The sequence below is a fragment of the Zootoca vivipara genome, chromosome 13 (assembly GCF_963506605.1).
Source record: "Zootoca vivipara chromosome 13, rZooViv1.1, whole genome shotgun sequence".
Lineage (NCBI taxonomy): Eukaryota > Metazoa > Chordata > Lepidosauria > Squamata > Lacertidae > Zootoca > Zootoca vivipara.
The window spans coordinates 41,038,002-41,107,897 of record NC_083288.1 but is presented as its reverse complement, the minus strand read 5'-3'; the positions used below and the strand labels follow the sequence as shown (position 1 = coordinate 41,107,897).

Genomic DNA, 69,896 nt, shown 5'->3' with positions numbered 1-69,896 from the left:
ATCCGTTCATGGCAACCTGACATGGGGGCTGGATCCTCTGTCGCCTGATAGATGAGGATTGCAGGTTCCAGGTCTTGTTGCAGATGCTACTTGTACCACTTCACTGTCTGTTGGCCATCTGTAAAATGGGCATAAATTGGGCCTGCCTGCTGAGTTGGGTTGGATGAATGATTGATTTGGTTCCACATTATAGGAGGAACTAGGAATGCAGGAAGAAGCCTTATACTGAGTCACATGACTGGACCATCTAGCTCAGTATTCTCTACACTGACTGGCAGCAGCTCTCCAGGTTTCAGGCAGGGTTCTCTTCCAGACTTTCCTGGAGATGCTGGATATTCAACCTTGGTATTTTTTGCATGCAAAGAGATACTCTACAATGGAGCTATGACACTTCCCCTAAGAGGACTCTGGGGCTTCACCAGTAGAGCATCTGCTTTGCATGCAGAAGATGCTGGCTTCAATTCTTGGCAGCCGCAGGTAGGAATGGGAAAGGAACCTGTCTGAAACCCTGGAGATTTGTTTCTAGTCAGCAGGTACAATACTGAGCTCGGTGGACCAATGGTCTGACTCAGTATAACGCAACATCTGAGGTTCCTATGATAGCTTACTGAATTTGCCTGGGACTGTCTGGTCTCAGGCACAGTAAGCAGCAGAGATGTGCAACATTGCCACCTGCAATCTGCAGGGAACATGAGACTGTTGGTTTGGTCTAAATATTGAAGACCTCTTTCTGGCTTTGCCTGGTGGGTCTATCCCCAACAAATAACCAATGGGAGGGATCCATGGTCGGAAAGGACACACTACAGATCTGAATTTGCCCATGGATGCTCCAGCCTGGGGATTCTTATGTTCTTCTGGTCCTATTTCCTTACGTAATTTCAGGTGAACCAAGAAAAAAATGGGGTCTATCACTTATCTAAGTGTCTTCCTGGCCAGTTTCCTGGTTTCAAGCTCTCTTGTGGGAGGTAAGTCTCTCCTGCATTATTCAGCGCTAATGGAGCAGGCATAGTGGCAGTTCTTTAGACGCAGAATTTTTCCAGAGTTAAAGCATATTTCATCTATATAAAAGCATTTTTACCCTGGCCCTTAGCCCCAAAGCCCCAATACCCCTAGCAGCTTACAGATCTGTTTTAAAAAACATCAACCTTTTCCTGGTTTAAAATCTAGAAGGCACAGCACAACGGGGATTAGGAAAGGTCAGGACCAGCCCACTGGCCCGATTCAGCTTCCAACCCCTGGGTTTGAGTGTTGGAACAGGAGATCAGTCTTCAAATCCGCACTTAGCCAAGAAGCTCACTGGGTGCGTTATGTATTCAGTGGTCTGTGTTTGCCCGAGCTTGAGCCTGGACTAAGGATTCCAAGCCCCTGTGTTCTGATTCAATACATGATATTCCATCACAGAACATTTCAGGATTTGTGCCTCTGCCATTGGCCCTTAAACTCTGAGTTATGATTCGCAGCTTGGAAGTTTGGACAGCCAATCACATTGGCAGTGGGAGTGAAATGTATATAAGTAGTTGCTTTGCCCCTGTTGTCCAGTTCTGTTAGTTCACTAAAGGTTCTTGCTGTTATCACTGTGTCTTGCCTCATGGGAACCCACCTATACTTCACGGTGATCTTGGGCCTGGCACTATTTCTCAGCCTAACCTACCTACCTCATGGGGTTCTTGTGAGGATGAAGTGGGGGAGGGAACCATGCATGCTTATTGAAGAAAAAGGATGTAATTATCCCGGTCTCGCCCACCTTCCTTTCGGTTTATCTCTCTCTCTGCTGAGCAGTTAAGGCTGACACTTGTGCCAGGGAGTGGCTGCAATACCAGGGCAACTGTTATGGCTATTTTGAAGCTAAGATGACCTGGGAAGAAGCTGAGGTAAGAAGCAGAGGGGGCACGAAGCCTTGGGTTAGGTATTTGTCACTGAGGCCACTCTTGCGTAAGATGTTCCAATAAGTTTGATGCTTCCCCACTTTTTTAGCTCTCCTCCTTTCCATCCTGTCAGGTTTGGTGACCTGAAGGCAGTGGAGGCTGTTCCACTTGGAGAAATGGGGCATTGATCCACCAAGCTCAGTCTGTCCACAACCAGCCCCCACTTGCTTACCCAGCTCCCTACTTATAGCCAGTCTAGGAGGAGGCACTAAGCACCATCCTCCTTCTTATGACGTCGGAGGAGAACAGTGGCATTAAAAGCCTTCCCTACCTTTCAGATCGAATGCCAGAGTTACCACCGTGGGGCACACCTTGCCTCTATCCTCACTGTTGCAGAGACTCTTGTGGTGGCTGACCACATCTTTGCTTACCAGACGGAACCCAGCAATGTGTGGATTGGACTGCATGATATCCGACATGTAAGTGTCTAGACTCCTCTGTGCTTCTCCTCAGACAATGTTCCCAAGAGAAAACAGACGCCCTTGTATACTGCAGGACACATTTCAGGAATCAGTGTGCAGTCTATTACCGTATGTGATGCAGATTTGGGCTCATGTGAGTCTCAAAATTCATTCTTTTTTATTTTTTAAATTACTTTTTTTACAAAGCAAACTAGCAAATAAGAAAGAAAAGCAAACAAAGGGGGGGAGTGAATGAGAGACATCTGCAAATTCCATCAGAATAATAATAAAAATAAAAACAATAAAATATAATAATAATAATAATAATAATAATAGTAATAATGTCATGTGTTGCTTTACTCATGGAAATGACTCAAAGAGACTTACAGATACCACATAAATACTAAAAGCCATTTCAATGAACACAATAAAAACCTTAAAAAAACTATTTACATAATTAACAGGTTGTGCAGATCCTGTCCCATTAAAAGAGGCCACAAATACTTAAAAACCCTTCCAATTAAAGGCCAAAAGCCTGGGTAGAAAGGAAAGCTTTTGCCTGGCACCTAAAATTAGGTAAAGATTGTGCCTGGCAAATGAGCATTAAATTTAACATAAGCCATCGAGGTACCCAAACAGGCATCCACACAAGACTGATATTCATAGGAAACATGTTCAAATGTATCAAAGGGGGTGAGGTTCTTGGACCACTGTGTGATAGATGGTGGATGTGACCCTTCTAGGTTGGAATTTATTCCAGAGACAATAGGGAATCAGTAGACCTACCGGTAGGTTCGGGCACGACATTTTGCTATGTGAGGTGGAGCAGTTTCCCCTTCTCCCAAGTCAAAGTAGATATTAATCAGGGCTGGCCAAGTTATTTTTCGGCACCTGAGTTTCAAAATCCAAATGTGTTCCCCCCCTTGGAGTAGCAATAGACTAATTATAAATTAAATAACAACTTGGAACACAGGAAACTGCCTGGACTGGACTGTCTAGCTCAATAGTATCTACACTGACTGCCAGCAGCTTTCCAGGGTTTCAGGCATGGTGCATTCCCAGCCCTACCTAGAGATGATGGGGATTGATCCTGGAATGCAAATCAGGTGCTTTACCATTCGCTACGAACATGAGTTTGACCAAACTGCGGGAGGCAGTGGAAGACAGGAGTGCCTGGCATGCTATGGTCCACGGGGACACGAAGAGTCGGACACGACTATATGACTAAACAACAACAACCATTCGATTATGGCCCTTTCCCACTTTTATGTCCTTTACAGCATCCACAATCTGCTGCTTGAGGTGGCCACCTCACTTTGCTCATTGGGTGGACTGGCCCCGCACCAGATCCTGAACTTAGGCTTTTGCTTCACCTCCACACTTATCTCCATGTTCCTTTCTCTCTTCGCCTTCCAGAACGGCAAGTGGAGGTGGTCAGATGAGTCTACCTACAACTATAAAGCATGGATGCTGGGGGCACCCAACAAACGGGGTGAAAATAAATATTGCGTGGAGCTGCTGCGTTCTGTGAGTGGGGCAGCCGTTCCTGATGCTGACTCACCTCAACAGTGGGAAGAAAGAGTCATCATTAAACGTTCAGGTGAACAGTTTTTGGGAGCTGCTATCCAGGAGGGAGGCTGCCCTGTTCAAAAGCATCTCAGTATCTCCTACAGAGGTTATACAGAGGTTAGCCTGAGAGGGCAACTAGGTCCAAGAGACATACAAAAACCTCAGCTGAGTTCCTGATGCCATTGGAGCAAGTTGCCTGCTTAGAGCTATCCAAGGTCCTGAAATGCCAGCTTGATTAATCTACATACGGTATTACCCAACCAATTAGGCCACTCTGGAGTGTCTTCCATAGGCTGTGAATCACCACTTGAGGAGCTGTAGGCTTGGAGCTATCCAAGGTCCTGAAACTTCAGCCTGACCCTACTTGCCACTAACTGACCAGTGTTTCCCAACCAGTGTGACTCCAGATGTTTTGGGACTACAACTCCCATCATTCCTGACCACTGGTCTTGCTAGCTAGGGATGATGGGAGTTGTAGTCCCAAAACATCCGGAGGCACACTGGTTGGGAAACACTGGAATAGGCCACTCTCATATCTCTTCTTAACCCATGAGCCCTCACTTGTGGTCAGGACAGGATAGGACCCCCATCCTTGCTCCATTTAGTACCACTTCACCTTTATGTAGAGAAACAGTATGATTCCCACGTGGACAAACCCCACTGACTGGATTTGGGTAGCAGAGTATTTTATACTTCAGAGTAGGAGGTAATGCTACCTATTGTGTAGCATGGACCTCTTGTCTGTTTTTGAATATTCCTGCCGTGATTAGTTGGGTCATAAGAAGAGCCCTGCTGGATAAGGCCTAAGGACCATCATAGTCCAACATCCTGCTCTCAAAGTGGCCAAACAAATGCCTATGGGAAGCCCATATTGTAGGGTCCAAGTACAACAGCGCTCTCCCCACTTGTGTTCCCCAACAACTGGCATACTGCCTCTGACATCCCAAAAGTATTGGGACCCAAAGCTGTTGGCTGTTGCACGATCCCATAACATGTGACTGGTTCTCCCTCTAGATTTTTCAAAATGGAATGATGCGGCATGCCACAAACAGAATGCCTACATCTGCAAGCATGAGCTGTAGAGCGGGCCTTGGCTCAACCGTCACTTCAAGATGGAAGGAACTCAGATGAATGGGACTCCCGATGGATATTCTGCAATTCCAGTACATCTTGAAGACTCCCCTTTGCAAAGGAGAAGGTCTTCTGTGACAACCTACACAGAATCTTCTAAACCCAAATGAAACTGTTCCTTTTCAAAACATGGACCATAGCACGCCAGGCACTCCTGTCTTCCACTGCCTCCCGCAGTTTGGTCAATCTCATGTTCGTAGCTTCAAGAACACTGTCCAACCATCTTGTCCTCCGTCGTCTCCTTCTCCTTGTGCCCTCCATCTTTCCCAACATCTGGGCATTTATCTGCATTAGAAACTTTAAGTGGTTTAAGTCATGCTCTCTCTCCTGGGGAACCCTGGGAACCATAGTTCTGTGAAAGGGATCCTTAATAGAAAGCATGCTATTAAGCATAAAACAGCATAAAACTAGAGTTCCCAATATTCTTTGGGGGAGAGCCATGACAGTTAAGGTGGTATAAAATCTGTTTAAGTCCATAATGCAGACATGCCCTCTGAAGTTAAACCCTAGTTATCCATATGTCTTGCCTACTTACCCTTCTGTGGCTGCAGCACAAACAAATTCTAATAAAATCTTCCTTAAGAGTATGAATTTTCTGGTGAGTGATTTCTTTTAATATTTTCTTCCCTCTCAGCTGGCGACATATTTCTGCTTTGGGGGATCCCAGTTTCCCCTTTGTTGTTTGTTTTAAATCAAGTGTCTAGTACATAGGGTTCCTCCAAATGGCCTCTTTATTCCACATTCATCCTGATTTGTTTGCAGAAAGCTTATGCGGTGGTTAGATTATGTTTGGCCTTTCTTGAGCATTCAGTCTGATTTGTTTACAGGGCAGTTATATGACAATGAAAATTCATCGTCATTTGCTTAAATGTCTGTCCATTAGTAATTTGTCCATCCAACACTTTTCAGTACATTTCCCTGTCACTTTCAAAAAACATTTCTGCAAATAGTCAGTTTTTAAAAAAGTGGATTTGTTATGCAAAGGTGACAGAGTGGCACATTCCACTTTTATCATGCAAATCTAAAGTTCTAGTATGTGCTTGAATCTCTCACACAAAATACTAATAGTCTAGAGTTCTTGTAAGGCTGCAGAATGCTTCATAAAATTGTGCAGACAGAACTGAAAGTTTGTGAGGAATTAACCCATAGAAGGGGGCAATCCTAGGGCAAGATCTGCTAGGATGAGCAGCTTAGGTTGCAACAGATTTCCAGCTCAACTGAGTGATTCATGGGCTCAGTGAGCATTAAGTACCCAACCCCTAATCAGCCAAAGATAAGACAATGTAACCTGCTCACCCTTTCTGATTCTGGGCTCAGCCAGCTGAGCAAAAGGTGTCTGAGTTGAAGCTTTTATAAGTCCCCCCAAAGTGGTGTTTTGGGGTTTAGTGGTGGGTGGGACCAGAGAGTGGAGACTTAGGATGGTTCATAAGCCTGTTCACCTTGGTCCTGTGACTTGACAGCATAAAACATTATGAGACTGCTGGGAAAGGTCAGTTGGTAGAGCATGAGATGCTTAATCTCAGGGTCATGGATTTGAGCCCCACATTGGGCAAAAGATTCCTCCATTGCAGGGGGTTGGACTAGATGAACCTCATGGTCCCTTCCAACTATACAATTCTATGATTATTTTTAAAGGCCTGTTTTCCCTCTGTCAGGTTGGGGGCAGAGCAGCAGCAGCAGCAGCAGCAACAGCAGCAGCAGCAGACCCACTGCTGAACAGCATCTCTATCTGGTGTAATTTTATGCCAGCTTTAGTCACAATGGCTTGCTTTTCATCAGCTTCTTGTGCACGGCATTGTCCCAAAATCTCAGAGACTGGAGGAGTGGCTGAGTAAAGGCTTGGTCTGCACAGGCAACAGAATGAGGTGGTAGAATTGTGCAGTGGTTATAATGGAGGGCTCTGGGAGGACTCATATGGGAGCTGACTGAGTCAGACCAGTGGTCTATCTAATCCAGTAGGAAAGACAGTATTTCTGCAGGGTCTCCTGCACTACTCTTGCAAGTAGAAGGCCAGCACACAGTGAGCGTGTTGGGGTAGATCAATTCTCCTTGATGTACTAGTGGAAGGGATGGCTAACTGACGGTCCTCCATGTCGCTGAACTCCCAACTCCCACCAGCTCTAGCCATCAAAGGCAATGGCCAGGAGTGATGGGAACTGTAGCCCAGCCACACCTGGAGGGCAAAGTATAGCCCCACCTGGTCTAAGGGTTTTAGTGATCTGGGAAAGAGTGGGTGTGTCAGTGTCCTACATCCCTTTGCTCATGCATGCGAGTAGCAGAACTGGAATTAATTATAGGAAATAAGCAGTCATAAGCCAGATCTGCTGCACTACACCATGCTGGCTAAGCTTAACTAAGGCAAGATGGCTGATGGGAGCTTTTTTGGTCATATGCATCCATATAATTTTTCGAGCTATCACTGTCAGTTTCAATAGCGCCTTCTTTTGCTTCTTCACATTTGTCAACATAATTATCACAGATTTCTAAAAACACAAGGCTTGCCTGGATTTAAATAAGCATCTCTACCCTTTCACAAGCAAAGGAAGGCATCAAAACCTTCTTGTTGACAACGGCAGTTCCCCCTAGAGGCATAAATGCACCTTGCTCTTCCATTTCAGAGTTGTAGTCTCAAATTTCCACGCAGGACTTGCTTCTTCTCACTGTACAGGAACTGTAACAATCTGATGCTGTGCATAGTCTTACATAATAGTCTCCCTATTACATAGTTTTTAGAGACTGTTTGTGGGGAGTAAATATATGCACACCTTCTTTTAAACATTTTATACATCATTATAAAATAATATATTCTACAATCCCCCCCTCCGCCCTCAATGCATTTAGGGGGGTGGGGGAGTCTTTGGAAAAAACAACAATAGGGTTAAAAAAAAATAGGGTTAAAAAATAATTATGCCCCTGCCTTGGGCCTTCACATCTCTACATAGGATAGGGTTGGGAAACCTTTTTCAGTTTATGGGTCATAAACAACTTTAAAGGTAAAGGGTCCCCTGACCATTAGGTCCAGTCGTGACTGACTCTGGGGTTGCGGCGCTCATTTCGCGTTATTGGCCGAGGGAGCCGGCGTACAGCTTCCAGTTCATGTGGCCAGCATGACTAAGCCACTTCTGGCGAACCAGAGCAGCACACGGAAATGCCGTTTACCTTCCCGCTGGAGCGGTACCTATTTATCTACTTGCACTTTGACATGCTTTCAAACTGATAGGTTGGCAGGAGCAGGGACTGAGCAACGGGAGTTCACCCCGTCGTGGGGATTCGAACCGCCGACCTTCTGATTGGCAAGCCCAAGGCTCTGTGGTTTAACCCACAGCGCCACCCGCGTCCCTTAAACAACTTTGGGGGGTGACAAATACCTGTGGTGGCAGGGGGTTCCTGATATAAAGTGAGCAGAGCAGAACATGTACATTTTATCTTTGTACAGTAGGCTAGCCTCTCCACACACCCCTTGCTATTACTGGATGTCAGGCAGCATTATTAGAGTTCAAGGAGATAGTCTACCCAGACAAAAACACACATGGGGGCTTGTGGGGGTGTGTGGCCTGGGAAGAAAGGTTGCGACCAGAGAAAGGATGTAGCCTAGGGATAGCCCCGAGAGCCAGGGAAAGAGGCCTGAAGGGCTGCACTGAGCCCCAGGCCCGAGGGTCCCTTTCCTTGTCAAAAGTAGGTCATGCACATGGTTCTGTCCTGCAGTATCTTTCTGCAACCTACACCTCTCGGTATTCACTGCCTAAGGCAGCTGCCTCGCCATGCCTAATGGTAGGATTGGCCCTGTAATGAAGTCAAAAACGGTGAGTCTTGAGAGAATTGCTGGTGCAATATAGAATATGTGTGTATGTGTATAATAAAAAGGCTCCTGTGAGTTTGACGTGCTCACCCATAGCTCCATCTCTGGGCGACCCATTGTTTTGACCCAAGCTGGCCACTGGGTCCTCTTGGACAGAAACTACTGCAAGAGGGCTTCCTGTTCATGCTCTTCAATCTTGCCTCCTCATTTGCCTTCAGTTCTGACTTACTTCTCAGTCCCTGACTCCTGGTTTGCCCCATCATTTGTGGTCTCTGGATCTAATTGGCTAAAACCGCCACTGACTAACAATAACAAGCCCTGAGGATGATTTATGAAACTCTGCTCTTTTCTGAGGCTTCTGTGGAGTCCCCCAAGCCCTGAGGGTTTCCTTGAAAGGGAGATCTAACGGGGGGGGGGAGGGTATTTCATGTCAAGAACAATATTTGCATATTTTAGTCCTCCAACAGCTTAACCTGAGCGCCTTCTGCTGCCTGGTTGGCAAAAACCCAGTTACTTTTGCTTTTATTTGTGTACTGTATTATGATGGTTCTGTTCTTACCTTCAAGGCTGTGTTCACACAGTAGCAAAAACACCAACTGTGACAATTACATCATGTATATATATATGATATATGATGTAATTGTAATATATATATGTAATAAAGGTAAAGGGACCCCTGACCATTAGGTCCAGTCATGACCGACTCTGGGGTTGCGGTGCTCATCTCGCGTTATTGGCCGAGGGAGCCGGCGTACAGATTCCAGGTCATGTGGCCAGCATGACTAAGCCGCTTTTTGGCGAACCAGAGCAGCACACGGAAACACTGTTTACCTTCCCGCTGTAGCGGTACCTATTTATCTACTTGCACTTTGACATGCTTTCGAACTGCTAGGTGGGCAGGAGCTGGGACCAAGCAATGGGAGCTCACCCCGTAGCGGGGATTCGAACCGCCGACCTTCTGATCGGCAAGCCCTAGGCTCTGTGATTTAACCCAAATGTTATATATATATATATATATATATATATATATATATATATATACACACACACACACACACACACACACACACACACACACACACACATATTACATACATATACATAATACATATACATAATACATATACATAATATATATACATAATACATATTACATGATACATATATTACATATATATTACACACACACTCACACTCACACACACAATATATATATAAAAGTGTGTGTGTGTGTGTGTGTGTGTGTGTGTGTGTGTGTAAAAGTCTGGGAACAAGCAATTTCCCAAAGGGAATGTTATCTCATTTCCTGGCCGCAGCCCCTCATCCACCTTGGCTTACGCAAATTACTAACAAGATCAAACAAATTGGCCTAAACCCAGAAGATCTCTTTAATGGTACTTTGAATGAGGCAAAAACAATTATTACTCAGAGGCTCTTCGATATTGAACTGCAAAAAGAAGATGCCTTACTTCCTAAGAACTACAGGTGTCTAAAATCTTGGCCTAATCTGGCAGCTGCCCCGTATCTATCCAATATGGGCCTTTTCCAGAGCCCAATTTGATGCGATGCCTTCAGCTGTGTTACATGGCAAATTCTTGTGTATATACCAATTGAAGAGAGCTACGGTGAAATAACTGAACTAAAACAAATAAGATTTGTATTTTACCATGGGCTTTTGTGGAGTGTGTGTGTGCGTGTGTGCGCGCGCATGTGAGTGCAGCCATGGCCTTTGTCCATTTGGCCACTGTACCTTGTTGATTCACACACACCCTTTGCCCCTGTTAGCACATAGTCACCAAGTACAAGTGCTAATAGCAATCTCAGTTGTGTGAGTGCTGATCATTATGGCATCATCTATGCACAAGAGGGAAGTGTCAGCTGGCTCAGGGAAACCCCAAGACTGACATTATTTTAAAAGGAAAAAATCCCTACGGAAGGGAAATCCCCCCAAACATCCCATTGAAGACTGAGTTAAGGAACACTGACTGATTACTGAGGAAGTGGGGGGTGGGTGGGGGGTGGAGAATCACGTGGCAGGCTATTTATTTAAAAGGTTATTTATGTGTGCCCCTACAACAGCTTGTGTTTTGTTTGACCAAAAATGGAAAACTCTAAGTAGACTTAAAATAAAAAAAATTCCTTCAGTAGCACCTTAAAGACCAACTAAGTTTTTATTTTGGTATGAGCTTTCGTGTGCATGCACACGAAAGCTCATACCAAAATAAAAACTTAGTTGGTCTTTAAGGTGCTACTGAAGGAATTTTTTTATTTTACTTCGACCCAGACCAACACGGCTACCTACCTGTAACCAGAACTCTAAGTAGACTTGTTAAGATGTATAAGACAGAATCAGATAAGTGCTGGAGATGCAATGAGGCTGAGGGTATGTCCTTCCATATGTGGTGGACCTGTAAAAGGGTAAAAGAGTATTGGAAAATAATTCATAATGAATTGAAAAAATATTTAAAAGTACTCCCTCTCCCCCCAAAACAGAGTCCTTTTCCCTGGGGATAATTCAGATGGAAATTCCCAGGTGTCAAAAAAAGGTTATTCATGTATGCCACTACAGTGGCCCATGTTTAGTTAGCCCAAAAATGGAAAACGAGCAAGGTCCCATCCAAAGAAGAATGGCAACTTAAACTGATGGAATATGCGCAGCGTGTGGATTTAATTTATAGAATAAGAGAACAAGAAGAACATTGGAAAATGTTTATTGAATATACGTATGGGAGGAAATTGTGTACACTTGAAAATGCTGGAAACATTAAGATAAATTCAACAGTGTAAATAAGTTTTGACGGAAGTAATAATGGAATACTAAATGGTTTAGTTCATATAAAATATGCAGGGATTTATGCTATGCAAAATGAACCATGGAAAGAGAAGAAGGGAAGTCATTGATATTTTAAGGTTGTTTAAATGAATATTTTAAATTGTAAAACAGAAAATTTAAATATATACTGTGTGTGTGTGTGTGTGTGTGTGTGTGTGTATGAGAGAATCATGTGGCAGAATTTGAAGGGAGAGATAAATTTGCATAATTCTCTTATCTCAGGAATCTGATCAATTTGCACATGGAGTTCCTTTATCTTCACAACAATATTGGGGGACAATTTAGTCTGAGAGGACGAGCATGTCTGCAGCACAAATGGATATCTATTTGCAATCATAACATCTGCCAAATCACTGTGGGAATTGTAGTCTGTTGAGAGTACAGTCATACCTCGGTTTAAGTATGCCTCAGTTTGAGTATTTTCAGTTTGAGTACTCCGCGGACCCGTCTGGAACAGATTAATCCACTTTCCATTACTTTCAATGGGAAAGTTCGCTTCAGGTTAAGTATGCTTCAGGTTAAGTACAGATTTCCGGAACCAATTGTGTTTGTAAACCGAGGTACCACTGTACTAGGAATAATTGTTTGCAGGATTCGGTTACAGTCAGGATCTGTTCTATGGCCCATCCCCGGGAGCCCCACTATGACACCCAGAAGCAGCAAGTGATCAAGTCAGCACTAGTTCTCATTGTCATTTCCCCGTTCATTTACAGTGCTGCTGGGCAGCATTATTTGAAAGCAGAAGTCTACAAAATTGCACTCCGTGGAATACCAATCCTTCCCCTTTCTAGTGGAAAGGTCAACCCCGGGACTGTCGTTTTGCTGAACTCTCCTTTCATTCCAACAGGGCTTGCACAGCACAGATTGTGTCCATGGTGGGCACCTAGGGAGGCTGCAGACTGCTGGTGAAAAGATCAGCAGGAAGAAACACCCTGCCCCCCCCCCCCGCATCCCCAGCCTTCTAACACAATAAGGCATGCCAAATCCATACTCACTGAAATTCTACAGCAGAAATGAGGCAGAAAAAGGGAAGCCCCATTCACAGGGGAAGAGCACTGTCAACTAGAGGGCATATTTTGGCCCATCTCTCATAATTTGTGAATAGGATCGTGATAAAAGTCACCTTTCTGCTGGCTGGGCCCCCTGTTGTGCAATGTTGCCAATAGCGTATCAAGACATTTCCTTGAAGCTGTTACCTTTTAATATTTCATCATGTTCACCTGAGCTCTATATTAAAGCCATGCATGTCCAGGAGACCATCCAAGCTCCTATAGACTTAGCAGACAGCCCCAGCATATCTTCCAAGGAAGGAAGCTCAGCAGCAGAAGGACTCAGGTGAGCAGCTAAGCGACTAAGTCTCTCCCCCTTGGTTAACAGAGCGGTGTCTTTTGCCTGGTTCACAACTTATAACCCTAGAAACTGAACCCAGTAACACCAGGTTATTAGATACCCACTGCATGTTTGAATTTGATTATGGATACTCATGGTGTCAGCCTCTCCCTGATATCCAGCTTCGTGGTTTTCTGCCAGTGTCAGCCCCAGGACCCTTGGGCAAGACACCTTCCATGGCCCCGTTTCCTTCAGTAGGTCTACCTCCTGAATGCAACAAGTCCAGGGTGCTTTGTCAGTTTGGTTCAATCCCCAGCGTCACCGGGTAGATCTGGGAATATCACCTGCCTGAAACCCTGGAGAGTTACTGTCAGCCAGTGCGGACTACAAATGAAAAAGCTGTGGCCCTCCAGATGTTGTTGGACTACAGCTCCCATCAGCCCTAGCAAGCATGGCCAATATCCTCCCCTACTGAGCCAAATACTGACTTGGTAGAAGGCCCTATGCTCCAAATGCCCTACCATGCTAAGCCTTGATGCTGACACTGTCTTTGCTCTGCTGCTACCATCTCTATGTGTATATTCACAGGTGAATAAAAGAAATGAAGTCTGTTGCTTATCTTAGTGTCTTTCTGGTTGGCTTCCTGGTTTCAAGTCCGTTAGCAGAAGGTGAGTTTCTCCTGCCAACAGAGCAGGTGCAGTGGAAGTTCTCTTGTGATGGGACACTTCCTCAGAGCCAAAGATGTCAGACACTCCCTGGGCCTCATCAAAAAAGAAGAAGTATGAATTGTATCAGGGTCCTTGCTGTTTGCAGGAAATAACCCCCTCCCACCTGAAATACCTTTGTTTTCCGCCTGGGTTACCCCTCCTAGCAATGCTCCTGGTGCCAATTAAAGAAGCCAGGGGTGCTGAGTGCCTGTGGTTTGGAAAGCAAACTTCTCTCTGTCCTTGTCTCACTCCTCACCATCATTCCTGTTTTTCTTGTCTCTCTCTCCTGAGCAGTGAAAGCTGACACCTGTGCCAGAGAGTGGCTGAAATACCAGGGCAATTGCTATGGCTATTTTGAGACTCAGATGACCTGGCACGAAGCAGAGGTAAGCGGCCAGCTAGCTTCACCTAAGTTAGGTAAATGGCTCTCAAAATATGGAGGTCCAAGAGGAGGTTCAATGTTGCGTTTCATGGTTCTCCATCCTTACGGTAGCCGGAAGAATCCCAGGAGACAGCTGGAAACAGCTAGCTAAAGACAGGACAGCATTATTATCGCTTTGTTGTGTTTTAACGGGGTGATGCTGCCTCTGCCATCCTCTCGACATCACAGTTCTTGAGGCAATCTTGTGAAGCCATGGAAGAGTCCAAGGTTTTCCCTCAGGCTGGGGTGAGGAACCCCCCCTTTTTTGAAAAAAACTCATTTCTATTTCAATTTACTACACAAATACCCACACCCCCAGATGAAAATGAAAATGATAAATGAACATACAAAAAGGAAAAAAGAAGAAGAAATGGAAATTACAGACACAAATAAGAATAACTAAAAAGAAGAAAAAATAAATATATCATATAGTACTAAGATCCAGTAAAGGTAAAGGTAAAGGGACCCCTGACCATTAAGTCCAGTCGTGATCGACTCTGGGGTTGCGTGCTCATCTCGCATTATTGGCCGAGGGAGCCGGCGTATAGCTTCCAGGTCATGTGGCCAGCATGACAAAGCCGCTTCTGGCGAACCACAGCAGTACATGGAAACGCTGTTTACCTTCCCACTGTAGCGGTCCCTATTTATCTACTTGCACTTTGACATGCTTTCGAACTGCAGGAGCTGGGACCAAGCAACGGGAGCTCACCCCGTCACAGGGATTCGAACCGCCGACCTTCTGATCAGCAAGCCCTAGGCTCAGTGGTTTAACCACAGTGCCACCTGGGTCCCTCAAGATTCAGTATAAACTAAAAAAAAAACAATATAATTATACCATATTTAATTTCATCTTTTCTTCTGGTTGACTTCCATTCCTCCTCAAAGTGGTTTCATTTACATCCTTTCCATATATATATATATATATATATATATATATATATATATATATATATAGTTCCAATTCTCCCCTTATCTCTTTAGTTCAAATTTCAGTTTTTACATTGTCGTTGTTGTTGTTTTTGCAGAAATTAATCAAAACAAGACCAAGTGTTTATTAGGGGGCACTGCTTTTTAAGATAATCTCTGTATTTATCCCAGTCCTTTGCAATTTTTGTTTTGATGTACCCCCGATTGCCTCTGTTATTCTGGCCATTTCTATATAATCGAATATTTTTTTCTTGCCAATCTTTTTTTTTGTTGGGTTGGGCAATTAGGGATCTTGCTGCTGCTGTGGCGTAAAGAAATACCCCCCGGGAAGCCTGTGTCTAAAATTCCCAGCAAGAAAGCTTCCGTTATTTTGCTGAAATTTTGCTCAATTTTTTTTCTTTAATTCTTCATATATTGAATCCCAGAAAGCTTTAATTTTACCATATGTCAGGAACCCTTTTTGGATGGAGGGCTGTATTCCGCCCTAGGAACCCCCGGAGGGTCACATGGCAGTGATGGGCAGGGCCAGAGGAAAAAGTGAATTCTACCTTTGTAGTATTTCTACAGACCCTTCTCTAGCCAGGAAATCAAGAGGTATTGTCAGAGTTCAATGATACATTCAAGTTAGGAAAAAATCACTTGGGGTGTGAAGTAGGGCCAATGAGGAGTGCTCACCTGGGAAGAGGGCATGAGGCCTAGGAATAGTTTTGTGGGCCGGATGAAGGTTTGAAGGGGCTCCATTCAACCTCTAGGCCTGAGGTTCTCAATCTGAAAAGTTGCTTGTTCCGACAGCAGCATGGATGCTATTAGCCCAGAGATGGATAGAAGATAAAGTCCCTACCAGAGAAGAATGGCAAATTAAACTGTTGGACTATGCCTAAATGGCAAAATTGACCGGAACGCTCAGGAACCAAGAAGACTATAACTTTAATAAGGAATGGAAAAATTTACAATTTATCTTGGAGACCACTGTAAACAGATGAAAACATTAGCAGGATTGCAATATCACTTGTAATGTAATGGGATAATGGAGATAATATCTATGGAGATAATGGAGCTTAAAAAAAGGGGGGGTTACTGAAAAAGATGCAGTAGAAAAGATTTAAGAACAGAACCCATGGAGGGGAAGGTGGGAAGTCCAGAGATTCAGAGGAATATTTTAACCGTAGGTGTGTGTTGTAAAATCAAATAAAAAAAATTCAGAAAAAGAAAAAGGAAAGTTCCTTGTTCATCACAATTCTACTTGCTTTAAGGCACAGAATGTCTCAGGAAAGAGTAGCAGAATGTGGAAAAAAACCAGCCTTTGTTCTTGTCCTTGTCTAGATTGAGTGCCAGAGTTATGGGCGTGGGGCCCACCTTGCTTCCCTCCTTACCCAAGCAGAGACCCTTGTGGTAGCCAATCACATCGCTGCTTACCAGACTGACATCAGCAATGTCTGGATTGGTTTGCATGACATCCGGCATGTGAGTATCTGGAAACCGCTTCATTCCTGCTCTGACAATGTTCTCTGTGGGAAAGGCACCTTCTAACAAATGTTGTTCACACCGAGTGCCATTGCATCCCTAACTCTTCTTCTCAGCTGTGAATTTTGGAGGCCACTCCCTGTCAGTCATAGTGGTCACCTTGGATGTTAGTAGTGGTTTTTTAAGGACCACCCAATCAATTTAGGGCTGTAGACATCCTAGTTATGGAATAGGTCCTCCAATTTTGCAGTGCTATGTAGACTACCATGCTGTACAACCGTTATTTAATGGTTGATGGGCTGTTTCTGGTTTGATGGGCTCCAGGATGTAGGCCCCATGAACTGAGGTAAGAGGAGAACCAGTATCCCTTCACCTCCAAACTTTGTTACTTTCTCTCGTCACTCTACAGAATGGAAGATGGAGGTGGACAGATGAGTCTACCTACAACTACAAAGCATGGATGCCGGGGGCACCCAACAACTCGGGGAAGGATGAGTATTGTGTTGAGGCATTCTGTGAGCGAGGAAGTCGTTCCTGGTGATGACGCACTTGAGCAAAGAGCAGTAGGAGTTCCCAGGGGAAGTGCACATGAAAGAAGATGCCATCCTGAAGAAAGAGTTCGCAGCGAACGTGCAGGTAAAAAATGATTTTGTACCACCCAGAATCGAAGACTTTCCTAGGGTTGCCAGACTCAATAGAGGACAGGACTTCTGTGCCTTTAATTGCCCTGCTCTCTTTTGAGTCTGGAAACCTTAAAGAGAAACCAGCAGACCCTTTGCTTGGAAATTAAACAAAGGGTCTGCTGGTTTCTCTTTAAGGTTTCCAGACACAAAAGAGAGCAGGGCAATTAAAGGCACAGAAGTCCTGTCCTCTATTGAGTCTGGCAACCTTAGACTTCCCTGTTCAGTTATATTAACTTCACATGTTGTTGTCAAGGGCATATTCAATAGTCTTCAGTGACAGGATACTTCTATCTGAGTATTTCACCAATTGCGCATTGCTTTCAGTTATTTAGCTTTTCATATGTTGTGTCTTTTACTATGATTTGTAAGTTGTTTTAAGATGTTTGTGCAAATGGCTAAGAAACATAAAGAATGACAATAACATTAACATATTATTATTACTTATTGTTTCAATTTATATCCCACCCTGCTTCCCAAAGGAGCCCAGGGTGGCAAACACATCAATAATATTTCTAAGCATTGTAAAAAGAGTTTAAAACCTTCTAAAACAGTTTTTTATTTTATTTAAAAAAGTCTCTTAACCAATGGTTCCATATTTGAAAGGAATAGCAGCTTTCAGTCACCAAATGCCTGGGTAAACAGGGATGTTTTAAAATTCCTTCTGAAAGTCAGTAATGAGGGAGACGGATGCACCCCGCTTTGTCATAGGCCGATGCCAACAGGGTGACTTTAACAGAGGACTTGACAGATTCATGGAGGATGAAGCTGTCAATTGCTACTAGCCACAATGGTTGTGCTCTTCCTCCATGGCTAGGGAAGCAGTATGCTTTTCAATAGGGACGCAGGTGGTGCTGTGATCTTAACCACTGAGGCTCTTGGGCTTACCAATTGGAAGGCTGGCGGTTCCAATCCCTGTGACAGAGTGAGTTCATGTTGCTCTGTCCCAGCTCCTGCCAGCCTAGCAGTTCGAAAGCACGCCAGTGCAAGTAGATAAATAGGTACCGCTGAAGCGGGAACGTAAATGGCATTTCTTTGTACTCTGGTTTCCGTCATGGAGTTCTGTTGCACCAGAAATGGTTTAGTTATGCTGGCCACATGACCAGGAAAGCTGCCTGTGGACAAACGCCAACTCCCTTGGCCTGAAAGTGAAATGAGCGCCGCAACCCCATAGTCTCCTTTGACTGGACTTAACCATCCAGGGATCCTTCGCCCTTTCCTATGCTTTTCAAAATCAGTTGCTGTAACATGCAGGAGGGGAGAGCTGCTGCTGCATTCCTGCTTTTGGGTAACTAGTCATTGACATCATATTAGTATCTTAGTAGTGGATTTGTACAAGATCATCCACACAAGGGAGAGGAATCTGTCAACTGTTGGACTTTTCTTTTGCTCTTAGAATTCACCAAGTGGAGTGATGCAAAGTGCCACAAACTGAACGCCTACATCTGCAAACATGAACTGTAGCAAGGGCCTGGATTCAACTGTGCTTGGGAGACACTTGGGATCCAAAGGAAGGGGACTCCCCAGTGGATCTTCTATGATCTCCGGGACATCTTGGGGGCTTTCTTTTATTAAAGAGACAATGAGACAATGAACACAGATCATGCTCAACCCAAGGCCATTGTCACGTAACAGAAAAGTCGTATTTTATGTTATATAAAGAGCTTTCATTGCTGTCTCCAGAGAACCTGAGAACTGTAGTTCTGTGAGAGGGTCTAGGGGTCCCCCTGCCAAAAACTCCCTAAATGTTCCCCAAACTACAATTCCCAAGAACCTTTGAGGGGGGGAACCATAGCCACGAAGCATGGCCCTTATAAGGGCATAGTAGAATCATAGAATCATAGAGTTGGAAGAGACCACAAGGGCCATCCAGTCCAACCCCCTGCCAAGCAGGAAACATGGATGCACCCTTTGAAATCAAACTTTGTTATCCATACATTTGCTCTGCATGTGCTTCAATAGCTGCAAGTGTAGAAGATAAATGCTAATAAAACTTTCCTTAAGATATAAGTGTGAATTTATTTTTGGTGGGGTCATATTTCATTGCAATGGTGACAGCGTTCACTATTTCCAGTGTTAATCATTTGTGCATTTGAATAACGTCTACACCATCTTTTGTGTCCAAAAAAGACATTTAAGATGCCTCACACCTTTGATGAAGTGCCAAAAGAAAACAAGTCAATGAAACAGCAGAATCGTTTTTTGAAAAGAACTCAAATGAGTAGGTCCTGCAACAGAATGTTTCATGAAGAGTGCTTTGGTTAAGGTTTTCTGGCAGCCAGTTAGCCAGGCATGGCCTCATCCAGGAGACTCCATCGTATTTGCTTCCCCCTGGTTTCCCATCTCACCGCATTAATTAGCATTCTGTGGCCACTGAGCAGCATCAGTTCTCATTGGGCTCTCTCTCTCTCTCCCTCCCTCTCTCCCTCCCTCTCTCTCTGTGTGTGTGCGTGTGTGTTGAATGTGGGCTCCTGAGTGCTATTTTCTTTCAAGGTTTATTTGTATGACTGCAAATCTTGGAGTTGTCTCATGCCTGCTAACACCTCTCATTTAGCTGCAGACGGAGTCGTTTTGGCTATACTGTATTAGAATCACCTCTGAGTTTGCTATGTGCCTATACAATTGGGAGCCAAGATAGCAAGCCAAAAAACAGAAAAGTTTCGCAAAACCTTCAAAACACAAGGCCTAAAAGGCTGATTGCTTGCCAGAATGGAAAGGGCCTCCACAGGTAGTGAAAATCTGCCAAGGATGGGGCCAATTGGGTTTCCTTAGGCAGAGAATTCCACTCTCTGGGTAAAACAGCTGAAATGGCTCTCTTTCCCCAAGTAAATGTGTTTCCATTGCTGGGCTGCATAGCAGAGCCTATCCTGCAAATCTTAATACTCATGTTGGAGAAGATGGGGATTGCTCTGATCCTTGGAAGGCAGTGGGGCAAGGGGGAAACTGCTTTAACCTCCATTTGGAAAGTGCAGGCACGGCATAAGCAGAAATGTGGATGAGCCCTGGTCCCATAACCCGTAGCTCCACTGCACCTGGACCCACAAGTAGATTAAGGAGAGAGAGAGAGAGAGAGAGAGAGAGAGAGAGAGAGAGAGAGAGAGAGAATATGATTAGACCAGTCAGCCAGCACAAGCTTGAGACCTGAATGAGGATCTAAGTCAGAGACACCCTGGTCTGTGTGTGGCCCAATACCCAGTACACCTCAATGGCTCTCAAATATCTCCACCCAATGGGTCTTTCAGGATTTAGCCAGAGGCCTCCAAATAGCTATAGGACCAAGGATCACTGCCTGAGGCTCTTTTCATTATCAAACACAAACCCTTCTTATTCTTATTCTTATTCCTATTTTATTTCTACCCAACATAATAAAATAATAAACATTAAAAAAACCTTCCCTATACAGGCTGCCTTCAGATGTCTCCTAAAGGTTGTATAGTTACTTATCTCCTTTTCTGTGTGTGTGTGTGTGTGTGTGTGTGTGTGTGTGTGTGTGTGTGTGTATGTGTCACACAATTCCATACCCTCCAACATTTCTCCAATGAAAATAGGGACATCCTAATTAAAAGCAGGACTTTCGAGGATCAAATCAGAAACCGGGACGGTTTCTCTAAATCAGGGACTGTTCCTGGAAAATAGGGACACTTGGAGGGTCTGCAAACAATGCTGTGGACTCCAGTTGATCCACTGTCTGTTGCACTTGTGTTTTTTGGACAGAAGAGAAAACTGAAAAGCATAATAGTTCATAGCCTGTTTTGAAAACATAACCTAGCAGATGCAGTGTGTGAAATGTCTGGTTGTGTGCTGTGTGGTGCTTATTAGTGTTCTTGTGTTCTTGTGCAGCCATTTACAAGCATGTGCACTAGAGACAATATGTACACAGCCATTCACCATGAAGATATTTAGCTTCTAGGAATTAAATCATGACGACAAATATGGTGACTTGTAGTACTAAGATGTCTCTAAAGGACAAAGCAGGGGCAGTAAATTACCAGCAGGATATACTAGAAAACAGGGTACAGTGGTACCTTGGTCCTTGAACTTAATCCATTCCAGAAGTCCGTTTGACTCCCAAAACCATTTGAAAACCAAGGCATGGCTTCCGATTGGCTGCAGGAGCTTCCTGCACTAAAGCGGAAGCCGCGTTGGACGTTCGGCTACCGAAAAGCGTTCGAAAACCAGAACACTTACTTCTGGGTTTTCAGTGTCCGGGAGCTGATTTGTTCGTCAACTAAGTCATTCGAGAACCAAGGTATGACTGTATATCCCCAGTGGAATGGGGATGGATAGAAGCAATCTAGCAACCTTAGTACTGCAATCTTTGGCAATCTGATTTCAAAATTTGCATTCTTTCTTTATTCGTCAAATATTTGTAGGTCACCTTTCAGGTCTTACCCTTTGAAGGTGGTTTACCACAAGAAAAGTGCTACAAAATACCAAGAAGACAGTAATAGTAATAAAATAAAACCAACCAACTCAGCCAGCCAATGAAATCATAGCCCACAGCCCAGCCATTTGTCAATATTCACGAGTAGTTATTAAGCCTTTAAACACCTTGAGTCAAAGTCATTTAGGGCTTTAAAGATTAAAAACAGCACTTTAAATTGGGCTCAGAAATGCGGTGGCAACCAATGGCACAGTAATGGCCGCAAAAGCCCCCACTTCCCCACAGACAAACTAATGTGGGAACCTTGACTTGGGCCTGGAAATGAACTGGCAACAAGACCTGGAAGCTTGCCAGCCTCGCTAGTGAAACAATGACCCTGGCTTGCTCTGGTGCATATCTGGAGTGATATAAAGAAATCAGCAGGTGTAGGTAAACATTGTCCCCTGCAGGGCCGTCTTAAGCGCCCCTGGCGCCGTGGTGCGCCGGATCCCTCCGGCGCCCCCCGCCCCGTTTCCCAGCGCAGCTCGCGGCGCCCCCCTGGCGTGTTGGCGCCATGGTGCCCTGCACCACCCAGCCTGGCCGTAGGGCCGGCCCTGGTCCCCTGTTCATTTTACCACGACACCCCTTTCCTATCGATGCTACATTATTTTTTTCTTTTCTTTTTTACAGAGCCATGTTGTGTAATTGTTGGTTAAATTTCAAACATTTCAGATTCCCTTTTTTAAATTCTCTGGTAAACTCCTATTGGGTAAGTGGCTTGAAGTTCATTTCCTCTTTCCCCCTGTACCCTGCCCCTTTTAAGTTTTTGAGCTTCGGGCAGCAGCAGCTGGAAGGACATTCTCGCCTCTTCGAAAAGTCATATCCATAACTCAAGACCAGATTAAACTTGGGTAAGTTGTGTTTTTGTATATTCTATTGGAAGCCACCCAGAGTGACTGGGGCAACCCAGTCCAGATGAATTAATTCATATTTGGGGTTCTGGCTCCTCTAAGCTGCTGATTTGCATCCTGAGGAATCTGAAACAAGATCCTTCACAAATAAGGAAGCTCAGCCCTTGAGGAAGTGGGGGCATGTTCCCCATCTAAGAAAATTTAATCAACTAAGAAAATTTATCACCACCCCCACCCAGGAAGTGTTGATCCAATTTTACAGAGGTATCACTGAAACTGTTCTCTGTAATTCTATTACTGCCTGGTATGGCACAGCTCCAAGATGAACAAGAAAAGGCTCCAACGAGCAGTAAGAATTGCAGAAAGGGTAATTGGTGCTAGTTTGCCTTCAGTAGAGACACTTTATGCTATCCAAGCTAGGAAGAGAGCAGAGCGAATTGTTGCAGATCCTGCATCATCTGTTTGATCTACTTCCATCTGGACGTTGCTACACAAAAACAGCTACCCAGTAGGCACAGAAACAGTTTTCCCCCTTGTGCCATCAAAGTGTTAAATTTGTAATTGTGTAGCGGAAGTAGAGGGCAGTTATGGGTGGGGTTCCTTTGCAGAGCTATTGTATTGTGTAACAGTGTTTGTATAAAGTACGTTTACATTGCAATGTAGCCGAAGCAAAATTCCAAGTATGTTGGTACTTGGCCAATAAATTATTATGCTATGCTATGCTATGCTATGCTATGTCTTTAGTAGACAGAGCTTAAGGGAATTTGCCTTCCTATAATGTCCTCAAAATCACACAGTTCTGCACCACTTAGAGCTGGCCAGGCCAATAGACAGGACATTTTGTACAGAGGATTTCCTAAGGACACAGGCTAAGGAAGGAGATTAGTGCAGAAGTGGCAGAACTCAAATTGGGGGTGGGGAGACCTCAGCATCAGGGAGCTAAGAATGCCTCTCTTATCTGGCACTTGGGAATGTCCAAACCCATGTCTCCTCCCCAGAGTAGGAGAAGATGTGGCGCTTATATCTTATTGCCTTCTCAGATTTCTTAGTATCTTGCACATTCTGGACGTTAACTTCTTATTTACGAAGAAAGTCAGCCTCAAAATTGGAGGTGGGGAAGCTCAGGCCTGGGAGCCAAATGCAACCCCCCCCCCCAATGGTCTCTCTCACTCGAAATCGCCATCTTCCTAGGCAGGCAAACATTTGTAGAACTGTAATCTCCTGATGTTTGGAAATGTAATATTTGATACCAGAGACTGTTGGGTCTGCAATGAAGTTTGATTTGGTCCCTGGGATTTTATGCAGCTGAATAAATGATACCAGCTGACTAACTGATATGCAGGATATAAACAAATATACTAATCATAGTCATACTCATTATTTTTGCCAGAGTTGAAAGCGCCCTTGAACTCTGATAATGCCTCTTGCATACTCTGTCTTGCTTTGAGTGGGACACCCCGGTATTACTGAAGCCATCCTGGCTTCTCTGATTGGCTCCTGGGATGTCCCATATTGGTTTCTGCGAGAGGGTGGTACACAGGCTGAGAACCTACCTGCCCGCAGACTGTCTCGCCAGAGTGGTGCAGGCTCTAGTTATCTCCCGCTTGGACTACTGCAATGCGCTGTACGTGGGGCTACCTCTGAAGGTGACCCGGAAACTACAACTAATCCAGAATGCGGCAGCTAGAGTGGTGATTGGGAGCGGCCACCGAGACCACATAACACCAGTCTTGAAAGATCTACATTGGCTCCCAGTACGTTTCCAAGCACAGTTCAAAGTGTTGGTGCTGACCTTTAAAGCCCTAAATGGCCTCGGTCCAGTATACCTAACGGAGCGTCTCCACCCCCATCGTTCTGCCCAGACACTGAGGTCCAGTACCGAGGGCCTTCTGGTGGTTCCCTCATTGCGAGAAGCCAAGTTGCAGGGAACCAGGCAGAGGGCCTTCTCGGTGGTGGTGCCCGCCCTGTGGAATGCCCTCCCATTAGATGTCAAAAAGGAAAACAGCTACCAGATTTTTAGAAGACACCTGAAGGCAGCCCTGTTTAGGGAGGCTTTTAATGTTTAATATTTTATTTCATTTTTCTGTTGGAAGCCGCCCAGAGTGGCTGGCTTCCAACAGAAAAATTATTATTATTATGAAATACGTGCATTTTGTGGGGACTGTGCTCTTGCACAAGTAAAGCCCAAAAAAACACGCGCCTTGATTTCCATCTGCAGCATGCTGGAGGCTATTCTCTTGCTTGTCTGGATGCAACACAGAAGGAAGTGTGCATGAATCCATGCAGAAAATATCCTAGTAAAATTTACATTTGCTGCTTGACACACTTTGACCTCTGGCCCTGCTTGCCTTTGGCACGTGGCCCTCAGAAGGTAGCCCAGAAAGGAATGTGGCTCTTGGCTTGAAAAAGATTCATCATAACTTGCTGCAGTGGGATGCAATGTGTATGTGTGTGTGTGGATTATAAAACATTCTGGCAATTACTAAAGTCAACCAGCCCCCAGATTTCCTGAAAGGAAGGGGGGGGGGACATAATGGTGGGCGATGGGCGATTACATAGGTTTATTTTACAGGGGGAAGGGTGGAAGCAAGATGATGATTCTGATTGTTACGCAGTTTAAGGGCTTCAAGGGGCCAAGCCCCAAAGGGGGCAAAAGGCCCAAATAAGGTAGGGGTGGGGAGGGGAGGGGGAGGGGAGGGGCAAGGGAAGATTAATGACAGAGCAATGAAAAGAAGGGAAAATTTGGAACAAAAGACTACTGAAAGAAATTAAACAGGAACTAAAAGGGAAAAATTTAGGGAAAATCAGAAGAATTCACCATTCGATGAGCTGCTCTCCAAAAGGATCGCTGTGAACTGCTCTCCAAAGCGGATTGCTGTTTTCCTTCGGGTTGGCAACGGAGACAATAGGTGTGTTCCGGTGCACTGAGACCTGAAAGAGAAGCTCAGGGTCACGTGCAGTGGTTAAATAGTGGTCCCTCTAACTGTTTGACTGGCATGCCCATAGCCCAATTGCACCCCTGTTAGAGGGACCACCAATAGGGTGTTGTGGCCGCTCCAATGGTCCTGCCCCAACACCTAGGCCTGATTGCCGGGTCCCACCGCAACAAGTGCCCTCTTGTTAGGGAGGACCCGATTTGCGTGTGGAGACCCTTTCACCAGGTTGTCAGGGGATTGTTGAGGCTTCTCCCGAGTAAAGACGCTCCAGTCCGTTCTGTCTTTAATGGTTTTTATTGTGCATACTATTTACAGTGCAGAGATAGCAGAAAACATGACCTCCTAGTCACTCGCAGAATCCGGCAATGGCGCCTGCGACGAAAGTCCTTTACTTTCCGTCTTATAACTCTGACCTCTCAATTATTAAAAGCCCTAGCAGGGATTTCTGAGGAAAATCAAACCTCCCACTTATCCCTCTAGCCTTTCTTTAAACCCTCTAGCACTCATGGGTTTTCAAAAATAAAAGAGAGTCCTCTTCCAGCCTAAACGTGACCAGGTACCTATATAGACTTGGGGCTATAAGTAAGACTGTTCCTCTGTGTACTCAGATAAGGGTTTCACTTCACTAGAAACTCCCTCACTGTAAAGCTAGCCTCCTTCCTGAGGTAACTTTATTATCATTCAGAACCTGTCTCCTCCTTTAGCCCCCCTCCTTTTCTTGGTGTACTCTCAGCCACAACTAACCTTCCTCCTCTAAAAGGCAGTTTTGACAGTTTAAAAGAGTTCCCCACCAACTGGGTTCCTGGATACCTTAGCTGGAAAATGAAATAGACGATTTACTGGTATGACACTTTAAAGATGGATATTTATTGGCTTGAATCTTAATGGTTGCTTTCTGGTAACATTGGTATAAACTTAATTTCACAGGTAACGTTCTTGGTAATCAAATAACAGAATACCTATCCACTACTTCATCTACTCTAAATTCTACCTTCTCCACAACCACCCAAGCTCCCACACAAAAAAACCCCAACCGCCAACTCACATAACTGTTCCCCTTTCCATTTAAACCCCCTGCAGGCCACGCCTCCCATGGAATGTTGCTGCCAGTTAACCAGGAGTCTGGGTTAACCCTTTGATAGGTTGGTTGTGAAACAAAAATATAACAGAACAGTTTCAAATTCGCCACAGCGCCCTTCTGCTCCGGGGCCAGCATAATAGCCTGGGCACCCCGAAATGGCGCCCTCTAACCTTGCGTTTGGGTGCGCGCCTCAATTCGGGTGCCAGAAGCGGCTGTGCTCCCCCTCCTACTTGTTGGCTGGAGTGGTGCAGGGGCTCTGATACACCACTGAGCCATGCCTCCTCCACTCCACTCCCATCCTCATTTCCTCCCCCTGACCCGCTACTGCTGCTCTCACTGGGCGAAGTGCTGGTCAGGATGATGGGGGGGGGGAGGCTCCCTGTAGGGAGGTCCCCTGACAATGGCCTAGAAATAAATTCAGACAGGACTCAAATTTTTGGCTTGGTTTTTGGCAGAATTTAGGCCACGACTTTATTGATTACAAATCAAGTGAGTGGTTGCATAGGCTCTGGTTTGGCTAGCACCTGAGCTTGCAGGTAGTGCTGACTCCAGTTAGCAACTGGCAGTCAGATCTGGCACCTGGGACAGAGGCAGGCAGCGGTGACTGCCAAGCCTCCCCCAAATGCGCCCTGAACTCAGACTCAGGGCACAACCCCGCTCGGGGAAGACCAGCCATGAGTCCTTGGATTCCTTTTACAGGAATACCCATAGATGGCTAGGGATCCTGCCATCTCTATCTACAATAACCAGAGCCTATCCGCCAACCTTACAAGTTGTGATGATTTGCTATGCGGCAGGCGAAACCCAAGTGGCACCAACCAATCAGCCAAATGGGGGAAATTCCTGCTGTGCCACTGCCTCAACGACAGGCGACATACGACGGCATAGCAAGGTCAAGCGAAAGCCCTAAAAGTAGGGAGAGGTGGGCGGGTGTTCCGGTGCTCTAAGACCTGAAAGGGTCAAGTGCAATGGATAAATAGTGTTCCCTCTAACTCCTTTGACTGGCATGCCCATAGCCCAATTGCACCCCGTTAGAGAGAACACCAATAGGGTGTTGTGGCTGCTCCAATAATAGTCCATGCCCCAACACTTAGGCCTGATTGCCGGGTCCCACCGCAACGCATGCCCTCTTGTTAGGGAGGACCCGATTTACTTAGATAATGTTACTAATTTTAACAGACTCAGCTATGAACTGTATGAATGGCAAGATGATTAGGTGATATTTGAAAGGTCAAGCTTCGCAAAGTTGCCAAAGAGAAAAAAGCAAGTTCCAGTGACTGATGGCCATCCCAAAGAACCAGGACTTTGTTTTAAGGAACAATATTCCTTGAATGGAGTAATGTCCCATTGCAGGACCACATTGTGTCCTTTTGCCTAGAGACACTGAGACAAGGCCAGAAATGATTATCTTTAATTTGTGTTGCCTTAGGAGGGGTTCATCATTCAAAAGATATACAATGCACAGTATCAGTCTGCTTGTCATAGACAGGATGGAATGCAGCTGTTTATCTCAGGTCTCATCCAATCATATTTAACTTAGTTTCAATAGAGGCTTCCCATAAATGCTCCACCACATTTCATATAAGGTGTATAAGGGTTCCTGTCCCCCCTCCCAAGAAATAGGCATCTCTTTAACATTTCCCCCTTTTTTTCCTCCCAGTAGATTCTTAGACGCCACCATGCTGGTCTCTGGCTGCCTGCTGGTTCGCCTGGCCATCCTTCTCAGCGTCCTCCTGGTGCAGTCCTGCGAAGGGCAGTCTTGGGAAGCTTTTCAAAACAAGCACATTGATTACCCCAAAACACAAGCCCCCAACCCCAATGCCTACTGCAACCTCATGATGGTGAAGAGGAAGCTGAATCCGACTAGATGCAAACCGAGGAATACTTTCATCAACCATGCCAAGGAGTCTGTCCAAGAAGTCTGCGGCAGTGGTGGGAAGCCTTACGAAAAGAATCTCTATGACAGCATCGAGAACTTCCCCATGATTGACTGCAACTTCACTGATGGTAAACCTCCTAATGACTGCAAATACAAAGGCCTAGAGTTCTCCAGACGCATTCGTGTGGCCTGCCAAAACAATATGCCCGTTCACCTGGAAAAGCTGCTGTAATAGGCAGAAAACCACGCAAGCCACACGCTGCCCATTGAAGCCAGAATGCTTCTTTGGCCATTTCTCCCTGCAACGCATCCACATCGTTGGCTTTCCCCAGTTTAACAGTCATTTCCCTTTTCCAGGGGACCCTGGGAGCTGTAGCTCTAAGGGCAATGACGCCGGGCTTCTAACTAAGCATTCTGTTGCTTTCTCTCAATGGCTATTCTCTCAATAAAGCTCATTCTATCAAAAGCAAAATGTGTGTCTCTGTGCCTACATTCTGCCTATGAAGAGCTCAGAAGCTCTTTACGAGTGAAAGCAGGAAATCAGAGAAACTTGTTTTCTCCCCAGAGAGAATTAAGGAAATCTTTAACGAACTCCTGCATAATAAAACTCTTTTTTCACAAGAACTGGAATATACAAGATTATGAATGTACGAGACACTGTCTGTGACTAGGTATTATTTTTTTGTTGTTGTTGTAAAACACAGCTTGTGCAGGATGTATGTGTAGTTTTCATTGAGAAACTGGCTCATCTTCCTGTTGGGATTAAAGCGACAAGGCTTGCAATATTCTACCTGAACCATTGGGGGGGGGGCGTGATGGATAGAAAGGAAACCTGTTCTTCCCTCTCTTTAGGTAACTACTGGTTGGAAAAGTACATTACTTCCTCTCAGGTCTTCCTTCTTTTCTTCTATCCTGCCTCCTCTTCATGTTAGTCCAAGTATGGCTTAGCATGTGCTGAGATAAGCCCTTGGTCCACCCAGCTCACCATGATCTTCACTGATGTGGGGTGAGGCCCCAGAGTTACAGGCAAGGTTATTTCCACTTGGAAATGCAGGATAAGAAGCAGGGACCTTCTGCATGCAAAGCAGATGTTCTACCTCTGCACTATGGTTCTTCCTTCAACGCCTGTCAATACCATCAGTTCCTGGAAACATCTGGTTGGGCACTGAAAAAACAGGATGTTGGACTAGATGGGCTTTAGGTCTGATCTGATAGGGCCGATATGTTCTTAAATACACCTAATTCAAGCTATTTTGTTGCCTGCTCTGAAACTCCTCCTCCTCCTCCTCCTCCTCCTCCTCCTCCTCCTCCTCCTCCTCCTCCTCCTCCTATTATTATTCCTTCCAGCAGCACCTTACAAACCAACTAAGTTTGTCATTGGTATGAGCTTTCGTGTGCATGCACAGGTCTTCAGATACCTTGGTCTCTAAGGTGCTACTGAAATGAATTTTTTTATATATTTTTTTGTTTCGACTATGGCAGACCAACACGGCTACCTACCTCTAACTATTATTATTATTATTATTATTATTATTATTATTATTATTATTATTATTATTATTTAACTGCCCTTCATCAAACAATCTCAGGGCGGTTCACAGAATAAAATACAAGATAAAAGCACAAGTAAGTATTCAAAACAAAAACAACTAAACAATACCCCCCTTTCCAACAGACACATTTAAAAGACTGTAGAATAGGGATCAGTAAAAGACCTGGTTGGAGAGGAATGTTTTTGCCTGGGTCCTAAAAACGTATAATGAAGGTGCCAGGCAAACCTCCCTGGGGAGAGCATTCCACAAACAGGGAGCCATCGGGATTCCTTGCGGCAATAATGATCCCCTAAACTAGGAGTTTAGGATGCGGGTGGTTCTGTGGTCTAAACCACTGAAACTAGGGCTTGCCGATTGGAAGGTCAGCGGTTCGAATCCCCGCGACGGGGTGAGCTCCTGTTGTTCAGTTCCAGCTCCTGCCAACCTAGCAGTTCAAAAGCACGTTAAAGTTGCAAGTAGATAAATAGGTACTGCTACAGTGGGAAGGTAAACGGCGTTTCCGTGTGCTGCTCTGGTTCACCAGAAGCGGCTTTGTCATGCGGGCCACATGACCTGGAAGTTGTAAGCCACCTCCCTCGGCCAATAATGCGAGGTGAGTGCCGCAACCCCAGGGTCGGTCACGACCGGATCTAATGGTCAGGGGTCCCTTTAGCTTACGTTTACTGGGAACCATTGTCGTTTTCTGTTCTGCCTTTAACCAAAAGAACACAAATGCAACAGACAGCAACATTTCCACTGATGTGTTCTTTCCCAGTCTTACCTGGAGATGCCAGGTATTGAACCCTGACCTTGTACATGGAACACGCATGCTCTGTTACTGTCCTTTGTGGGGATGGGTGGGGAGTGGTGGGAATGGATTTGGATTGTAAGTGGAAGAAAATGGATTTTTAGTGGGATAAGAGAGTCATGGAGAAGGAGAAAGGCCCAGTTTCCAATTTTGAAGTTCTGGTGTCTCACTAAGATAAGCAGGTGAGAATTTGGTAATGTCTCCTGGCCTGAAGCCATCCTGGTACAGCAACAATACTTGCTCTCCAATAGCAGAGATGAGGAAGCCATAGAAAGCAAGAAAATGAACAGGTTGCCTCTAATGCTCCTTTGTCACTAGGTGGCAGCAAAAAGCAAGGATTGAACTCTCAGCTGGGGAATCAGCAAGAATGTTGGTCAGCCTACAAATATTAACAGTTGCATTTCCACAAATAAGTGCTGTGCTTGGTTCATTCCATTCAGATAATCAGGTTTTTAAAACCAGTTTCTCTCTTTATGAAAACAAACGGAATGGCTTTTTTATTTTTATTTTTGCATGCAGCATCAGAGACAATATAATAAAGTCAAGACTGGGAGTCGGGGATATTTACATTTTAGACCAGGAGTGGGGGGTGTTTTATCAGCCTGGTGGCCACAGTTCCTTCTCTTCAACCTTCCAGGGGCTTCGTGCCAGCAATGGTCACAACAACAAATGAAAAGCTTATCTGTGCTGTAGGTTATTTTCTACACACTCATACAAACACTCTATCTTTCTTCCGGAGAAGCAGTAGACATGATCAGAGCTTAAGGGCACATTCCAACCATTCAGAATCATCTGGGGTGGCAAGCAAGGCCACAGAGCATTGTTTTTTCCCCCCAGGAAATTTCAGAAGTCTGCATTCAGCCCCTAAGCCTGAAGTCCCCCATTCTCCTGTGTTAGCCCCGACTTTAATGAACTTATGGGGGTGTCTTTTTATACAGCGTCAACATAACTGTGCTTGGGGGGCCCATTTTCATTCTGCTCAGGGGGACCTGAAGTTCTGCCCTGATGAAGGCACATGAACCTGTGACAGTGTTAAATCTAAGCAGGTTTCAGGCTGTTTGCAGTCTGGAGAAAACGTTTTGTGGAAGCAGTTCATTTACTCTGAGCCCTCTGGAAGAAGAACAGTGTCTAACTTATTTTGACTCCACCCTTTTTACCCATCATCTGATGTGCACCTTTTGAAAGCAAAAAAAATAAATGCTGTGTGGCGAGATACACTGGTAAAGGGCCCCCGGACGTTGAACGGTCTATTGACCCAATACCTCCCTTGCCTATTTCTTCCCTTGCTGCCACCAACCAGTAAGTCTGTGTACTGGTACACAATTGATTGGAATCCAGTCAGATGAACAGTGAACAAAACAATTCTGTTTATTTAAGGTGATGATCTTACAAGCATAAAAATTATTCACGGTTTCTCAAATACGTTTACTTAAACTTAACCTTTAGTATTAGTTCTCCCCCTGTTCCTCCCTGACCGAAGTTCCCTTCTTATTACTCTTACAGATTCCGCACCACGGCTCACCTCCCTAGCTTCTCTAACCCTCTCTCTATCTCAAACTCCTCTCCACCTCTCTCATCAAATCCCATCAACTTAACTCAACTCAACTCCTTTATCTCTTTTATCTCCCCCTCCTGTCTGCCTGCTTCTCCTTATATACCCCTGCTTCTGCCTGGAGAGCTCCTATTGGCTGTTTACCTCCCTTGCAACTTAACTCCTGCTAGACCCCTAGAGGTGAATACAGACGGGAATTCACCCCTAGAGGTGAATTCTGCCCAGCTCCGGAAGCAGCCAAGGTCACTCAGCCAGGTGCCAGGCAACCCAGCGGACGTGGTCGTGGGACCCGCCAGCAGCGCCGAGGCAGAGGACGTGGGAAAACTCCAGATAGGCCTGTCAGCCGTCTTTCTGCTGCCTTAGCAACGATTCGAAACAGAGGACAGGACAGTTTCACTTTTATTATCGACTCAGGCAGCACCCATCATCTTGTACCGCCTTCAGGACAGATCCTGAACTGCAGGCCACTTGAAGATGAAAAGAGCCTGCATCTTGCTGATGGTTCTTCTGGAACAATTAAACGCAAGGGTGTTTTTTATATGCAATGCTTAGACACTAACCTTGATGTTTATGTTGTACCAGGCATGGAAAATGGTCTTTTAGGTGTGTCTTGCTTATTGCGTGAGGGCTTTGAAATAAGTTTTGCCAATGGTGTTTGCAAAATTGCCAGAGATGGGGCTGAGCTGGTAAGTGTTACTGTTGGGTCTGATGGTCTGTTTGTCCTAGATGGGAGGGGGCAAGCAGGTGGAAGTAACACTGGTGATGCTCAGGCTAAAAGTGCCAATACCCCAAAGGGCACAGAGGGCGCTATCCATAAGGATTGTATTCATGCTTGGCACAGAAAATATTGTCACATGTCTTTTCCTTATGTGAAAAAAGCCCCTGATTTTGTCAAAGGTTGCAGGTTCAAGCCATGTCAAAAACACCTGCAATGCCGCGCATGTGCGAAAGCGAAGACGAAGAGATGCTCTTATCCTAGGTCTGAGAGGAAGAGCACAAAGCCATTTCAGTTAGTGCATTTGGATATTTCTGGGCCTATGTCAACGTTAAGTTTAGGTGGTTCAAAATATGTTTTGTGTCTTCTGGATGATTTCAGCCATTTTTCCTGGGTCATAACACTGAAAGAGAAGGGGGAGGCTGCCAAAGTGATAAAAGAGTGGGTAGCCGAAGTAGAACTACAGTTCTCCGTCACTGTCCAGTGTTTCCAGAGTGACAGGGCGGGAGAGTTTTTGAGTGCAGAACTACAAGGGTTTTTCCGCAGCAAGGGAATTAGGCACAGAAAAACCGCTCCTTTTAGTCCACAGGAGAATGGTTTAGCTGAAAGGAAATTTAGAACGCTGTCTGAACTGGTAGAGGCAACGTTGTTTGATGCAGGACTACCCCAGAAGTTTTGGGGGGAATGCTATAAATTTGTGAATTATTGTTCCAATCGCGCTTTTAATTCAGTTGTGGACAACACACCCTACTACATGTTGTATGGCAAAGTTCCGAAGGTGCACTATTTCAGAACTTTTGGGTGTGAGGCTTGGGTTCTAATTCCAAAGCAGAAGCGCAGAAAGGGAGGATCAAGATCCAGAAAAATGATCTTCTGTGGTTACGAACCAAACTCAAAGGCTTGGAGGTTTGTACCAGCAGAGGGGGACCAAACCCGCGTTCACATTAGCAGGAGTGCTACGTTCTGTGAACAAGAGGGCTGGAGACGCATTCATGCTAACCCCGAAGTTCTTCTTGACTGGTCTTCAGGTTTTGACCAGGAAGAGGAAACTCAGGTGGCTGATGCTGGAGTTCCAGGTGCTGCAGGACCAGATCCAGGTCAGGTAGCTGGTCCAAGTGGTGTAGCTCCTAGGGAAGTGAAGCAAGTAGTCAGAAGCGCACCGACTTCACCCCAGGTCAAGCCTGGGAAGTACAGCAAACGTGGTAGGTCACCCACTTCACCCAAAGCAAGCCCAGAGGGGGCTGCAAAGCGTAGTAGGTCTCTTGACAGTGCTGCTAGTCCGAGAGAGCCACAGTCAGAGACAAGCAGTTCGGATTTAGAGGGGGAAGATGTGGGACCAAGGCGTTCAAAACGCACCACGAAAGGTAAACCACCTGAAAGGTTTTCAGCTGTCAGTGTATGGGCGACCCTAGCAGTGTGTGAGCCTGAAAGCTTTGAAGAGGTGCAACAGTTGTCAGTAGAGGAAGCTGGTAAGTGGAAAGTTGCAATGGAGAAAGAGTTGAACTCCATGCAATCTCTTGGTGTGTATAGCCTAACACAGCTGCCAGAAGGCAAGAAAGCAGTCAGTTGTAGGTGGGTCTACAGGCTGAAACCCACAGTGACTGGAGAGCCTCAGTACAAGGCTAGATTAGTGGCTAGAGGTTTTACTCAGAAGAAAGGAATCCACTACACAGATGTCTTTAGTCCGACTTCGAGAGCGGAATCTTTCAGGATGCTTTTAGCGACTGCAGCGCAGAGAGGCCTAGTGGTCAACCACTTTGATGTGGACACCGCTTATTTGAACTCTGACCTCCAGGAGGAGTTGTACATGTTGCCTCCTCCAGGGTTTGAGAGTGACGTGCCAGGTCAGGTGTGGAAGCTGCACAAGTCGATCTACGGTCTGAAGCAATCTGCTAAAAATTGGAATTCATGTCTTGATTCTGTTTTGAAGAGCCTAGGTTTCAGGAAGAGTCTAGCTGACAGTTGTCTGTATCTCAGAGGTGAAGAAGAACAGCAGGAACTGTTGCTTGTCTATGTAGATGACTTGATCTGCTTAGCAAAGAGCCAGATGCAAGTGCAGAAGTTTGCAAAAGAGCTAGGCAAGAGGTTCAAACTCAAGAATCTAGGTGCAGTGAATGTTTATCTAGGTGTACAGATAGACAGAACTGAGGATGGAAGTTTTTTGCTCAGTCAGAAAGGCAAGATTGAACATTTGCTTGAGAAGTTCAGAATGTCTGATTGTAAAGGGGTCAGAACACCCATGGAGACAAACTTTGTGAAAGATTCACAAGTGAAGGACAAAGTAGCGTTTGAGAGTCCTGAAGTGTTTCAGTCAGCGCTAGGGAGTCTGTTGTATTTGTCACAATGGAGCAGACCAGATATTGCTTTTGCAGTCAATTTGCTCAGTAGAGAAGCATCGAAACCTAGCGTGCATGCTTGGAATGGCATTAAGAGAGTGCTTAGGTATTTGCAGGAGACCAAAGAGTATTGTTTGGAGATGTCAGCGCAAGGTGAGCCACAACTCACTTGTTTTGCAGATGCTGATTGGGCCAATCAGGAGGACAGGAAGTCAGCGACTGGTTTGGTAGTCAAGTTTGGAAATGCCCTGATTGGTTGGCGGTCGCGCAGGCAAAGCCTAATAGCAATGTCTTCCACGGAAGCCGAATTCTGTGCGTTGTCTGCGACATGCACTGAATTGGAGTACTACAGATGTTTGGTCCAGGAAATCTGGGGTGATTGTAGCCAGCCCATCACTGTTTGGGGCGACAATCAACCATCTTTGAGACTGGCGGAGTCTGGACAGTTCAAGGCCAGAACCAAACACTTAGACATCCGCTTCCGAAACGTATGTCAGAGCATACAGGTAGGCTTGGTGAAGTTGAGGTATTGTCCAAGCCAAGAGAACCTAGCAGATGGGTTCACAAAACCCTTGAGTTTCCAACGGCATGGGGAATTCTGTGAAGGGTTGGTTTTGGGGTAAGTTTGGATACCCGCCATCCCCAGTGTTCAGGTGAGAGGGGGTGTGATGAGTAACAAGTAACTAAAGAGTTAACTGTGTACTGTAGCACCTGACCACTGAGGAAGATCATGTTACAGAATGTACCAGAAGTGTTTCTGTATGTTGCAGTTGGTTTCGTTTCTGCCTGGGAGACGGTCGCAAGATGTCTGCGCTCTCACCAGGTTGTTTGTTATTTTCTCTCTAGAATAAACTTAAGTAGTTATTAGAACACTTTGGACTCTGTGTGTTCTTAAGAGGCTTTTTATCCAACGGCTATACAAGCTTTCGCTGTGTGAGAAGAAGAACTCTGCTGTGTGTGTGTTTTACTGCCAGCCCGGTTCTACGGAAGCAGAGAAGCGGAGAGGAAGCGCGCCGGGCGATAATCAGAGGCTCCTAATTGAGTCATAAACAACTCAACGGAGCCCTATACCCGTCAACATAGTGTTGAGAAACACTTCTGGTACATTCTGTAACATGATCTTCCTCAGTGGTCAGGTGCTACAGTACACAGTTAACTCTTTAGTTACTTGTTACTCATCACAAACACCACATGCTGTTCTTCTCCCCAACCCAAGGGGATTGTAAACAGAAATTGGTGTCCTCTCAGGAAATATCCATGCAGAGCAGGGAGGAAAGCTACCTCCCTGCATACTTCCTAAAGGAGTCTTGCAGCAGAAAATATTAAGTGGGATCTGTACCTCAGCTCACACAAGCTCTTAACCCCTTAGTTTAAAGGTAAAGGGACCCCTGACTGTTAGGTCCAGTCGCGGACAACTCTGGGGTTGTGGCGCTCATCTCGCTTTATTGGCCGAGGGAGCTGGCGTACAGCTTCCGTGTCATGTGGCCAGCATAACTAAGCCACTTCTGGTGAACCAGAGGAGCACACAGAAATGCCGTTTACCTTCCCGCCGGAGTGGTACCTATTTATCTACTTGCAACTTTGACATGCTTTCGAACTGCTAGGTTGGCAGAAGCTGAGACCGAACAACGGGAGCTCACCCCTTCGTGGGGATTCGAACCGTTGACCTTCCAATCGGCAAGCCCTAGGTTCAGTGGTTTAGACCACAGTGCCACCCGCGTCCTAACCTCCTAGTTTAGGGGATCATTATTGCCGCAAGGAATTCCGATGGCTCCCTCTTTGTGGAATGCTCTCCCTGGGGAGGTTTGCCTTAATTTCCTTAATTCTCTCTGGGGAGAAAACAAGTTTCTCTGATTTCCTGCTTTCACTCGTAAAGAGCTTCTGAGCTCTTCATAGGCAGAATGTAGGCACAGAGACACACATTTTGCTTTTGATAGAATGAGCTTTATTGAGAGAATAGCCATTGAGAGAAAGCAACAGAATGCTTAGTTAGAAGCCCGGTGTCATTGCCCTTAGAGCCACAGCTCCCAGGGTCCCCTGGAAAAGGGAAATGACTGTTAAACTGGGGAAAGCCAACGATGTGGATGCGTTGCAGGGAGAAATGGCCAAAGAAGCATTCTGGCTTCAATGGCTTGCATGGTTTTCTGCCTATCACAGCACCTTCTCCAGGTGAACAGGCTTCTTGTTTTCACAGGTCACCCGAATGCGCCTGGAGGTCTTTGTGCCTTTGTATTTGCAGTCATTAGGAGGTTTACCATCGGTGAAGTTGCAGTCAATCATGGGGAAGTTCTCGATGCTGTCATAGAATTTATCTTGCCAATGCTTCCCACCACTGCCGCAGACGTCTTGGACAGACTGCTTGGCATGGTTGATGAAAGTATTCCTCGGTTTGCATCTACTCGGATTCAGATTCCTCTTCACCATCATGAGGTTGCAGTAGGCACTGGGGTTGGAGGCTCGGGTTTGGGGATAATCAATGTGCTTGTTTTGAAAAGCTTCCCAAGACTGCCCTTTGCAGGACTGCACCAGGAGGACGCTGAGAAGGACGGCCAGGCGAACCAGCAGGCAGCCAGAGACCAGCATGGTGGCGTCTAAGAATCTACTGGGAGGAAAAGGAAGAAAAAGGGGAGAAGTTAAAGAGATGCCTATTTCTTAATGGGGGTGGGACAAGAACCCTTATATACCCTATAGGAAATGTGGTGGTAGAATTTAGAGCATTTGTGGGAAGCCTCTATGGAAACAAAGTTAAATATGATTGGCATGAATGGGAGGTCCTGCCCCATTTGACTTTATTTAAATGAATAAATGACAAAATATATTTAAGCAAGGGGGACCACAGGGCAGGAATCAGTCAATGAGTCCTGCCAGGAGTCTGGGATATATGTATATACATGAGAATTTATTGGTTTTACATATAATCACATTATCTAACATCATATCCTCATATTTTATCTCTTTGGCTCAGTTGAGCCTAATGACTTTCCTCCCTCCCGTCTGATGGTTTACAAAATTTAACTTTACATATTTACATATTGCTTCGTTTCCTATCCTTGTTATATCATTACCTAAAGTATTATATTACTCAACCTGAATAGGTACCCCAAAATAAGACATACCCATAAAATAAGCAACAGCAGGATTTCTAAGCATTTGCGCAATATAAGCCATACCCTGAAAATAAGACATAGTGATAGGCGCAGTTCTGGAGGGCTTGAAGGGAGATGCAAGGCTGGACGTGTAATAAAACTAAGACATCCCTTGAAAATAGAATTATAGAATCATAGAGTTGGAAGAGACCACAAGGGCCATCCAGTCCAACCCCCTGCCAAGCAAGAAACACTATCCAAGCATTCCTGACAGATGGCTGTCAAGCTTCTGCTTAAAGACCCCCCAAAGAAGAAGACTCCACCACACTCCTTGGCAGCAAATTCCACTGCCGAACAGCTTTTACTGTCAGGAAGTTCTTCCTAATGTTTAGGTGGAATCTTCTTTCTTGTAGTTTTAATCCATTACTCTGTGTCCGCTTCTCTGGAGCAGCAGAAAACAACCTTTCTCCCTCCTCTATATGGCATCCTTTAATATATTTGAACATGGCTATCATATCACCCCTTAACCTTCTCTTCTCCAGGCTAAACATGCCCAGCTCCCTAAGCCATTCCTCATAAGGCATTGTTTCCAGGCCTTTGACCATTTTGGTTGCCCTCCTCTGGACACGTTCCAGCTTGTCAGTATCCTTCTTGAACTGTGGTGCCCAGAACTGGACACAGTACTCCAGGTGAGGTCTGACCAGAGCAGAATACAGTGGTACTATTACTTCCCTTGATCTAGATGCTATACTCCTATTGATGCAGCCCAGAATTGCATTGGCTTTTTTAGCTGCTACATCACACTGTTGACTCATGTCAAGTTTGTGGTCTACCAAGACTCCTAGATCCTAATAAGCCATAGGGTGTCTTCTGGAGGAAAAATAAATATAAGACAGTATAGTGGTGCCTCATAAGATGAATTTAATTCATTCTGCGAGTCAATTCATTTTGCGAAAAATTCGTCTTGCGAATCACAGTTTCCCATAGAAGTGTATTGAAATTTCTTATTTTGCCCATAGGAACGCATTAATTAAATTACAATGCATTCCTATGGGAAACCGCGATTCGCAAGACGAATTTTTCGCAAAATGAATTCGTCTTGCGAAAAATTCGTCTTGCAGGGCATTCGTCTTTTGAGGTACCACTGTATCTTATTTTCAGGAAAATGCGGTAGCAATTTCATCTTACAAATCTTCAGGTAGCCCTGCTAATGATGGGAATCTGGGGTTCTTAAGAGCTGCCCAAGAATGACAGGTGCTGGCACCAGCTGTGTTCACAGAGCAGCCTTCATTCAGCTCCACAGCCAGGGCGTTAAGGAGCCTGAGGGCTTAGCCACACTTTAATTTCCATGAATTCCTTGGAAAGGAGCAAGGCAAGTGAAAACCACTCGGACCTCTGCTTTCTAAGCTGGGCACAATTGGAAGTGTTGGCAAGGCCTGAGACAAACAGCTGCGTCCCATCCCATGGCTTTGCAGACCCAACAGCAGCAGAAACTCAGAGACTCAACTATATGGATGACTCAAATGTTGGGCTCCATCCCCTCCTCTTTTGTTGCTTAGGGACCTACCTTAAACTGCGTAACAATCAGAATCATCATCTTGCTTCCACCCTTCCCCCTGTTAAATAAACCTTTGTAATCGCCTATCTCCCACCATTATGTTTTCCCCCTTCTTCCTTTCAGGAAATCTGGGGGCTGGTTGACTTTAGTAATTGCCAGATTACACTGCATCCCACTGCAGCAAGTTATGATGAATCTTTTTCAAGCCAAGAGCCACATTCCTTTCTGGGCTACCTTCTGGGGGCCACATGCCAAAGGCAAGCGGTTAAAGTGTGTCAAGCAGCAAATGTAAATTTTACTAGGATATTTTCTGCATGGATTCATGCACACTTCCTTCTGTGTTGCATCCAGACAAGCAAGGGAATAGCCTCCAGCATGCTGCAGATGGAAATCAAGGTGTTTTTTTTTTGGGCTGTACTTGTGCAAGAGCATAGTCCCCACAAAATGCACGTATTTCAGAGCCACACTCTCGCAGAAGCCAAAATGGAACATCCCAGGAGCCAATCAGAAGCTAGGATGGTTTCAGTAATACCGGGGTGTCCCACTCAAAGCAGGACAGAGTATGCAAGAGGCATTATCAGATTTCAAGGGTGCTTTCAACTCTGGCAAAAATAATGAGTATGATTATGATTAGTATATTTGTTTATATCCTGCATATCAGTTAGTCAGCTGGTATCATTTATTCAGCTGCATAAAATCCCAGGGACCACATCAAACTTCATTGCAGACCCAACAGTCTCTGGTATCAAATATTACATTTCCAAACATCAGAAGATTACAGTTCTACAAAATGTCCTGTCTATTGGCCTGGCAAAGTGGTGCAGAACTGTGTGATTTTGAGGACATTATAGGGAGGCAAATTCCCTTAAGCTCTGTCTACTAAAGACAGAATAGAATAGAATAGAATAGAATAGAATAGAATAGAATAGAATAGAATAGAATAGAATAGAATAATAATTTATTGGCCAAGTACCAACATACTTGGAATTTTGCTCCGGCTACATTGCAATGTAAACGTACTTTATACAGTTACAGGTAGGTAGCCGTGTTGGTCTGAGTTGAAACAAAATAAAAAAATTACTTCAGTAGCACCTTAAAGACAACTAAGTTTTTATTTTGGTATGAGCTTTCGTGTGCATGCACACTTCATCAGATACCACTTCTGATGAAGTGTGCATGCACACGAAAGCTCATACCAAAATAAAAACTTAGTTGGTCTTTAAGGTGCTACTGAAGGAATTTTTTTGTACTTCATACAAAACCACTTCCGCATTTCACGGAGGTGGTGTTGTGGGCGTGGCCCGTCTCGACCCTCGCGAGGGGGCTGTAGCTCAGCCCTCTCGCGAGAGCAGCGTTCCCGCCTCCGTCACACCCCGGCCGACCAATAGGGCCGGCTGGGAGGCGGGCCCTTCTCCCCGTTTAAATCTGGAGGGAGGCGGGAACACTGCCTCTTTCGTCGCACAGCACCGCAAGCTTCGGATCAGCCTTTGAGCTCCCGATTTCTTGCCGTGCTACTTAGCCTGGATCGTTTGCCTTGTCCTTCTCTCTCTCTTTTTTTTTTCCTTGCAGGTTTTCGTTGCCGCGCTCTCCGTGCTCCCGCGTTGCCTTTTGGCCTCGCGCGGGCGAACGCCTCCGCCGATCAGCTGTTGGGCGGTGCGTGCGCTCCCCAGACCGCAAGCAGGAAGTCGGCTCGGGAGCCTGGTCCTCTGCTTGGTCCAGCTGTCGCCTCTGCAGGGACGCGCGGGCATCTAGGGGGGGGATCGCCTAGCCGGTTCACCATCGGACGGTCGCAGGAGCAGGAGCACCCCCGGCGGGAGCCGGGTCTTCACCGCTGCGCCTCCTAGCATTTGCCCGCGTTCCCAGAGCTCTGCTGTGGAGCCGGTCTCGGGCGGAGGCGCCTGGGCTTCCTTTAGCGGGGCCGTACCAGTATCTGCGACGTCGGCTAGGGCTGAGGCGGCTGCCTCCTCGCGACCTTCCAGCCAGAAGCGCCAGCCTTCGGGGGAGCTACCGAACCAGGTGGTGAGCTCGCTGCTTGCGCGGCCTTTCACATTCGAGACTAGTGCCTCTCTCTGATAGCAATTCCTGTTCCCTGGTGCTTTCGGTGCTTGGCTATTGTTCCCTGTTCCCTGTTCCTCGTTCCGTGTATGATTTTTGTCTACTGATCTCTGTGCCTTGTTCTCGGTGGCCATCTCGGTGGCCATCTTGGGAGTGGACACGTGGGCCAGCTGCGGCGGCCATTTTGGGAAGGTCCACGTGTGCCGGCTGAGCCAGCCTTATTGAGTGCCCCTCCATAGTTGCGATTCTTTTGCTGCTGCAATTGAGTTTGCCTGCACGCTGCTGCATTACTTTTGTCCTAGAGCCTAGACTCTGGGGATCAGCGGCTGGGCTACATCATTTTTATATTGGTTCTTGGGGGGGTGGGGGATGGTTTAGCCCCTATTTAATCCTGTTGGGTTTAATTAGCAGTCTGTGTTCGTTTGGTGATTATTATTGTCGTTATTGCTTTGCATTATTTGTGTTAGGCTTACTTTATTCCCCTGTAATGTGATTGGTTCTCTGGCATCAATTTCTAGTATTGCTTAACATCTTGCTTTTAAGGGACGCTGGTTCGATTGATATTTGCTCAAGTTAATTTCATTTTAATTGCCGCTAACTCATTCTGCTGGTAATTGGATTGTCTACTATTGCAGCAATTTCTAATATTTGAAGTGTTTCAGCTTGCATCAGTTTATAGTATTGCTTACCATCTGGCGTTTTAAGGGACGCTGGTTCAATTTTAATTGGTTCAAGTTAATGTCGTTTTAATTGTTGCTAACTCACTCTGCTGGTAATTTGATTTGTTTCCTATTGCAGCAATTTATAGGACGGTTTAGCATCCTGCGTTTAAAGGGACCCTGGCTCAACCAGCACAATTTGTTCATAGGGAGAATTAGTGTAGTTGATTTATTTGGTTAATTACTTGTACTTGTGGAATAGACTCAATCAGTACCAGCTGAATTGGTTGCTTAGCAAGGGACCACTTAGCCTTAGAGCGTCAGGCCTTGACTAGGTTCGCTTGGTAAATAAATCTCTTAAAGCGCTCCGAGAACTAGGCAGGAACATGTCCTCGGGTCGCAGTACACGCAGCAAATCCTCTAAGGGAGCTGCCCCAGCGGCGAAAGCTGGCAATGCCTCATCAGGCCCTCCCTCCTTTAGCCCAGAGGCACTGGCCCAGGTGGCTTCCAACTTACAGAACATTTGTAATCAGTTAGGACCACTGTGCTCCACGCTTGCTCCTTTATGTGTTTCGCTTGCATCTGCGAACGGGGGGGTACAAAATGGAGTTGGTAATTCCCAATCCTGTGTTCCTGAATCCCCCCTTGGCAATAGTCAGTTAACTAGCTCTGCCTTCTCATTTCTCAGCTCCCAGTCTAGTGAGGGGGGAGGGTCAGGTGCATCGGCTGTCTCGCCCTCTGGCTCCCAGCGGGACATGGATGCTCAGCCGGGCACATCAGCTGCTTCCCTCCAGATCCTTCAACAGAGTCAGGCCATGGCGCAAGCTTCCCAACCAGCTTCCCATAACATCATTCAGCGGGACATGAGTGCTCAGCCGGGCACATCTGCTGTGTCCCTCCAGACCCTGCAACAGTCTCAGGCCGTGGCGCAAGCTTCCCAACTAGCTACCCATAGCCTTATTCAGGCGGCGCCGTTTCAACAGAGTCAGGCCATGGCAGTAGCTTCCCAACCAGCTTCCCATAGCCTTCTTCAGGCCGCTAGGCTCGCCAGTAACCCCCCCCTGGTCGCCTCACTCCGTGGTTTACAACAGGATTTGGGCGCACAGCAGGGCGCATCGGCTTCTTTCTTGCAGGCCGCGCAGCAGGTCCAGACCTTGGCTCAGGCCCCTCTAACGGCCTCCTCGAACGCCCCCCAGGGCGCATTCGAGCCCACTCACAGTCAGGCTCGCGCACCAGTTTCGCCCCTCATGTCTGCTCAGTCTGTTTCAGATATCTTGAGATCCCATTCCTCTCAGGCCCAGGCCGGGCCTCCCCAGCTGCCAGCGGGTTCCATGGCCGAACCCCCCAGCGAGACGGCGGGCGTTGAGACAGGCCAGACCGGAGGTAAAGCAAAGAAGAAGTCGGAGAAGAGGAAGCGCAGCAGGAAGGACGACTCGGATGAGGGTTCAGGTACGTCGTCCGATTCGGATGCGGACATTCCCATGGAGGATTATTGGGGGGTGGCTGAAGACCAGATGGGCCTTCCTTTTTGGGTACACAGGAGGCGCTCTAGTTCACATCGCAAGGGTTTTAACGGCACCCTGGAATGCCGGGGTGGTGCGCTGGTGCCAGAGGCTAAATCCTCCACCAATTCCGATATTGACATAATTTTGGGGTCCCATCTGTCTAATCGGAAGCGCGAGAAGATTCTGAACGGTGATTACATCGATATTTTCACGCTGCTGCCCCTGTCCCAAATGTTAGGGAAGGGGGAGAAAAGGAAGCAATTCGGAAAGCGTAGGTATAGAGCCCCGCGTGCAGAACGCACTTTTGAGAATTGGCAGAACGGTATACACATTTGGCTTGCAGTAATTGCGGCAGCATACCCCAAGAGGGCAATGCATTTGTTGGCCTACATAGCGGACGTGAGGCTGGCCTACTCGATGGCGGGGGAGGCGGCGGCTCTTAACTACGATGAGGATTTCCGTAGAAACGCCTCTCAGAACTCAAGGACGCGCTGGGATCAAAGGAATCAGCACTACTGGAGTAACCACGTGGTGCCCTTCGTCGAAAAGAAGCAGGCGGAGCCGCAAAGGTCAACCAGGTTTGAACCCAGGAAGGACCCGCGTCGCAGGGTTTGCTGGGAGTACAACAAGGGCCTCTGTCAGAGGCCCAATTGTAAGTACGCACATGAGTGCGACAAATGTCTCGCCCAGCATCCTGCAGTCTCCTGCTACAAAGGGAAGCAGCCCTTTCGTGGAGGTAGAGGGGGGAGCTCAGGCCAGGGCCCCAGGAATTCCCAAGGTGCCGCTCAGGGACCTACCCCTAGCCAGAGTAGATACTAATAAGTCCCTGTCCCTGGCATTCACCCCCATAAAACTTTCCTCACTGCGCATCCTGTTAAACAGCTATCCTAATCCCACCGCCTCCTCCTTCATTTGGGACGGCTTCTCGCAGGGTTTCAAAATTCCAGTTAATACCCCACCGTTAACTGGTGACCCACCTAACCAAAAGTCCGTCCGCGATAGGCCAGATATAGCAATCAAGAAAATTAATAAAGAAATAGCTGCAGGCAGGGTGGCGGGCCCATTTATGACACCTCCCATACCAGACCTCCACATTTCCCCCCCTAGGCATGGTACCAAAAAAGACCCCAGGCGAATACAGGCTTATACACAACCTATCTTTCCCACCCGGCAAATCAGTCAATGACGGCATCCCACAGGACCTTTGCACAGTGAAATACGCATCCTTCGACCAGGCTGTTAAGCTGGTTAGACAATTCGGTAAAGGAGCTCTGCTAGCCAAATGCGATATTGAATCAGCATTCCGGCTCCTCCCGGTTCACCCTCATGACTTCAAGTGGTTAGGTTTCAAGTTCGAGGGTGCGTTTTTCATTGACAAAGCCATGCCGATGGGTTGCTCTGTCGCATGTTCAGCTTTCGAGGCCTTCAGCACATTCCTGGACTGGGCACTCCGCTTTAAAACAGGCCTGGCAGGTGTTACGCATTATCTCGATGATTTTCTTTTCGTGGGAAGGGCTAATAATGGGGAGTGTGAGAGGCTCATGAAAGAATTCGCCTCCCTTACTCGAGAGCTTGGGGTGCCACTTGCAGCTGGAAAAACTGAAGGGCCAGTAGTTCGCCTAACTTACCTGGGTATAGAACTGGACACCGTGGCCCAAGCATCACGCTTACCTTTGGATAAACTGGCCGCTCTTAAGGAATTAATCTTACAACTGATTCCCCTTAAAAAAGTAACGCTTAAACAGATTCAATCCTTGCTTGGACATCTCAATTTTGCATGCAGGGTAGTTTCGCCAGGACGCCCCTTCTGCCGCCGCCTGGCTAGACTTACCGTAGGTCTGAAGCGCCCATACCACAGGGCCCGTTTACCCAAGGGAGTAAAAGCCGACCTAGAGAATTGGCTAACCTTTTTGGATCACTTCAACGGTGTATCCCTTTGGCAGGACAATCTGAGCCTGCGTTCAGATTTCCAAGTACAATCAGATGCAGCCGGGTCCTTGGGTTTCGGTGTCTACTTCAAGGGCAGGTGGTGCGCTCAGCCTTGGCCCGCCAGCTGGCATGCCTCGGAGGTCACACGGGATTTAACCTTCTTGGAGTTTTTCCCAATTGTGGTGGCGGTGCACTTGTGGGCCGAGGAATTCAGGAACCGCAGAGTCTGCTTCCGGACTGATAATCAAGCGGTGGTCAGCGTGATGTCCAGACAATCATCCCGTTCCACGAGGGTTTCTGCCCTTCTGCGGGCATTCGTGCTGCGCAGCCTGGAGCTGAACTTGCATTTCACGGCCAAATTTGTCCCGGGGGTCAATAACGATATCGCCGATGCGTTGTCTCGTTTCCAGATGGACCGCTTCCGCTTGCTGGCACCGGAGGCGCAGCAGTGTCCAGAGCCGTTCCCGGAATCCCTATGGAACCTTGGGAGCGAGAAATCTTGAAGGGAGTATTCGCATCGGTTGCCCCCTCGACTCTGAGCTCGTACAAACGCGTTTGGGCAGAATTTTCTAAATTCAGAAACAAGGGTCCCTCCCCTTCACCTTTGGGCCCCCCCACAGAGAGGGAGGTCATGCGCTATGTGGTTCACCTAAGGGAATTGGGCCGCGCGACCAAGACTCTTAATTTACATACGGCAGCGATCTCCTTTTTCAGCAAATCTCTGTACTCCACGGACCCTTGCGATAACTTCCACCTGCGCAGGGCCATGGAAGGTTGGCGTAGGCTGCAGCCACCAGCCGCCGACCCCAGGAGGCCCATTACATTTGACCTGCTTTGCAAGATTCACAGTCAATTGACGTCTCTTTGCTGGTCTCCGTATGAAGCGAGCTTGTTCTCCGCGGCCTTCTCGCTAGCATACTTCGGGGCCCTCAGAGTCGGAGAAGTAGTTTGTGAGGACCATCCAGACGGGTCCTCCAGGGGGATCCGCATGCAGGATGTGGCTTTATCAAGCTCGGTGGCAGTAGTGCACATCCGCCGCTCAAAAACGGATCAACGGGGATTAGGGGCCACCATTCGCCTCCCTGCAGCAGGTGGCCTCGGCCCTTGTCCAGTAAGGGACCTCAGGCACTTTTTATATCAGAGACCGACCGGCACAGATCCTCTTTTGGTCCACCAGGACAGCTCTAAGCTCACACGCTCCCAGTTCACACGGGTTTTACGCAAGGCCCTCGCTCTGTGTGGCGTTGACCCGAGCCAGTTCTCTGCCCACTCCTTCCGTATCGGTGCAGCAACCTCAGCTATGCACTTGGGCCTTTCAGCTGAAAGGATCCAAGACATAGGAAGGTGGAAGTCTAACGCTTATAGAAGTTATCTGCGCCCTACCTCGTAATTGCAAATCATACTGATCCCCAGTCACCCATCAACTGATCCCCTGTTTGTCACTGTTCCTTTTCAGGTGTGCGCCGCATCAATGTGTGGATTGCGGGTCACAGCATTGTGCACTGGGCTAAAGTAAGGGCAATGGAAACCGGCCTTGGGGGTGATCTCGGCCTGCCAAAAAATGTGAAAGTATCGTGGATTGCCAGGCGCGGTATGCGCTGGAAAGAACTTTTGCCTGCTGTCTTGGAAAGGGCTGCTTCAGTCGGGCCCCCCCATGCGCTGGTCATACAGCTGGGGGAGAATGATTTGGCGTATCAGAACGCAGTGAAATTGAAATGGACTATCTTTGAGGACTTTGAAAAGCTGCTGGCTTCTTTCCCGGGGATGTCGTTGCTATGGTCCGCCTTGTTGCAGAGGCGCGTTTGGCGTGAGGGGCTCTGCCCGAAGGCCTTGAACAGAACCAGGAGGCTTTTGAATTCATTTGTATTGCGCAGGGTCCTAAGTTTGAATGGTCAGATAATTTCCCACCCAGAACTAGTACGCACTGAAGCAGCCCTGTATCGTAACGACGGAGTTCACCTTTCCCCTCAAGGGAACGACATCTGGTTAGCTGACATAATTAAGGGGATAGAGCATTGGTTACGGGTGTGAGGGTATTGGCGGCGAGCCTTTTGGGCTCGAGTGGCGGTTAGGCATTGGAAATCTGCATAGAACAAGAATGGGGGGGGCAGAGTACGTCATCCTCTGCCCAAATTTGGAGATTTAATCCCGTTAAAGGGGTTCCGGGGGCGGTAGCTTTGTCCTGGGCCTACGGAGGTCAGGGCCTGAGAGCACCCCCCAACGGTGGCCACAGAAGGTGGCCCTGTAGATACATATCACTGGGGGCTCCTTGCTGGTGGTTAATTTCTCCCAGACTGTAACACACGGGTTACAGTCGGATATAGTCGGTTAGGGTCCAATGCCTAAGCCAATACCGCTCAACATCCTTAACCAATAAAGTTGTGGCCTTTTCACCCACTTAACCTTATTTCACTGTGTCGTGTCCGTTATTTCCGGGGAGGGAGGGACATTGCCACACAAAACCACTTCCGCATTTCACGGAGGTGGTGTTGTGGGCGTGGCCCGTCTCGACCCTCGCGAGGGGGCTGTAGCTCAGCCCTCTCGCGAGAGCAGCGTTCCCGCCTCCGTCACACCCCGGCCGACCAATAGGGCCGGCTGGGAGGCGGGCCCTTCTCCCCGTTTAAATCTGGAGGGAGGCGGGAACACTGCCTCTTTCGTCGCACAGCACCGCAAGCTTCGGATCACCCACCCACCCGCCCTCTTGGCTAGGCAGATAGGCAGGTAGGCCGACGCTGCTATGGAATTAGTCGGTCGCCTCGGTTGGCCGTGGGGCCGGGTAGGATTTTTTCCACTTGGATTAGCCAATCTGGTTTTTTCGCCTACCTCATAGCATTTCGTCACAACTTGGTTTGGTGGTTAGGCATTGGAAATCTGCATAGAACAAGAATGGGGGGGGCAGAGTACGTCATCCTCTGCCCAAATTTGGAGATTTAATCCCGTTAAAGGGGTTCCGGGGGCGGTAGCTTTGTCCTGGGCCTACGGAGGTCAGGGCCTGAGAGCACCCCCCAACGGTGGCCACAGAAGGTGGCCCTGTAGATACATATCACTGGGGGCTCCTTGCTGGTGGTTAATTTCTCCCAGACTGTAACACACGGGTTACAGTCGGATATAGTCGGTTAGGGTCCAATGCCTAAGCCAATACCGCTCAACATCCTTAACCAATAAAGTTGTGGCCTTTTCACCCACTTAACCTTATTTCACTGTGTCGTGTCCGTTATTTCCGGGGAGGGAGGGACATTGCCACACAAACACTGTTGCACAATACAATAGCACTGCAAAGGAACCCCACCCATAACTGCCCTCTACTTCCGCTACACAATTACAAATTTAACACTTTGATGGCACAAGGGGGAAAACTGTTTCTGTGCCTAGCTGTTTTTGTGTACAGTGGAACCTCGGTTTATGAACACCTCGGTTTATGAATTTTCGGTTTATGAACACCGCGGACCCATCTGGAACGGATTAATTCATTTTCCATTACTTTCAATGGGAAAGTTCGCTTCAGTTTATGAACGCTTCAGTTTATGAACAGACTTCCGGAACCAATTACACCCATGCTTCAGTTTATGAACGCTTCAGTTTAAGTACTCCGCGGACCCATCTGGAACGGATTAATCCACTTTCCATTATTTTCAATGGGAAAGTTTGCTTCAGTTTATGAACGCTTCAGTTTAAGTACCCCGCAGACTGTCTGGAACAGATCAATCCACTTTCCATTACTTTCAATGGGAAAGTTCGCTTCAGTTTATGAACGCTTCAGTTTATGAACAGACTTCCGGAACCAATTGTGTTCATAAACCGAGATGGAAGTAGATCAAACAGATGATGACCGGGATGCAAAGGATCTGCAACAATTCGCTCTGCTCTCTTCCTAGCTCGGATAGCATAAAGTGTCTCTACTGAAGGCAAACTAGCACCAATTACCCTTTCTGCAATTCTTACTGCTCGTTGGAGCCTTTTCTTGTTCATCTTGGAGGCTGTGCCATACCAGGCAGTAATAGAATTACAGAGAACAGTTTCAGTGATACCTCTGTAAAATGGGATCAACACTTCCTGGGGGGGAATTAAATTTTCTTAGTTGATTAAATTTTCTTAGATGGGGAACATGCCCCCACTTCCTCAAGGGCTGTGCTTCCTTATTTGTGAAGGATCTCATTTCAGATTCCTCAGGATGCAAATCAGCAGCTTAGAGGAGCCAGAACCCCAAATATGAATTAATTAATCTGGATTGGGTTGCCCCAGTCACTCTGGGTGGCTTCCAATAGAATATACAAAAACACAACTTACCCAAGTTTAATCTGGTCTTGAGTTATGGATATGACTTTTCGAAGAGGCGAGAATGTCCTTCCAGCTGCTGCTGCCCAAAGCTCAAAAACTTAAAAGGGGCAGGGTACAGGGGGAAAGAGGCAGGGTACAGGGGGAAGCCACTTACCCAATAGTTTACCAGAGAATTTAAAAAAAGGAATCTGAAATGTTTGAAATTTAACCAACAATTACACAACATGGCTCTGTAAAAAAGAATAGAAAAAAAAGAATGTAGCATCGATAGGAAAGGGGTGTCGTGGTAAAATGAACAGGGGACAATGTTTACCTACACCTGCTGATTTCTTTATATCACTCCAGATATGCACCAGAGCAAGCCAGGGTCATTGTTTCACTAGGCAAGCTGGCAAGCTTCCAGGTCTTGTTGCCAGTTCATTTCCAGGCCCAAGTCAAGGTTCCCACATTAGTTTTTCTGTGGGGAAGTGGGGGCTTTTGCGGCCATTACTGTGCCATTGGTTGCCACCGCATTTCTGAGCCCAATTTAAAGTGCTGTTTTTAATCTTTAAAGCCCTAAATGACTTTGACTCAATGTGTTTAAAGGCTTAATAACTACTCATGAATATTGACAAATGGCTGGGCTGTGGGCTATGATTTCATTGGCTGGCTGAGTTGGTTGGTTTTATTTTATTACTATTACTGTCTTCTTGGTATTTTGTAGCACTTTTCTTGTGGTAAACCACCTTCAAAGGGTAAGACCTGAAAGGTGGCCTACAAATATTTGACAAATAAAGAATGCAAATTCTGAAATCAGATTGCCAAAGATTGCAATACTAAGGTTGCTAGATTGCTTCTATCCATGCCCATTCCACTGGGGATATACAGTCATACCTTGGTTCTCGAATGACTTAGTTGATGAACAAATCAGCTCCCGGACAATGAAAACCCAGAAGTAAGTGTTCCGGTTTTCAAACGCTTTTCGGAAGCCGAACGTCCGACGCGGCTTCCGCTTTAGTGCAGGAAGCTCCTGCAGCCAATCGGAAGCCATGCCTTGGTTTTCAAATGGTTTTGGGAGCCGAACGGACTTCTGGAATGGATTAAGTTCAATAACCAAAGTACCACTGTACCCTGTTTTCTAGTATATCCTCCTGGTAATTTACTGCCCCTGCTTTGTCCTTTAGAGACATCTTAGTACTACAAGTCACCATATTTGTCGTCATGATTAAATTCCTAGAAGCTAAATATCTTCATGGAGAATGGCTGTGTACATATTGTCTCTAGTGCACATGCATGCATGCTTCTCACATGAAAGCTCATGCCAATGACAAGCTTAGTTGGTCTCTAAGGTGCTACTGGAATGAATTTTTTCTTTTTGTTTCTACTATGGCAGACCAACATGGCTACCTAATTCTAACTGTTGTTGTTGTTGTTGTTGTTGTTGTTGTTGTTGTTGTTGTTGTTGTGTTATTAACTGCCCTTCATCGAACAATCTCAGGGCGGTTCACAGAATAAAATACAAGATAAAAGCACAAGTAAGTATTCAAAACAAAAACAACAAAACAATACCCCCCCCTTTCCAACAGACACATTTAAAAGACTGTAGAATATGAATTAGTCAAAGACCCGGTTGGAGAGGAACGTTTTTGCCTGGGTCCTAAAAACGTATAATGAAGGTGCCAGGCAAACCTCCCCGGGGAGAGCATTCCACAAACAGGGAGCCATCGGGATTCCTTGCGGCAATAATGATCCCCTAAACTAGGAGGTTAGGATGCGGGTGGCGCTGTGGTCTAAACCACAGAGCCTAGGGCTTGCCGATCGGAAGGTCAGCGGTTCAAATCCCCGCAACGGGGTGACCTCCCATTGCTCGGTCCCAGCTCCTGCCAACCTAGCAGTTCGAAAGCACGTCAAAGTTGCAAGTAGATAAATAGGTACTGCTACAGTGGGAAGGTAAACGGCATTTTCGTGTGCTGCTCTGGTTCCCCAGAAGTGGCTTAGTCATGCTAGCCACATGGCATGGAAGCTGTACGCCGGCTCCCTCGGCCAATAAAGCGAGATGAGCGCCACAACCCCAGAGTTGTCCGCGACTGGACCTAACAGTAAGGGGTCCCTTTACCTTTAAACTAAGGGGTTAAGAGCTTGTGTGAGCTGAGGTACAGATCCCACTTAATATTTTCTGCTGCAAGACTCCTTTAGGAAGTATGCAGGGAGGTAGCTTTCCTCCCTGCTCTGCATGGATATTTCCTGAGAGGACACCAATTTCTGTTTACAAACCCCTTGGGTTGGGGAGAAGAAACAGCATTTATTTTTTTGCTTTCAAAAGATGCACATCAGATGATGGGTACAAAGGGTGGAGTCAAGATAAGTTAGACACTGTTCTTCTTCCAGAGGGTTCAGAGTAACTTAAATGAACTGCTTCCACAAAAAGTTTTCTCCAGACTGCAAACAGCCTGAAACCTGCTTAGATTTAATGCTGTCACAGGTTCATGTGCCTTCATCAGGGCAGAACTTCAGGTCCCCCTGAGCAGAATGAAAATGCCCCCCCCCAACACATTTATGCTGACTTGCTGTATAAAAAGACACCCCCATAAGTTCATTAAAGTTGGGGCTAACACAGGAGAATGGGGGACTTCAGGCTTAGGGGCTGAATGCAGCCTTCTGAAATTTCCTGGGGGAAAAAAAACAATGCTCCGTGGTCTTGCTTGCCACCCCAGATGATTCTGAATGGTTGGAATGTGCCCTTAAGCTCTGATCATGTCTACTGTTTCTCTGGAAGGAAGATAAGGTGTTTGTATGAGTGTGTAGAAAATAACCTACAGCACAAATATAAGCTTTTCATTTGTTGCTGTGACCATTGCTGGCACGGAGCCCATGGAAGGTTGAAGAGAAGGAACTGTGGCCCCCAGGCTGATAAAACGACCCCCCCCTTTGCTTGGAAATTAAACAAAGGGTCTGCTGGTTTCTCTTTAAGGTTTCCAGACTCAAAAGAGAGCAGGGCAATGAAAGGCACCCAAGTCCTGTCCTCTATAGAGTCTGGCAACCCTACTCTTGGTCTAAAATGTAAATATCCCCCACTCCCAGTCTTGACTTTATTATTGTTTCTGATGTGGCATGCAAAAATAAAAAACAAAAAAACATTCCGTTTGTTTTCATAAATAGAGAAATTGGTTTCGAAAACCTGATTATCTGAATGGAATGAACCAAGCACAGCACTTATTTGTAGAAATGCAACTGTTAATATTTGTAGGCTGACCAACATTCTTGCTGATTCCCCAGCTGAGAGTTCAATCCTTGCTTTTTGCTGCCACCTAGTGACAAAGGAGCATTAGAGGCAACCTGTTCATTTTCAGTATTGTTGCTGTACCAGGATGGCTTCAGGCCAGGATACATTACCAAATTCTCACCTGCTTATCTTACTGAGACACCAGAACTTTAAAATTGGAAACTGGGCCTTTCTCCTTCTCCATGACTCTCTTATCCCACTAAAAATTCATTTTCTTCCACTTACAATCCAAATTCATTCCCACCACTCCCCCCCCCCTATCCCCACAATGGACAGTAGCAGAGCATGTGTGTTCCATGTACAAGGTCAGGGTTCAATCCATGGCATCTCCAGGTAGCACTAGGAAAGAACACATCAGTGGAAATGTTTCTGTCTGTTGCATTTTTGTTCTTTTGGTTAAAGGCAGAACAGAAAAACACAATTGTTCCCAGTAAAGGTAAGGTAAAGGGACCCCTGACCATTAGGTCCAGTCGTGACCGACTCTGGGGTTGTGGCGCTCATCTCGCGTTATTGGCCGAGGGAGCTGGTGTACAGCTTCCAGGTCATGTGGCCAGCATGACAAAGCCACTTCTGGCGAACCAGAGCAGCACACGGAAATTCCGTTTACCTTCCCACTGTAGCGGTACCTATTTATCTACTTGCACTTTGATGTGCTTTCGAACTGCTAGGTTGGCAGGAGCTGGGACCAAGCAACGGGCGCTCACCCCGTCGTGGGGATTCGAACCGCCGACCTTCTGATCGGCAAGCCTGAGGCTCTGTGGTTTAACCCCCCCCCCAGTAGGGCTTCCCAAATGGTGGTCCTTGATTGGTGAGCTTCATTCAGGTGGTCTGCAAATGTAGGCACCATCATTTGAGCAAAGGACAATAATGGCCCTTTAAACCCCCCCCCCCAGCAACGCCGACAATAAAAATCCTTCCAGGGCTCTGTTGGTTCAGGTTTATCATTTGGCAGGCTTTACTGGCATTGCTGTTAGTTACTTCCCAAGAACCATATACTCCATTTCCAAAGAAATTCAACCACGAAAAACAACTGCAAAGGGTTCTGAGCCCAAGCGCTTCTTAAAAAATACTTAAAACGTGAACATAATGTTTCTGTGTAGTCACCGGCAGCCCATATCATGGTCTAAGTGAGGGCGGAAACCAATAATAATAATAATAATAATAATAATAATAATAATTTTATTTATACCCCACTCATCTGGCTGGGTTTCCTGGCATCCAGGACATTCCTTGGGAAAGTTATCCAGCATTAAGGGCCCAGGAATGGTGTAAGAACAAGTGACTGGGAGTGCTGGAAACTTGAGGTGGCCAAGTGACCAGACCAGCTGAAGACTATCAAGGGGGGGGGGTGGCTCCAGAGGTGCAAGAAGCGGCCATACTCCTTCAGGCGTGACATCACATCCACAGCATACTCTGCCAACCTGGCATTTCCACCCCCAGTGGTGCTAGACATCGAACTATCTCATTCACAAAGAACCTTCTTTCTGGAGTGGATTCAGCACCAACTACAACAAAGACAGTGGCCAACTTGCAAGAAACTGTGAACTTCTTCTTTTGTCCTCTGGAATGTACCTGGGGAGGGGGTGAGAGGAAAGCCAATATAGGTGACAAAGTGCTCGCGTTACTACCTCAACCCCTCCTTTTTGTGATGTAGTTATGACATAGGCGTGATGTGTTTGCGACGTATTTTGGGGGGGGTGTATCTTGGTGGTGGGTAAGTGATAAAAGGCTGGGGTCTTCTTCAATGCAGGACTTCCATCTTGCTTCGCCTTGTTGCAGGTGGGGTCCTGTCACAACAGTTTTCTTTAATAAATACCAAGCCTACTGGCTGCTGTTTTGCTCTGATTGTTCTTGGCTGGAGTCCTTATTCTGTCCAAGGGAGCCCTCAGAATTTCTGTTAACACCAGGGGTTGTTCACCTCTCAGGGCCTCTTAATGGGGCTGCCCTTTAGCTGTCTACTCTGCAGTTTCCACCAAGTTCTGACAAAGAACAAGAGTTGTCTAATAAAACTGCTACTCACTGAAAGAATAGCAAAAAAATAAAAATTCAACCTATAGGCAATTGTTGTTGGGAGTTAAATTCCTTTCTGGGACTACAAGCCACAGAGAGAGCCTCTAAACCGAGGAAGGGAGCGAGAAATGGGTAAGTTTCCTCTACATGGTGAAAAGGGGGAAGGAGGCTGGGCAAGACAGCAGCTGGTCCTTTTAAAGGTATAGCTGGGATGGGCAGCAAACACTCTTGTGGTAGAAATGGCATTGGGTAGCGTAGATGGATATGCCTGCTGTCTTTGTCCATGGAGTTTTCTTGGCAAAATATTGGAGTGGTTTGCCAGTTCCTTCTCCAGGTGGATCACATTTAGTCTAAACTCTCAGCTATGACCTGTCCGTCTTGGGTGGCCTTGCACAGCATAGCTCATAGCTTCTCTGACTTATTCAAGCCCCTTCGCCACGACAAGGCAGTGATCCATGAGAGTCCCATGGACTGCAAGAAGATCAAACCTATCCATTCTGAAGGAAATCAGCCCTGAGTGCTCACTGGAAGGACAGATCCTGAAGCTGAGGCTCCAATACTTTGGCCACCTCATGAGAAGAGAAGACTCCCTGGAAAAGACCCTGATGCTGGGAAAGATTGAGGGGACTAGGAGAAGGGGATGACAGGGGACGAGATGGTTGTACGGTGTTCTCGAAGCTGCCAACATGAGTTTGACCAAACTGCGGGAGGCAGTGGAAGACAGGAGTGCCTGGCGTGCTCTGGTCCATGGGGTCACGAAGAGTCGGACACGACTAAACGACTAAACAGCAACAAGGGTAGATAGATAAAGGGAACCCCTTTAACATGCCTTGCAAGGAGAAGGGCCGGTCACCATCTCAAGTTTCTAGCAGTCTCAGTTGCTTGGTTTTGTTGAATAACGAAATTGCCACCAGATGAACAGCTTCTGAAGCCTTGTTCAAACCCCCAATCATGAGCAAACAGTCAACACTCTTAATGAAGGGCATACAGTGTACCTCGCAAAATGAATGCCCTGCAAGACGAATTTTTCACAAGACGAATGCGTCTTGCGATCTGATGGTGACTTGCAAGATGAATTCGTTTTGCGAAAAATTCATCTTGCGAATTGCGGTTTCCCACAGGATTGCATTGAAATTTAATTAATGCGTTCCTATGGGCAAAAAAAGAAATTTCAGTGCATTCCTATGGGAAACCGTGATTCGCAAGACGAATTTTTCGTAAAACAAATTGACTCGCAGAACGCATTAAATTCGTCTTGCGAGGCACCACTGTATTATCACACACAGCTATCCCAGGAATTCCATGACCAATGAACATAGCTTTAAACTAAGGTTACCAGACGTCCCTGTTTCCCAGGGACAGTCCCCGGATTTACAAATCAGTCCCCTGACAAAATCTATCTATTAAGTAGGAAGTTGCAAAGTGTCCCCGGATTCATTGGGAAAAAAAAATCTGGTAAACTGACTTTAAATTTAACAATCACAGTTACTGCTGTCTTTCAAGGCAGGCTCAATGCTTCTCAATATTGAAAAATCATCAACCACAAGAAGAAAAGGGGAAGAGCCATATTCAACTGCATCTACACCCAACATATCCCATGGTAATTCAGGAACCACCTGTGGTTTATGTGGTTCCCTTTGATGACTCAGAGCAAGCCTAGCGCAAGCGCAACAATTTCCAACCACCTTCTCAATATCATTAGATATGTCAGGTCAATAGCTCAATCCTCTTGCCCTAGCTTTAGTTATCTGAATGCCTAGATGAGTCATGAAGTTGCAAGAGGATATGCTGTCTTTGAGACACTCTGTCTCTCAAATAAAAGTTAACTTCTAGGTAAAGGTAAGGTAAAGGACCCCTGGATGGTTAAGTCCAGTCAAAGGCGACTGGGGTGCTGGGCTCATCTTGCTTTCAGGTTGAGGGAGCCGACATTTGTCATAGCTGCCAAGTACCCCGTATTCCCCGGGAAACCCCCGTTTTTCCTTACCATTTCCCAGTGGTCTCCCGTTTGAGCTCCTCTCCCATAAATCTCCCTTAAATCTGCTCCTGCCGGCAGCCATTTTTCTGGTGCCGGTTTGCCCATCTATGGGCACGAGAAAATGGCTGCCGCTGGCGCCGGAAATAGCTTCTACGCATGCGGCCATCTCAGGGGTGGCCACATGGCGGCGGCCATCTGGGAGGTGGCCACCTCCAAGATGGCCGCCGCCATGTGGCCACCCCCAAGATGTCCGCTGGACAACTTCCGGTGCCGCTGCTGCTGCTGATCCTGTATTTTTCTGCGGGAGAATTGGCAGGTATGGCGTTTGTCCACAGACAGCTTTTCAGGTCATGTGGCCAGCATGATTAAACTGCTTCTGGAGCTCGGAGGACCGTTACCTAACTTCTAGATAACTTAAGGAGTCCTTTACATGCTAAAAGGGCTTTGCAGCAAGGACACATTTCTCAGATACTGTGGCCATCTGTGCTTTATGAGCGCTTCCACTGCTTTAAGATGGAAATCTTGTTTTGTGACTTGCTGTATAGTAGCTTACCTCTCTGGCTGTATGGCTGCAGTCACTGTCTGGCCCATCAACTTCACAGATTCAGGTTTGGACTGAATCTCACCCTTTTTAAATGTCATGTTCTGAGTATGGACTGCCTCCATAACTTGATGGAGAATCTGGTCATTCTGCTCAGATGTCTCTGCAGAACCAATTCCACAATCTTGAAGTTTGAGTCCAGAGACAAACTGTTCAATGGTATCTCAATGTACTGTAGCTCTGCATGGTTCCAAAAGGAATATACTGTTCAAACACTCTGTTCTTACGAGGAGTGCCATTTGTCCTAAATCATTCAAGGACTTCTGCTATATTGTTATGAGTTTCAGTGGGGGTGGGGCAGGCAGGGTTGTAGTATACCTGAATTAGACAGTTCTGCTGGGATTTCTCATAGATTTATATTTATATTTTACATTTTAGAATATTCATTTAAACAACCTTAAATCAATGACTTTTCTTCTTCTCTTTCCCTGGTTCAGTTTGCATACAATAAATCCCTTTTTACATAAGCTAAACCACTCAGTATTCCATTATTACATCCATCAAAACTTATCTACACTGTTGAATTTCTCTTAATTCTGCCAGCGCTTTTAACCCATTTTCACCCATATATTCAATAAACATTTTCCAATCTTCCAATTTTCCAATCTTCTTTAAATGTATGTATATTTGAAGTTTTATTCTGTTTTAAATGCTCTGTTGAAAGCCGCCCAGAGTGGCTGGGGAAACCCAGCCAGATGGGCGCGCTATAAATAAATAAATTCTTATTCTTATTTTTATTCTTATCTTATTCTATATGTTACATCTGCAAGCTGGGCATATTCCATCAGTTTAAGTTACCATTCTTCTTTGGTTGGGACTTCGCTCTTTTTCCATTTTTGGGCTAACAAAACACGAGGATTTCTAGCCTGCCTAGTTTTAGGTCAGATCCGCACCACACATTAAAAGCACTCTTATACAACTTTAGTAGTCATGGCTTCCTACAAAGAATCCCGGGAACTGCTAGTGCCTTTAATAGACTAAATTGGCGCTACCAACATTTTTGGCTTACTGGACATATCTGTAATTGTGAGATAGGGGGGGCCACGGGTGCCAGTCACAAAATGGCTGCTGAGCTGTGTGTGATGTAACACAGAATGGCTGATAAAGACATGGCTTTTTTCCAGCCAGAACTCACTGGAACAGAGTTCTGGCACCTCTCAAGTGGGTGCCATTGCCATTATAGGAGAACAATGGAGGCGTTCATAGTGAGTTTCGGCACCTCTTTTTCTAGAAAAATAGAACTGGAAATGTATGACACAAAATGGCTGCCATGAGGGGCATGACATAACAGAAAAGGAATTGGCAGGCACACATTGGCAACCCCTGAACTTTGACCAGAAGAGATTCCTAATTTTCCCTCTTCTTTTTCAGTGAGATATATACTGTCTCTAAAAATGGAGCTTTGAATTCTGTGTGTGTCTTTGTGGAGTGGGCAAGTTTCTTCCAGCCGGAACTTGCCGGAACTCAGTCCCAGCACCTCTCAGGTGGGCGCCATTGCCACTATAAGAGAGCAAGGGAGGTGTTTGTGGCGAGTTTCAGCACCTTTTCTAGAAAAATAGCACTGGGGAGGAAGATCTCACTCGTAATCAGAGGTCTACTGCCCCTTAACACAGACATTCCATCTAGCTGTCCTGATAAATAGAAATGAAGAAGGAGTATCACATATGATATGCAGAACAAGAAAAAATCAGTAGTATAGCCATATGACTTGCACACAGGTGCATACGTGTCACACACCATAATGTCTGGGAGCGGCCACCAAGACCACATAACACCGGTCTTGAAAGATCTACATTGGCTCCCAGTACGTTTCCGAGCACAGTTCAAAGTGTTGGTGCTGACCTTTAAAGCCCTAAATGGCCTCGGTCCATTATATCTGAAGGAGCGTCTCCACCCCCATCGTTCTGCCTGGACACTGAGGTCCAGTACGGAGGGCCTTCTGGCGGTTCCCTCGTTGCGAGAAGCCAAGTTGCAGGGAACCAGGCAGAGGGCCTTCTCGGTGGTGGCGCCCACCCTGTGGAACGCCCTCCCATCAGATGTCAAAGAAAAAAAACAGCTACCAGATTTTTAGAAGACATCTGAAGGCACCCCTGTTTAGGGAGGCTTTTAATGTTTTATAGATTGTTTTATTTCATTTTTCTGTTGGAAGCCGCCCAGAGTGGCTGGGGAAACCCAGTCAGATGGGCGGGGTATAAATAATAATATATTATTAATTATTATTATTATTATTAGAGGTCAGATGCTATTTTGCAAAAAGAGTCTGAAGATTTTGTGGATATATGCTTGTTACCTTGAGAATGTAACTAATTTTAACAGACTCAGTTATAAGCTGAGTATAAATGGCAAGAGAATGAGGGGATATTTGAAAGGTCAAGCTCCGCAAAGTTGCCAAAGAGGAGAGACAAGTCCCAGTGACTGATGGTCATCTCAAAGAACCAGGACTTTGTTTTAAGGAACAATATTCCTTAGATGGAGTAATGTCACACTGCAGGACCACATTGTGCCCTTTTGTCTAGAGAGACTGAGACAAGGCCAGAGATGATTATCTTTAATTTGTGCAGCCAGAGGAGGGGTTCATCATTCAAAAGATATACAATGCACAGTATCAGTCTACTTGTCACATGGTACGAGACTAACTGTAAGAACCTCGGAGACAGATCCATTTGAGGTTGAAGACCTTTGCACAAGCCGCCCCAAAATCAGTCTAACAACCCTCTGTGCTATTAGACTGGGGAATCTACTTGGGCAGCCTGAACACAAGGGGTTTATTTCATAAGTTTTACTGATCAAAAGGCCAGTGCTTCTATCCTGTTTTCTCATGTACTCATGCATCAGTATACTGCTATGTCCAGCTAAATTTTATTCACACCAGTAGTGCTCTGCAAGCAGTTTTTCTAAAAGAAAGGCTTCTAGTGGAGCTTCATCCATGCCCATTGACCAAACTGTTGAGCAGTTGATCTGGTGTGTGTGTGTGATGCTCTGCAAACATCTTTCTTTTGGGAAATGCACTTGTGGAGCAACTTGCACAGGCCTCAGGTGGTGCATAGCCATATACAGACTTCCAGACTTGCAAGTGGATTCCAGTCTCGCAAACATATCCCCCCCCCCCACCCGAAGGAAATATAAGTAAAATGAATGCTAAACTTGTGGGTTTTCCCACTAGATTTCCAGAAGCATGCAAATGCTTGAATGTAACGTACAAGTTAACAGTTAGCAAATGGTCAGGAAAATGGAATAAACTGCCTTGGGAATGCAGAACAACTCTCCTTGGGTACTATATCCCTGCAGAACATGTGTGAACATGCGATATGATTGAGAGCTCCTGAGTAGATGAAATCAATATTTTATTTTTCAGAACTGATGCCTTGGTTTTCACTTGGAAGAACATTTCATGATCAAAAAGGGGATTGTCGCACACCATAACAGGTATTATTTTCAAAATAACAAGTCTCCAGTACATTTATAATATGAATTATTTTTAATTTAATTCACTACAAGTTGTATGAATGAGAGAAGGATAGATGGATGTTTGGAATGAAAAGTCAATACCTGCACGGTTGCCAAAGAGGAACAGCAAGTCCTGGTGACTGATGGCCATTGCAGATCAGCAGGACTTTCTTTTAAGGAACAATATTCCTTGGAAGAAGAAATGTCACATTGCAGGACCATTGTGTCCTTTTTGCTAGAGACACGGGGACAAGGCTAGAGATGGAACACGCTGCCAGAAAAGGGGCACTTAATCCAAAAGCTCTTCAATCAACATATTCATTCACTTGACACATAATAAGAGATTAAGCAGAGAGTATAAGAACCTTGGAGACGGACCCATTTTGGGTCAAAGACCTTTGCAGCAACACCTGGAGGATCTGTCCATTGACGGCCATCTAATCAGACAGAGCAGCAGTCTTTGGTAAATATATAAAAATACAGAGCATGTATGAATGTGATAAATGGTTGAGAGCTCCTAGATAGATTGAATTAATAAAAAAAATTCTGAAGACTGGTGTACCATTGCCTTGGTGTATGTGCATTCCCCATTTGATCCCAGGTTGCCCTCATGGCAATGATTAAATAATAGAACATGTACGGTAAAGGGGGAAAGCACAGATAACCACCTCTGGACACAGTCCAGGAGGAGAATTGTGATTATAAGATATAAAATATTTATCTCTCCTTCCTTCCTTCCCACATTGTATGAATGGCAAAATTGACAAACACACCACTTGAATTAACTGTACATTCCTCTTCTCCCAAAGGTCAGTCAGAAGATGGGATTTGTCACCTACTTCAGCCTTTGCCTTCTTGGAATCCTGGTCTCCAGTCCTGGTGAGCATTTTAGCAAAGCCCTGAGAATTTGCCAGAAATCTTCACTGAAATTAAACAGTCATGAGAACAGAGGTACTTCATGGATTTTCAAGGGATGGCAACCCAGCTAAGCCTATTAGAACAAAGAAGCAGGAGAGTTTAAATTAAGTCTGTGAGAGTTGGTCAGAAGATTTTCTGATCTGGACCTTGTGCAGAAATAAATGAGCTTTCCACCCCAAGAATTAGTTTCAAAGCTTTGCTGCAGAGCAGTCTAAAAACTAGTGGCGTATAAATGTTACAATGAACAAAAATACAAAGTTACACATTGCACTCAAGTAGCAGCAGTGCAGTTCAGTCTTTTAAATCCTTTAATACAGTCCGATCTCCATTATGCTGGAGGCTCCTTCTCCCAACATGCTGAGCTGGCAATCTCTCTGCTGGCTTCCCACAACACAGAGATACAGTGGTGCCTCGCCAGACGAATTTAATTCGTTCCACGGCTCTTTTCTTAAAATGAAAAATTCGTCTAGCGAATCCCATAGGAATGCATTGAATTTTTTAAAAAAAATTTTTGCCCATAGGAACGCATTAATTGAATTTCAATGCATTCCTATGGGAAACCGCGATTCGCCAGACGAATTGTTCATAAAACGAATTCGTCTAGCGAGGCAACCTCCGCTAGAAAAAACCTTTCGTTAAGCGGAAATTTCGTTAAGCAGGGCATTCGTTAAGTGAGGCACCACTGTACTGAGTTTCTCAGGTTTCAACTTCCTGCTGACGAGGGATCTACACTAGTACTCGGATTTCCAGAGAAGAGTGATCAAGTAAGCCAAACCCTCTGAAATGGAAAAACACCAGCCTTCCGCTTTCAGCTAGAGTGAAACCTCTTCCTTAATGCAAACTTCTCTGCTTTGTAAACGCAAACGTTTACAGACGTTTAAACTTCAATGCATACATTTTATGCAAATGAAACTTTTAATAAGATCTTTATTCATTTAACAAGATCTTTATTCATTGGTTTCTAAATGACTTGTGCTTTTCTAAAGGGAACCACCAATGGTATATGTAATGTCACACTCAGAACAACCTGCTTACTGTTTCAATCCCTTATTTTTCCTCATTTCCTTCTCTCTCCAACAGCCAGGGCTGCCTGTCCTAATGGATGGCTGCAGAATCAGGGCAACTGCTATGCATATATTGAAAAGAAGATGACATGGGCTGAGGCTGAGGTAAAAGGAGTTTCTCACTAACCAAGGCACAATACAATTAGAAAGGCAATCAGCATGGGTAGTGCCATGACAACATCTAGCAGATACTTTTGAATTAACAAAGGAGAGTTGACCACAAAAGGAAGGGAACTCAGCTGCTGATCACCTGAGTGCAGAGCTCAAGCGGAAAGAAGAGCAGACAGAGAGGCGGAGCTAGGTGCTCTGACATGCTGTGCACCCAGGGGCGGGGCTAGCCACGCTCATCCCAGGGGGCTGGCCACGCATGGGGGCTAGCTGCCCACCCGTGACTCTCCCCTGAGCCGTCGGGGAAAGGGGGAGAGCTGCACCACTTTGCTGGCGGCCTTCCCCCTTTGTTTTGACAGCTTGGGAGTTGAGGGAGGCTTGGGAGTCGTTGTAGGCGGTGTGCCAAATGTCACCCCCCCCTCAGGATGATACCCAGGGTGAACCGCCCCCCACCACCCCCACATTGCTCTGCTACTGAGCAGACATTCCAAAGCCAATCCCTCAAGGTCAAGTTTCATTGTATATATCCAACCATAGGTTCCCTTTCCCTGAAATGTTTGTAAAATTGCAAATAAGAATGCTTCTGAATCTGGGGTTGTTCAAAGACTAATTTAAGGCTCATCCAGATTACCTATTCATTGGGTATTCATCCTGATTCTCTTGCGGTTTGCATGTGGGTTGGGTTGCATATTCTCACCCATTCGTGCTGATTTGTTTGCAGGGAGATTACAAAACAATGAATATTCATCCTGAGTTGCTTGTGGGAGTGTTTATACATCTTCCAAAGATCCCATATTTTTCAATCCACTTCCCCATCACTTTCCTAGCCGCAATTTTTTTTGGTTTCTTTTTAGAAGTAGATTTATTGTGCCACAATGATGCTTTAAAGCACTCTAATTATGCAAACTTAACATTTTCTGGTATGTGCTTAAATTCCTCCAGCAAAATACTGGACAGGCTCAATAACATTGTATCACACAAGTTAGTATGGAACAGCATTGCCTTCCAATCTTCCGGGAAGACCTGTGTGTCTTAAAAATACTCACGAAAGTCTAATTCAGAAAACATTGAAATCTTCGATGCAAGGAAATTGATCTGACACTGGCAAGCTCCAACTCTGCAATAATCTTACTGGTTAGATATGATAATGGTAGCAAAGCTTCTCTAATTCCTTTTCCATTTTTAGATTGAGTGCCAGAGCTATGGCCGTGGGATCCATCTTGCCTCCCTCCTCAATCAGAAAGAATCTTCCGTTGTAGCCAAGTACATCTTAGCATACCAGAAAACACGTACAGATGTATGGATTGGACTCCATGATCCTTTGCAAGTGAGATGCTTTCACATGGCTTGTTCCTGATTGTCTTCAGAGATGGGGCTCAATTATCTCAACAATTTCCTAGTCTGAACTCCATACACAAATCATCCTTTATTTTTCTATGGTGGGATGGGGTTCTCCTCAAATGTCTCCACCATAACAGACAGTAATTTCCAGTTGGTCAAACTCTCTTGTTTTTGTGGTGGGCTGCTCTTTTCTTTAATCGCACAATCTTTTCCGTCTCATTCCTGCAGAATAGGAAGTGGAAATGGGCTGATAATTCTCCCGTCAATTTCGTAAGCTGGAATGCAAACCAGCCAGGCATGTTTGTTCCAGCTGCAAGGAAGTTTTGTGTAGAGCTGGAGGAAAAGACAGGTAAGCAAGCCATTTGCAGGAACAGATAAAAGGTTTTGGATTCTCCACTACCTCCTGCTTTCTCCATCAGTTCCAAACTTTTCTTTGGGTTGTTTCTGACTAAATCAGGGTTTCCCAAACTTGGGTCTCTAGCTGTTTTTTGGACTGCAACTTCCACTGTCCCCGACATCCTGCTAGCTAGGGATGATGGGAGTTGTAATCCAACAACAGCTGGAGACCCAAGTTTGGGAAACCCTGAACTAAATCATAATAGAAATGCACACATTAAAGTTAAAAGACCAACTGGTAGTCACAAAGGCCCATTGATTTCGGTGGTTAATTCTGAATGCGACTAAGCTGGTGACAACCCTTAGCCAGGTGTTTATTTGTAGCAAGGTTCAAAAGTAGGTTGTACTGCTGACATAAGAGCAGTTGTCCAGTTGTTCAACATTTAGGATCACCTCCAAATACACTAGGAACTGAAGGCTTCGGCTACAGCCAATCTGCATAATATAGTGTATGATTACTACACATTTTGAAAGCATTGGTTGCTAAAGTCTGGGTTACATTATATTTTTTCTAGTGTGTTCCTTTAAGAAATTGTTAGGCCCAAATGTGGGGAAACTAGGGAAAGTCTTAAGTAAAGGATGCCAAAATGGTACAATCAGGAGCTTCTGAAACTTAGCATGATTTCTATATTATTTTTCCTTTACAAAACCAATTTCAGCCATGAGGGCTAGAAGCTTTTGCTTTTCATAAAGGAAAACAGATTCAAAGAAGCTAACTTTCTCCAGACCAGGGGCGGGGAAGGTTTAGCCTGGAAGTCTAATTAGGCCTTCCAGGCCTTGGAATTTGCCCTGGCCAGGCTCTTTGGTGTAAACCATGCCTGCTTTTCATGGGCCTGATATCATACGATGTCAGGTATTTGAAAGTTGAAGGAAAACTTGGATTCAAGCTGAGGCTCTGAAGGAAGAATTATGAGCAAACCAGTGATTGGAAACTTCATTTTTAAAAGGAACTAGTTTTTGTTCAGGTTCATTCTTTTGCACAACAAACTAGTTCAGTTCAAGTTCATCCAAATGAACTTAAAGGTAAAGGTAAAGGGACCCCTGAACGTTAGGTCCAGTCATGGACAACTCTGGGGTTGCGGCGCTCATCTCGCTTTACTGGCCGAGAGAGGTGGCGTTTGTCCGTAGACAGCTTCTGCGTCATGTGGCCAGCATGACTAAGCCGCTTCTGGTGAACCAGAGCAGCGCATGGAAATGACGCTTACCTTCCTGCTGGAGCGATACCTATTTATCTACTTGCACTTTGAGGTGCTTTCAAACTGCTAGGTGGGCAGGAGCTGGGACCGAGCAACGGGAGCTCACCCCATTGCAGGGATTTGAACCACCGACCTTCTGATCAGCAAGCCCTAGGCTCTGTGGTTTAGACCACAGCACCATCCGCGCCCCCTCAAATGAACTTATCAGTTCATAAAAAGTTCACCCTCAGCTATTTTTTTTTAAGTATTCAGAATGTTATAAAGTCAAAAGGTAAATCAGGAGCCACATACATGAAATACTGTAAGATGTCCCACAGGCAAAATGTCAACAGGTTAAACACTTCCATACTAGAAAAACCACACAGCTAAGGCATGAAGCATAATTTGCTTTGTTCATTGGTCTGTACTTCTTGCTGAAAGCTGCTCCTGGTGGAAGACAGCAAATATCCTCAGCAGGGAACATACAGGAAATGTCTTACACTCCTCCTTTTTGACTGCAAATCAGCTGTGATTAATTTACTGGTGTCCTTAGTAACAGCATCACCTCCTTAGAACATTGTCTCCACATTTTGCTTTCTAACTTTTTTCCGGGTGTCTGACTGACTTTTTTAAAAAAAACAAACCTGAATGCTAAGAGACTGATAGGGTGTGGAAAGAAGGAGTGAACTTGAAGATAAATTAGAAATGTTACAAAATTATGCTTCAAAATGAACTTAATTATGGAAATTCATGTGCAGGGATTATGGGAATTCAAGTGCAGTTCAGAGATTTTTGAAATAATTCATTGAACTTTGTTCAATTGAACTAGTTCATTCTAAACGCTGAAACAAACCAATTGGGCTCCCAATTCTTCCATTGCAGCAAACATTTGCTGTTTTTGAATTCGGTGCCTTTTTCTGTTTCCATGAACAGTGATATAAAAAAGGTGCAATATTCAAAAAAACACTGAATTTGGTTGCATATTTAGGATCAGGAGTACACTTAGAGTTTGATGTCCAGAGATCAACAGGTGGGCCACCCACTTCAAGTGACCTGCAGAAGGTGGGCCTCCTGGGTGGATCTGATTCTTCCTGTTTGCTCTAGACCAGGCATCCCCAAACTCCGGCCCTCCAGATGTTTTGGACTACAATTCCCATCATCCCTGATCACTGGTCCTGTTAGCTAGGGATCATGGGAGTTGTAGGCTAAAACATCTGGAGGGCCGCTGTTTGGGGATGCCTGCTCTAGACCACATGGAATGGGTCGTGAAATAATGAGCAACAAGAAATAATTTGTGCCATGTCTTTTGAATTTTAGATTTTGAGAAGTGGGATGTTGTTCCCTGTAAAGAGAAAAATGCCTTTGTCTGTAAACAATCACCCTAAAGAAGTTTGTAGTTCCCTTTGCTGTGTGCGAGCACTGGCCCACTGGAAATCTTTCTGATCTCAATACCTCCTCTCCAGCCCTCAAAGTGAAAAAGGGGTTCTCATTCATCACTTTAAAAATGACCATAACTGAAGAGCTGCCACTTTGGTTCCTCTCTTCTCTATGAACTTTTATTGTGTCTGTACCCCACTATGAACTTAATAAATTCTCTCGGATGCACGTATTTTCCGGTGTGTTTCTGTCCTTCGCAATCCACTCAGACTGCTCAGTTAAGAAATATATAGGAAGTTGCAGTGGATTTCCAGGTTCATTCAGACAGGGGACATTCTCTGTCCCACCTGTAGATGCTGGAGATTTATCTTGGGACACCTAAGGTGGACTGCAAGGGTCTTCTTTTACAAGTGTGAAAGTACAAGAGAACATTTCACTAGATGGTGGTTCGATTGAAGCAACCCTACATTGCCAGTTGCACCTATGCAATTTCCTGTCCTCTGTGGCATACACACTATACCACAGACATTGACATCTCTCTGACACCAAGGTCGCTTCAACACCCTACATTTAAAGCACTCTTTACATCACAGTTATAGCTTCCTCCAAAGAATACTGGGAAATGCACTTTGTTAAGGGTGCTGAGTTATTAGGAGAGTCCTCACAGTGTGGGATAACCAGTCTCATATAGCCACATTTTTGCACGGCCAGATTAGGAAGAGATTTATATTGGACAGCCCCAAGGTTTTATCAAACTAAAGTACATCTAGTATGCAAACTTCAGAAGGTGCTTTATGGATTAAATTTGCTGCTGGAGAATGGAATGCAAAACTATAGAGGATGCTCAAACAGCTGGGGTACACACAAGGTCATGCAGACATGTGGTTGTAAACCAAGTGCAAAATATGAATCTTTTTTTATGTTTTGGCATTTGTGGATGATCTAATGATTGCAACTGAGAATAACCAAGACTATTCAGAGGTTGTGGAATACCTGAGCAAAGAAGTACAGTCGTACCTTGGAAGTCGAATGAAATCGGTTCCGGAAGTCTGTTCGACTTCCAAAATGTTTGGAAACCAAAGTGCAGCTTTTGAAATATTATTATTATTAATTAATTAATTAATTAATTTTTTATTCCCCAGCCACTCTGGGCGGCTTCCAACAGAACATTAAAATACAATAATCTATTAAACATTAAAAGCTTCCCTAAACAGGGCTGCCTTCAGATGTCTTCTATAAGTCTGGTAGTTGTTTTTCTCTTTGGCATCTGGTGAGAGGGCGGGTGCCACTACCGAGAAGGCCCTCTGCCTGATTCCCTGTAACTTAGCTTCTCACAGCGAGGGAACCGCCAGAAGGCCCTCGGCACTGGACCTCAGTGTCCGGGCAGAACAAAGGGGGTGGAGACGCTCCTTCAGGTATACTGGACCGAGGCCGTTTAGGGCTTTAAATGTCAGCACCAACACTTCCACAAAAGGTCAACCAGAAGATGCGAGATGAGCGCCGCAACCCCAGAGTCGGTCACGACTGGACCTAATGGGCAGGGTTCTTTTTACCTTTACCTTCAATGGCTTTGTCACGGTCCGGTCGGCGGGCGTCAGGACCAGAGGCAAAATGGTGGTGTAGAAGCAGGAACAGGTGCAGGGCTGAAGGTCCAGCAGCAGGCAGTTGCAGGGTCAAGGAGCAAGGCAGAGGCGAAGGTCCAAGGAGCAAGGAGCAAGGCGAAGGCTCAGGGAACAAGAAGCAAGGCGAAGGTCCAAGGGTCGAGGAGCAAGGCGAAGGCAAAGCAAGGGTGCAAGGGTCGAGGATCCAGGCGTCGGCAAGGCAAGGGTCCACGAAGCAAGGATCAAGACGTC

General features: G+C 45.8%; 5 protein-coding genes across 8 annotated transcripts; 4 read left to right on the top strand and 1 right to left on the bottom strand.

Annotated features, from left to right (window-relative positions):
• The first annotated feature begins 898 nt into the window (after positions 1–898).
• On the top strand, positions 899–4,977 carry LOC118095298 (regenerating islet-derived protein 4-like). Its single transcript, XM_035136433.1, has 5 exons — positions 899–965; positions 1,777–1,871; positions 2,204–2,344; positions 3,743–3,857; positions 4,910–4,977. Exons 1-5 carry the CDS (start codon positions 899–901, stop codon positions 4,975–4,977), a joined length of 486 nt encoding a protein of 161 aa, XP_034992324.1.
• A 7,921-nt stretch (positions 4,978–12,898) lies between these two features.
• LOC118095655 (regenerating islet-derived protein 4-like) lies at positions 12,899–17,047 on the top strand. Its single transcript, XM_060281268.1, has 5 exons — positions 12,899–12,993; positions 13,189–13,241; positions 13,989–14,080; positions 16,366–16,506; positions 16,916–17,047. The coding sequence occupies exons 1-5, from the start codon at positions 12,899–12,901 to the stop codon at positions 17,045–17,047; spliced, it is 513 nt and encodes a 170-aa protein (XP_060137251.1).
• A 5,112-nt stretch (positions 17,048–22,159) lies between these two features.
• On the top strand, positions 22,160–28,921 carry LOC118094958 (ribonuclease pancreatic-like). Of its 2 annotated transcripts, none has more exons than XM_035135765.2 (2): positions 22,160–22,460; positions 28,141–28,921. In XM_035135765.2, exon 2 carries the CDS (start codon positions 28,157–28,159, stop codon positions 28,586–28,588), a length of 432 nt encoding a protein of 143 aa, XP_034991656.2. In that variant the 5' UTR covers positions 22,160–22,460; positions 28,141–28,156; the 3' UTR covers positions 28,589–28,921. The 2 variants fall into 2 exon arrangements, with proteins under 2 accessions (XP_034991656.2, XP_034991654.2); XM_035135763.2 differs by having other exon boundaries at positions 22,168–22,460; positions 28,138–28,920.
• Positions 28,922–36,555: 7,634 nt separating this feature from the next.
• LOC118077798 (ribonuclease pancreatic-like) lies at positions 36,556–50,537 on the bottom strand. 2 transcript variants are annotated; one of them, XM_060281794.1, is made up of 2 exons: positions 50,379–50,537; positions 36,556–37,898 (listed from the first exon to the last, which is right to left on the bottom strand). In XM_060281794.1, the coding sequence occupies exon 2, from the start codon at positions 37,880–37,882 to the stop codon at positions 37,451–37,453; it is 432 nt and encodes a 143-aa protein (XP_060137777.1). In that variant the 5' UTR covers positions 37,883–37,898; positions 50,379–50,537; the 3' UTR covers positions 36,556–37,450. The 2 variants fall into 2 exon arrangements, with proteins under 2 accessions (XP_060137777.1, XP_060137776.1); XM_060281793.1 differs by having other exon boundaries at positions 36,564–37,901.
• On the top strand, positions 41,202–48,783 carry LOC132593058 (uncharacterized). 2 transcript variants are annotated; one of them, XM_060281792.1, is made up of 3 exons: positions 41,202–41,962; positions 43,974–44,106; positions 46,502–48,783. In XM_060281792.1, the coding sequence occupies exons 2-3, from the start codon at positions 43,989–43,991 to the stop codon at positions 47,479–47,481; spliced, it is 1,098 nt and encodes a 365-aa protein (XP_060137775.1). In that variant the 5' UTR covers positions 41,202–41,962; positions 43,974–43,988; the 3' UTR covers positions 47,482–48,783. The 2 variants fall into 2 exon arrangements, with proteins under 2 accessions (XP_060137775.1, XP_060137774.1); XM_060281791.1 differs by having other exon boundaries at positions 43,974–48,783.
• Positions 50,538–69,896: the final 19,359 nt, after the last annotated feature.

What these genes read in the sequence shown, in the direction of transcription:
- LOC132593058 (XM_060281791.1), top strand. Translation starts at nt 45,272, where the DNA reads ATGGTACCAAAAAAGACCCCAGGCGAATACAGGCTTATACACAACCTA.
- LOC118094958 (XM_035135765.2), top strand. Translation starts at nt 28,157, where the DNA reads ATGCTGGTCTCTGGCTGCCTGCTGGTTCGCCTGGCCATCCTTCTCAGC.
- LOC118095298 (XM_035136433.1), top strand. Translation starts at nt 899, where the DNA reads ATGGGGTCTATCACTTATCTAAGTGTCTTCCTGGCCAGTTTCCTGGTT. An exon ending in TTCAAGCTCTCTTGTGGGAG is followed by an intron (nt 966 to 1,776) that starts GTAAGTCTCTCC and finishes CTCTCTGCTGAG; the next exon opens with CAGTTAAGGCTGACACTTGT. An exon ending in GGAGCTGCTGCGTTCTGTGA is followed by an intron (nt 3,858 to 4,909) that starts GTGGGGCAGCCG and finishes TTCTCCCTCTAG; the next exon opens with ATTTTTCAAAATGGAATGAT.
- LOC118077798 (XM_060281794.1), bottom strand. Translation starts at nt 37,882, where the DNA reads ATGCTGGTCTCTGGCTGCCTGCTGGTTCGCCTGGCCGTCCTTCTCAGC.
- LOC118095655 (XM_060281268.1), top strand. Translation starts at nt 12,899, where the DNA reads ATGCATGTCCAGGAGACCATCCAAGCTCCTATAGACTTAGCAGACAGC. An exon ending in TCAGCAGCAGAAGGACTCAG is followed by an intron (nt 12,994 to 13,188) that starts GTGAGCAGCTAA and finishes GTTTTCTGCCAG; the next exon opens with TGTCAGCCCCAGGACCCTTG. An exon ending in CCATGGCCCCGTTTCCTTCA is followed by an intron (nt 13,242 to 13,988) that starts GTAGGTCTACCT and finishes TCTCCTGAGCAG; the next exon opens with TGAAAGCTGACACCTGTGCC.